At 48.2% G+C, this 71917-nt stretch overlaps 2 protein-coding genes and 7 pseudogenes across 2 annotated transcripts; all 9 read left to right on the top strand.

Moving 5' to 3' along the window:
- Nucleotides 1-25575: 25575 nt before the first annotated feature.
- Nucleotides 25576-26888, top strand: LOC146866194 (uncharacterized). The gene has a single exon (XM_085640451.1). The coding sequence runs from the start codon at nt 25779-25781 to the stop codon at nt 26886-26888; it is 1110 nt and encodes a 369-aa protein (XP_085496577.1). The 5' UTR covers nt 25576-25778.
- Nucleotides 26889-29554: 2666 nt separating this feature from the next.
- Nucleotides 29555-30494, top strand: LOC146866193 (uncharacterized; annotated as a pseudogene).
- Nucleotides 30495-32832: 2338 nt separating this feature from the next.
- On the top strand, nt 32833-34115 carry LOC146866192 (uncharacterized). The gene has a single exon (XM_085640445.1). It carries the CDS (start codon nt 33177-33179, stop codon nt 34113-34115), a length of 939 nt encoding a protein of 312 aa, XP_085496571.1. The 5' UTR covers nt 32833-33176.
- A 2682-nt stretch (nt 34116-36797) lies between these two features.
- On the top strand, nt 36798-37737 carry LOC146866191 (uncharacterized; annotated as a pseudogene).
- A 2682-nt stretch (nt 37738-40419) lies between these two features.
- LOC146866190 (uncharacterized) lies at nt 40420-41359 on the top strand (annotated as a pseudogene).
- A 998-nt stretch (nt 41360-42357) lies between these two features.
- On the top strand, nt 42358-44942 carry LOC146866189 (uncharacterized; annotated as a pseudogene).
- Nucleotides 44943-49557: 4615 nt separating this feature from the next.
- Nucleotides 49558-50471, top strand: LOC146866188 (uncharacterized; annotated as a pseudogene).
- Nucleotides 50472-60003: 9532 nt separating this feature from the next.
- Nucleotides 60004-60941, top strand: LOC146866187 (uncharacterized; annotated as a pseudogene).
- A 2326-nt stretch (nt 60942-63267) lies between these two features.
- Nucleotides 63268-64233, top strand: LOC146866186 (uncharacterized; annotated as a pseudogene).
- The last annotated feature ends 7684 nt before the right edge of the window (nt 64234-71917 follow it).

Raw genomic sequence — 71917 nt, 5'->3', positions numbered from 1 at the left:
ATACTTTCCAGTAGTTTCATAAAAAGAGCACTTGAGGAGGTTTAAAGACCTGCAAAGGTTAGCTCCCCTACTTCATTTATTACACCACAAAAGTAAACCCTTGGTCTGGAATCATTACTGGCCTCACTAATGAAGGGGCTACCACCCAAGAGAAATCCTTTCTTGGGATGGTTTCCCTCACCCACCTATGGTGGCATGCTTCATCATTGGGGAACTTCCTCGTATTGGGATGCCTAGTCATGATACAGCATACATCCCTCCTCTGAGAGGGAGGAGCTCAGGCATGTTTTTGTGCTAAGGGAGGTATATACTTAATACCCAACAGTAAAGCTCCGGGTGTGGAGGGCAGCAGAGCAAGTGAAAAAGAACAGTGATTAAAACTAACTATGGGGTTCACTATAAAATACTTTAATAGGATGATGCTAATTGGTATAAAGACAAAATTTGCATATGATTAGGAAAGAAAAAGAAGATGCCATATTATCACAGAGACATGGACCGACAATACCTCTGGACCGGATTTAGTCAAGGCAACCCCTCCTGGGTTTCAGTGTTTTACGCTTGATCAGTCACAAAAAAAGGGGGGAGGACTTGCTGTTATTTGTCATGAGTCGCTCTTAACCAATTTTGTCCCTGCTTCTAACCCGACATGTGAGGCTCTAGCTTTTAATATTTACTCAGTAAATCACAAAACCTTTAAAGGCCTATTATATCGCCCACCAGGATCCACAAATGGGTTCCTAGATACAGTGGGTTCCCTACTTGAAAATGGGCTATGCTTAGAGTCCTACTCGGTGCTGGGGGACTTCAATTTTCATTTAGAAAATATCAGTAATCCCGACACTAATCGGTTGGAACAAATCATAGGTGTAGGCCTCAAACAACTGGTGAAGACCCCCACCCATGAGAAAGGTCATACGTTGAATGGTATATACTTGAACAACAGTGACCTAGTGAACATCTCAGTTCTCCCGGTTTTGTGGTCAGATCACTGTACTATCCAGTTTGAACTGAATAGTCATTTGGCTCATTCAACCAGCACTAAACAGGCCCAGGAAATCGTTACCAGAGCTTTGGGAAAGTAAGATGCTATGAAATTTGAAAATTCTCTCATAAGCTCATTGTGTCATCTTCCTCTGGATGTGGAAGAGGCCATGGATGTTTACAACAAATGGCTAACCAAGGCCTGTGATCTGCTAGCTCCTAGGAAAAAATGGATTCCCAAACGAGCTTCACCTGCTGCTCCTTTGTACTCCGACAAACTTAAAGCCAAAAAGTTGGCCTGTAAGCAAATCTGAGAGGACATGGCGTAAACATTATGATGAAGCAGATAAGGAAAGATACAAAATTTGTATCACCGGTTATATGCATTCACTCTTAGAAGCAAAAAAAAAAAATTTTTTCAATGCAAATAGCATTAGCTAAATCTAACTCAAAAGAACTTTTTAAAACTAGAATTAAACTATCTACCCCGAATACTCCTAAAAGTCAAGGCCATCCTGAATTCTGCAATAAAATCACGGATTGTTTTAGACAAAAAATAGAAATCATATTTTCTTCTTTCACCAGTATGACTATAAAGAATCAGATTAGTCCTAATACGAAGGAAGCGGACGAGTCCGGCTCCTCATTGTCTCCTAACCATCTTACTTCTTTGGAGAGGTCAGATACGCTCAAAGTACTGAAAGCGATTAAATTAGGAGCGCCTAGTGACCCCTGTCCAGTACGGATAATTAAACAAATCTCTGAAACTATTGGAACAGCACTGACCCCTCTGTTGAATGCCGTTTTGTCTTCTGGCATATTTCCCAATTTCTGGAAAAAAGCATCTGTTCCTCCTTTATTGAAGAAGAATACTCTGGACCCCAAAGATCCTAATGGCTATAAACCGATCGCTAGGCTTCCTTTTCCGGCTAAGATACTGGAAAAGGTAATGAACAACCAACTCAGTGCTTTCCTCCATCTTAATAATTCTCTGGACGCATCCCAATATGGGTTCAGAGCCTATCATAGTACTGAGTTGGCTCTGTTAAAATCCACGGAGGAAATCGGAGAGGCCGTGGATAGAGGAGGAAATTCTGTACTTATCCTATTGGACCTATCCGCGGCCTTTGACACGGTCCATCATAAAATACTGATGGACCGGTTGTCGGAAATTGGTGTAAAGGGGTCTGCGTGGAAACTTCTACAATCATTTCTATCAAAGAGGTCGCAAACTGTCGACCTGGACGGTAATACCTCGGAACCCTTTTCACTCCCTTGTGGGGTGCAGCAGGGCTCGTCTCTTTGCCCTACGCTATTTAATATATATGTGGCACCATTGGCTGGAGTCATTACGTCCTTTGGCTTCCAGCTCACCTCCTACGCAGATGACACACAAATTGTGCTATCGCTGACAGAGGGAGCTGAAAAGGAGGCCGGGGATCGCTTTCATGACTGTATGAGCAACATCTCGGTCTGGATGTCCTCCAATTGTTTAAAACTCAACTCCTCCAAGACAGAGATCCTAAAATTGGGCAATAATCTATGGGTGTGGACACCAGAGTGGTGGCTAAAGGACCTTGATCCATGTCCAGTACCTTCAAGTAAAGCTAAAAGTCTGGGAATTCTGGTGGACAACAAACTTACATTTGAATAGGCTTCAATTGGCCCAGAACGCAGCGGCCAGAATGCTGTCTGAAACACCGAAGCTCGTTTCTGTCAAGGGTGAACTGAAAAAACTGCATTGGCTCCCAGTAAGGCTAAGAACACGTTTTAAGGCTTTGTGTATTGTCTTTAAGGCCGTTAATGGAATAGGTCCTGAGTTTCTCAGACGCAAACTTCAATGGTATGTTCCAGGCAGGATGTTAAGATCAACAAGTGCAAGTTGCCTCCTACAAAAAAAAACAATTGGGGAGGTAGAGGCTTTATTCTTTGTGCTTATAGAGCTTGGAACGATCTTCCTTTTCAGCTTAGAAACTCCCCGGACTTTTTTTCTTTCCATAAGGGCTTCAAGACATGGCTCTTTTTTTCTCAGTAGCTCATAATCAGCCCCTTCAGGTAACCAGTACTTAGTGCCAGGACACCTCAGGGTAACCGTGCGCTCTAAGTATAAATAACATAACATAACATAACATAACATACTTAATAAGTCACATTTTAATCACTTTATGGTACTCAATAAAGTATGTTTATAAAAAAATATTTAGCACGACGCCGAGTTAGGATTAAAAAACAGTGTCGCACCGCGGGATGGATTCAACCTGCTTATGTGTCACAAAGGTCGACATGTTTCAGCTAATGGCCCAGCTGGTGTCATGGCTTTCTTCAGGTGTAATCCCACAAGGACTGAGAGCGTTGGTCACTTATAGCCAACAGATGTTCTCGTGATTTCATGATTCTCAAAAGAAATAGTTCAGACACTCCTCGAGGAAGTACAAACATTAGAAGCAAAAATCAAAAATAGTCAGGCGCCAAAAGAAGCTACAAAATTACTTGAAGAGGTAGAAAAGGATATGACCTCATACAATGATTATCTGTTGAAAAGAAAGACAGACAAATTAAATAAGGACATTAGGTTCTCAAGTCAAGAGAGAGTCTATCCATATTTAGCTGGTCATTTTATTATCAGGAAGCTAGTGGGGAAGACATACATCAGTCCACATACAATAGGCCTGTCCGGAAAAATACCTTTCCGACACATCTGATTCAGATGGAGAAGACTATAACCATTTTCAAGACCAAGGTCCTGGAAGGAATATGTCTGGGGGTCCAAGGGGTGCACGCCCTCCTTTTTTAGCCAGGCAAGGGAACCAACAAACTCATTGGCACACAAGATATTAGCCCAGATTCAGAGGCAACCAACTATCAATTCAGAATCAGCAATATCCACCACCTCAAAATCAGCAATATCTACCACCTCAGAACCAGCAGTACCCTGTACCTCAAGATCATTAACAGCAAGGAGTGAATCAATATTCACATCAGAACGAGAACCAAAATTTGGTAACAAGGCACGGCCAATATTGGCGCGATTAATGAAATTCCCATCTTTAATCGGAGCATTCATATTTTGGATGCTTCGATAGAATCTCTTTTAACCAAAGGATTGTCCTATGTACCGCATACGAAAGCAAATAAATTTGAAATTCTTCAAGACTTGATAACCTTCTTTCGTAAGATTAGGTTGCATTCTTTCTTTGAAGGTCAGAATACCATCACATCGTCCACCCTAACACTTCTGGACTAACATCTATGTCCACTTTTTTACCATCTTTAGATCAAGTTGCTCCAGAAATAGCAATTTTTGAACATGTAGTTTATAAAAAAAAAACTACGGCGATGAAACATATTCCGGTACCAGACTATAACATCACTCGCGAAGAAAATATTGCACTTAAAGAACTTGTCCTTAATAAGAACTTAACCATAAAATGTTGTGTCAAACATGGAGGTATTGTTCTTATGGACACCGAGCAATACATCCACAAAATGGAGGAAATGCTCAATAATAAACAGCATTATGTCCCCATAAAGAGTGATCCTAAAAAAAGAGTGCAAAAGTCAGTGCTTAACATTACCACACAAGCACTCAGACATGATCACATTTGTGATAAAGAATGGGAGTATCTGAATATTGATAAGCCAAAAATGGCTGCAATTTACGGTATTCCTAAAATCCATAAAAACAGTGCGGATCCGCCCTACAGACCGATTGTTACCACAATCGGTTCTGTTACATAGCCACTTTCGAAGTACATAGATACTCTATTAAGACCCCATGTTCCAAAAATACCCTTGCATGTTCAGGATACACATGATATCATAAATAAGGTGGAAAACTTGCACTTCCCTTCTGTGACCCAAACGATGGTCACCATGGACATTGAAGCTCTATACAGCAACATACTACGACAAGGAGCCATTGATGCTGTAAAATGGTTCATGGATACCTTTGATATTGACTGTCCCAGAACATTCATATTAGAATGTCTTACGTTGGTTCTCCAGGAGAATACCTTTGAGTTTAATGGATCTTTCTACAAACAAACTAAGGGAGTAAGCATGGGGGCCAACATCTACATGTTCCTCTTTGAATCTAGATATATTTATAATGAAGTCGCTCCGTTTAGTGAGTCGGTTAATTTATGGTCTAGATATATAGACAATGTCTTTTTCATCTGGACAGGTAATCATAAGGACATTTCAGAATTTGTATCCTGGAGTAACCTATGTGATAGTAACATAATTTTCACAGCAAACTCCAGCAACACCAAAGTGGAGTTTTTAGACATCGCCATCCAGAACAATGAGGACTATCTAGAAATAGACCTATATGTAAAACCGACGGCTGGCAATACTCTGTTGCATTTTCAAAGCTATCATCCTCAGTCTCAAAAGACCAATATCCCTTTTACAGGATTTTGACACAAAAGCCGATGAAATGAAAGCTAAATTCATAGCTCGCAGATAACCCAACCGCCTAGTGCGTGATTCATATAAACGGGCTCGTTTTTACAACAGACAACATTTATTAACACCGCAAAACAAAACACCCAATCCAAGACTGGTTTTTGTAACACGCCACTCTACAATGAACGAAAAAATGTGTTACATTGTAAACAGTAATTGGCATATTCTTAATGCAACCAGAGAACGTGAGAATTCCATAGCTAAACCCCTGTTTGCTGATAGAAAAAAAACAAAAATCTTAAGGATCTGGTAGTTCATTCAAGAATGAAAACCCCGCAGAGACATCTTATCCAGACGACCTTACATGGCAATGAATTCCCTATTGGAAACTTTAAATGCATGTCCTGTGTCGCTTGTCAATTTGCTATTGAAGCCATGACATACAGGATAAATGGAATTAATATTAAAATGACAACACTAACTAACTGCAAAACAACCAACATCATATATCTAATTGTCTGCCCCGTCATCTTGGATACGTTGGGGAAACTTCGCGTTCAATGGCAACTCGTCTATCTGAACATAGGTCAGCTATCAGGACCAAGAAATTAGCAGCCCCGTTAGTGAAACATTATATGGAGGCCCAACACACCACCCAAGAAATACAGTGGCTTATTTTGGGAAAAATACGTATCAACTCTGGCACACAGAGCACTGAAATACGTAAACGAAGAGAGGTCTACTGGATCTATACTCTTGACACATATAAACATGGCATGAACAATGAGATTCCCTGGAATCAGGTGATCCGCTATAATAATATCTGAAGATCCAATATACTAATTTCTTGGGCAGGGTTTGAATATAGAATATATGCCAGGATCTGACTCATGGGTACCCAGATTAGCATACAGCCATTAGACCTTTTCAACATCTAATGTTTTCATCTACTACTACATATCCTATCTGGAGAATAGATGGCAGTGTAATAGTGCAAATCCACTTATTTTCCACAAGTGTATACATCTGTGCCTGCCTTTGATCAGGACCTTTGCGCCTGTTATAGAATATGGGCTCCACGTCAGCCATATATCTCAAGTATCCACCTAACCAACCTGAGTGGCTATTTTTAAATCTTGAGTGCATCTGAAACATTTGGGATATCACAACATAATGTATTTGTTTTCTTTACCATTCTTATGTAGATATAATTTTTTCATTACTTTTATATTTAATTTGCATTTAGTGGGTCTTTTGTTAAATCTGAACACGATATACACATATCATTGGCAATCTAACATGGGAGATATAATAGTTCTCCATCGCTATTTACACTAGCGGAGACTCTAGGTCGGCCCCTATGGCATTTCACACAGAAACAGAAACCGTCTGAGTCTGCCCAATTTGCATTTAGTATTTTTTTTGTTATATCGGAACACGACATATACATATCATCATCAATCTGGTATGGCGGATATAATAGTCCTCCATCGCTATTCACACTAGCGGAGACTACGGGTCGTCCCCCATGGCATTTCATCCGGAAACAGAAACAGTCTGAGCCCGCCTAGTGTTTTGAAAATACGATATCGCAGGACCAGCAGCTCTATCTATCGTATATGGAAGTCTGTACCCGGTAGCGGAGGCTCTATCAGAACTTCCAGTGACTTTCTTGTGGATCTTATCTTTTTTACCCACCGGCAGTTAGTCTACTACACTATCCACAGGTATGTAAAGACCTAGTGGGGTATTGCGCAGGGCAAGCAAGCTTTGCACCGTGTTTCAGGTAGAATATCTGAATTTGTTAGGTTATTATGTTTGCATTTATAGGATTTTATTATTCTTTCGTTCTAGCTGTCATGCTGCATTTTAATCATCATATCAAGTCGTTGATATCCATCCGTCACGTATGAAGGTCATGACCGGTCTTAGTTCTGAGTATCTAATAATTTGAATCTGATTCTTTCCAACGTTCAGGCATCTGTGATTCAAAGTTATTATTTAATATTTTCCCGTATAGGAGTTCCATGCGTGCTGTTTTTATCAAATTGTCGACACGCGGATATAGTATCATTCTGAATACGTTCTTTCACAGAATTACATGTTAATATTTAAAGAGGTAAGATATTGGATTCTTGTAAAATGAATTATTGTGGTTGCACCAGTATTCTATCATTTGGGTGTGAACCTTTGAGTCCATACTTTGCTCTCTATCTCTTCATTATAGGGAATAACATCTCATTGCTTCATCAAACTTAATCAGATACATCATCCTAGTTTGGAACTGTTAATATAACCGTGCACGAACCTGGAGTTGTGAAGCAACTTATTAGGTCCTCTAGTATATCGTTTGCACCGTTCCTTTCTAAATAGACTATTGAGATGTAACAAACCATTGTTCATGGTGTTTTATTTCTATTGTAGTTCTATTAGACGCTCTCTCAGAACCTACCGTCTCTTATTGACTCAATTCATCAATTTTTGGGTAGACGATATACAACATCTATTGAGATACATATGATTCAAGTAAGAAAAAGCCTTGAAATATTAGACTGGGAGTCTCTCTTATTATTAATAACATTAGCTCTATTACACTATCATGATTTGACCGTATATTTGTGGATCTTTGGGGAAATAGTGTTTTCTGTTTTATTATCATCTATTCAGTCCTCTTTGGTGATTGGTTTATCAACTGGCAATTGGCTCAACTTTTTGCACTGGGTGTTATCCTATTATATCTATCTTGCGTGAGACACTGAATCTTTCCTTCTTTTTTACTGTGACATTTTAAACTCAATTAAAATCCCTTTCTTTAAATTTTGTTTGACTTACTTGATAGCAGAAATGTTTAGTAGGACCCCTGATGTGTGACCAGAATCTCTTTTTATATTTGTGTTTTCCATTCTAGATCAAAACAGCTACCTGATGAAGGCGCAACACCGAAACACGCGTAGATACAAATTATGTTAGCCATAAATATATTATTGAATCATGTATTGAGTATTTTATGAATGCAATTATCTGTACTGATCTATGTCTAATAGTACAACATTATGCTGTGATATACATTTGTGATGCATCATTAGGCCATGTATGAATAGATTAAAAAGTGTAAAGAAACAATACCCTTATACTTAAACTGTGTTACATACATATGCAAAGAGAAGAATTGTACATATATCCAATGAATTATTGATATTATGATTAATTAATTCTTCTTTCTTCTGTTATTAATTTAAAAGAGAAACATATTTATATGTATTATATACAAAAAACTTCTTTTGCAAAAAATAAAAAAAATATTATATAATTTTTGATAACTAAGTTCTTTTGGTCACGCATTGGTTTTTGCTGACCATAGGTCCACTCTTTTATCTATTTCCTAAATGTTTACATACATTTAATAAATTCACCCTGATTTAGGAAATTACTTCAGGGGTAACCCCATTTTCACACATAAATGGCTTTTTTCAGGACCTATGGGCGCTGCTGCTGAAATGTGCTCAAAATAATACAATGAATCAACATAACAATATATACAAAACCATCCAAAGAACCCAAGGAGCATCTGAGGATGAAGTATTCACTGGCGGTACCCGCTAATGTCGAAGAGTCCTTTCCTTGGCATGGCGAGCGGCAAGCCGGTGCTTTGGGAAAAGGAAAAACCCCTCCACTTCTTAAGCCCCATGCCAAAGACGGATGAGGTGTGACAAGTGACATTAGTAATTCCCACTCTTATGCAACACCTATGATTTCAAATATCTTGCTGCCATACCAAACATTAAAAAGAGAAATGTCTGGGGAAGGCAACCAAGAGTTTTACTTCACACTGATTCCCCCTCCACACCTCTGCCAAGCAGCACCCCTTGCAAAACAAGGGAGCCCGCCTTCCATTCCAAAATTCTTTGGCAAGCAAGGCTGGTCGATGATGGAACATAATAATCAGGGCGTTGTGTGTGGCCATGCCTTACAAATTTTTATAATACCTAGGTCATTGTATCAATATATTTTTTAACAGAAGGGTCCCCAAAAGAAGGAAAATACCCCAGACAGGGACATTGTGTTTTGGTGATATCAAGTCACATGTGCAACTGTATGCTATAGTTTGTGACAGGGAGGACACAAATATAGGCTGCCATACTTTTACTCTTGTTCCCCGACTCCTTCTCACTTAGTGGATTATTGGTTGTAAGAACCCACAGACAGTCCCTGAACCCAGAGAACAGAGCTTAATTTGAGCTGGTGGTTTCTGGTGCTCTGCAGTGACAATTTATTGTCAACGGAGGTACTTTTCAAAATCTGCCACACGGCGACGCTGTTTATCATTTTAGAGATGAGCACAACAACAGATGTTTATTAATTCAATATACATTAAAATGATTAATACCTACTGCCAGTGAATATGATGGTTAGTAGTTGTGTTGTTACTGTAATTGGCAGCGCTGATAACGGCAATATGTGGTGCAAGCTGAAGTGGTCTCCTGATGAAGGCCCTGGCACTTATTTTATTTTTTTTACAAATTAAGCACTGCCAGAGTACCAATCCTCACACTCCTTTTGACACCTGTTAAGCCAATCTGAAAAATAACCTTCATCTTGTGCTGCAATCGCCATTTCCTTTCAGGTGACACCATCCACAGAGCACATGTAACACTAGGTATTGTAACAGTAAATTTAATTGCATTTGTATAGTGCTTAGTACCCCACTACCAGTTGCCAAATTGCATTAATAGGCCAATGCCACACTACTTCCACAGTGGGAAAATGCTTGGTTGGAAGGACTTTGTGTTTGGAATGGGGCCTTTGTGGGAACAGTGTGTAACAATGTGATAGAGGACAGATAAGTGAAAGATAGAGCTCAACTGCTATAAGATATTGTGAGAAATGGGGTTGTTTGTTGAGGAGGGTACAACCCTTCTCAAGCAACAACCACAATTCCTGTCAGGGTGGGCCACAAAAAGCCACTAATTTAAACCTATGCTTAATCCTCTGGCAGCTAGGCACAAAAGCAGTCAGGTTGAACTTGGAGGCAATGTGTAAAGTATTTATGCAGTACACGAGCAGTGATAAAGTGAAAATACAAAACAAGAAAAACCTCACGTAAATTTAGAAAAATAGAGTTCTTTTCAAGGTAGATTTCGGCTTGTCTCTTTAGCTTTACAAAGATCCGAAACTACATATGCAATATATAATACTGTCTGGTGCAGCAGTGCTTTAGAAAATTATGCAAATAAAAAAATAAAATGCATGGCTGGAGGATAACATGCTAAACGTGCATGAACAAGCGAAGGAAGGTGTGGTGTTTTGGCGTAATGGTGAAGGCTGTGCCGAGTTACTGTGGAACGGTGAGAGTGGCAGAGAGAATGTGATGATGAATGAAAAGTTGACATGTATGTGTGAGTGTGCGCTCTGAGTGGAGTCTGGCTGTTCGTTACATTGAATGAATGATGGTGCTGTGGCACTGATACTGTAACTATAGCCCTGACATGTACTAAAGAGGTTACCTCTCTCCTTTGGGCTTCCAGCCCTCTTCTGAGTGAAGGGATGCCCTCTAAATACAACAGAAGGATATGACAGAGTTATCTGAATGCCTAGAGAAGAAAAAAGCAGATGACAGAGGCGCGTCATTTAGGGGCGGGACCAGTAGAACTAGAGATCGCGATGTGAGATTTGAAGATGAGGGCCTTAGAGAATCATTAGAAGGCTTTTGGTGAATTTTTGCACCAGATTGAATGCATTAAATAGATGACTCTGCACTTGTGTATCTACATTTGCACCTTTTGTCAAGTGTAAACAAAGAAATGTGGACGGACTAACGAGAGAAAACATATTTCAGGGGTCGCGCAGTGCAAAATTGGCCTTTTGCTTTCCTTTTCTAATTCCATAGCCTTCAGCAAAAACACTTTCTAGTCCCAATCAACAACGATTTTTTAAAAAATCTTTTACCATTTTAACCTTTAAAAACATTTTCCAGTTTTCATCCTGTTATAATTTTACCATTTTAGGTATAACAACATGGATGCCAATTAGTTACCTCTGGCATTTCCTTTTCGACCCTTGGGTGTCAATAGCTGTGAAGGCAATGGCAAGAAGGGATAGTAATTAGGGCTCTATCTGTCCCGTTTATTTTGCCTTGCTTCTACTCCATGCCTACTACAAACTCCTTAGCAGCTGTTGAGTTTCTGTTGAGGGACTAAGGCTGGGTCAGAGGTTCGGTTTGCCACTACCTCTGCCTTTTTGGTGCATTAACGTCCGCTCCCAGCATATAAGGTGAACAAACTGTATAGAAAGACATAGACTTTGCCCAGCAAATGTGGTGTTTTGAGGGAATAAATCCAGAAAGCACATCACACCTTCTTGTGAGTGGGCAACAGTCCAGACTTCTACACCTTATCAGGTGGAGAACAGAGCCCACTGTCTGCAAAATTCGTTAAACATATTTAGGTTTATCAGGTGCACCAGTAAAAAGCAATTTATTGGCAGGCTTCGGGTTTGCTAATTAGTTTATAAATGGCAGGTGATAAGGGAAGGCAAACAGTTGAGGCCGAAGGGCAGATCAAGTAAAACAGAAAACTATAGTCCTCATTGTCTCAAACTCAGTAAGACTTAATGTCAGGCCACACCCATTACAGCATGAGCATCCATCTTTAAAATGCGGAAGTGACCCTGTTTAACCTTTGGTGGTCTACCATTTACCAGCATAAGTGTAGGGTATTCATGTGCGTTGGGAACTTATAATTAAGTAGGATGGTAAAATAGGCATTTGTTATGACATTTGATCGCTTCATCTACTCATTATCCATTTGCTGTACGAATTGGTGCACTTTACAGCACTTTCTCCATACCCTACGCTACAGGATTTTGGTGGATGATCCCTGCACCAATAAATGCAGTGAGTGACTATGGATACTTTAAAAATTCTAACATGAGCTAATCATTAGTTATTGTGTTTCAAGTCCTTGGCCGCTCTACTTGGAAACGTGTTGTCCTTAAGACAAGCTTGCGTAGAGTACATTATATGGCAGTGGGTCGCCATCTAGTTCCTTGTGTAAATCGTACCTGATTCACACGTACATATAAAGCATTTTTCTGGGTGTGCACCGAACAGAGAAAGATTTTGTAAACAGACACCTAAAGGGTCATTTAGAGTTTGGCGGAGCAGATGAACCACTATAAATTTGCTGTTCACCTGCCCCTCTTCTATTTTAGTGGAGGATGCTAGGTGGAAAACGTTGACTGGACCAGCTGTCCTCAACTGGGCCACCAGTTCAGTTGCACATGATTCCTTGCCCCGGACCTCCATGATAGGTATGGTGGTCACAAGCTGCCATTTGGCATGGCCATTCAATGCATAGCAGTCCTCAGCAATACATTGTTCAATTGGCCCTATGGGCATGGAGAAAATTCCCTGTGTGTCAACACCAGTGATATTTTTATTATTTTTTAAGAATAAACATCCAGAGTTTACTGAGCAGGCACAACAAACGTGGAGTCGACTCACATAAAACTTTGAGTAGCCACCACTACACAGTTGTCAGAAAACGAAAGATTAACGATTCCCCTTGGGCAGGCATACATTTCTAAATCTATTGGGTGGACCTCACCGTGTGGAGCAGAGCCCTAAGCCTCCACTGACCTGATGGGCCACCTGCCACTATCTAAATGAGGGCCTTAGAGTTGAGAACACCTTAAAGTTCAGCAAAATCATTTAATAGGAAACTTTCAGAACAATTGAATCTGTGATGTAGCAATAAAAAATTACCTTTTTCCTTGCCTTTTTTCTATCCTGCCACAGGAATGCTCAGGTTTATGTTTTCTTGCCAGAAAATTATAACATTAAGGAACAAGTACAACAATAATAGCACTCATGGTTCTTAAATCATCTGTCAGTTTCGAGTTTAGATTACAGTGAGCTCAGAGGTTGAGCACGCCACAGCAAGATCTGACACACACAAGGAGGTGTTTTGAAACCACTTAAGTCAACCTGCCAACTCCTTCAGGAATTGTTGAGTGACAGTAGCAGCAAATGGTAAGGTTTTGAAATGTATTTACTTAATGTTTGATATAGTACAATCACAATAGTGCATGTGGGGTGTTGGTGTTCTTTACAAGGGTTAGGCTATACCTAAAACAGACTAAGTTGTTACAACTCTCCAGGGCAGTGTATCTTACAACATATTGCACACAATAGCAAGAAAACTATCAACTTTACAAATTTTAGGCAAACATGCGTAGTGATGTAAACACAATTTCACTTTCTTCACTGGTAGAGTAAGACCATTTCGACTGCACCATTTAACCGATCAGTAAAACTGGCCCACAAGGTTGGAGAAGGCAAAATTGTTGCAAATTGCTTAGACATTGGTGTAGCCAAGAAAATGCTCAAGGTAACTTGTCCGTATATGGAATGGAGACGGTTAACCTGTGCTTGAGAGGATAATCTCAGGTTGGTTGCGCAAGGAGGCAAGAAATTGTTGGGAGAGCTCTCTTCAACAGAGAAATCGCGGAGGCCTGGTAAAGTTTTAGAAGATTTCAGATCTTAGATGAATTTCTTAGATGTGTTTTGCTGTGTGTTTTAAAGTTGGGAGAGTCTTGTGCAGTGCTTATCTTATCTTAGGGTTCTCTAACAGAGGTAAGCCTGGAGTATATGAGAGATATTCAGAGGTCCAGAGACTGTCTTGAATAGATTTTCTGCTGTTTAATAGAGGGAACAGATTTCGAACGGAAGCCACCCTAGCAGGTGCCAGGTGCTCCTATCTTTTTGTATTAGAGTCCACAAATGCTGTCACATGAAGTGCCACTTTGAGAAACCCCAGGCTTCATCTGGCTAGACCTGTCACTAGTGCATTACCATAGACAATGTGCCAGATAACTAGTGCTTGAATAGCCATCTTACAAATCTTGTTTAGTTGGTATCTGCCAATTTTAACTATCTCTCTAACATGAAGGTCAAGGTGGAGTATTTTATTATGCAAGGCAGCACCTAAAGTTGCTACGCATCGCGAAAGGAAAAGAGTAGAGCCATATCTACAAATATGTGCACACTATGCTGTCATGCGCCAAAACAAACACCATTGCACCATAGTGCACAGGTATGTGCATGATATCTAGCACAGGTTTTCTACTGACAGGGTAAACTTCCAGTTCAAAATGCTATGTTTAGATATTATTTAACAATTTCTCACTTTGTATATGTACTATACAGCACACATATAAAGTAGGAAAAGTCTTGAGTAATAAAAACGTTCTACAAATTAACACCAGCCTCAAAGGGGTGTTATTTCTTGGCTCAAAGCCCCATCTCCAAATGTTAGCAGATTGGGCTTTGCATAGAAAACATGGGTGACTGCACAGGAACACCCATGTACCACCTATGGTATGCCCCCTTGACGCAGAGCAGTGCTAGCAGTACTTTGCACCACTTTAGGCCTGCATCCCAGTGCAAATAATGTTTTGCTCTGGAAAGTAAAGCAAATCAGTAGTTAGTGCCATTTTAAGTCACTTTTGTGATGCAAACCCAGTGCAAATGTTTAGTAAATGTACCTTGTTATATTGTGTGCTTTAAAACACCGTCTCAAAACCGAAACTGTGGGCCTTAACTATAATATCCCCTGGCTGAGCATTAAATGATTGATAGGACAATCTGTACTCCACAAAAACCTTTGTCCATTACCTCACCCTCAGGAACACAATCTTCCTAATGACACGCAAAAAACCAGCCATCATTGGGCCTCACAATTAAAACTCATTGTATACATCCACCGCTTCTAATACAAGAAAAGCTATCCTCCTCTAGTGACAATTATATATTTCCCTATAGTCACTAGACTGACAAGATTTTATTTATTTATACATTTTCTTGATAAAACTAAACATCACTGTAGCGCAAATTAGAAAGCACCGACACTCATTAGACCTCTTAAAGTCTCTCTTCTATTTCCATACGCTCCAATGCAATATTCTGAGCTCACATGGGATCCCGCCCCAATCGGGTTCCGGAGATCAGCGCCAGCACAAGTCGTGTCTAGCCCACAGAGGAGGTATGGACAACGCGGGAATGCCTCCGTCAATTGGAAGACACGTAAAGTATAATCGACGCAGAGTAACTTTTGACAGCACTATGTTCTTCTTCTTCTTCTTTTTTATCACTTGAAACCATATTAGGCTTCGCGCTCTCGGCGGCCCCACAGAGGCCCAAATCTGAACTACGAAAAGGTACCACCTACCATTTATTACTTTTCTCAATGAACCCTTAAGACACCATTCTCTATCTTCCCGAAGGGTATCTATACATAATACTAACATCACACTCCCTCCGGGCAATACACGAGTCTGTTAGCGATGTACTCGTTTCATTTTTAACCCATTGCATGAAGGGATGTTTAGTCTCTTTAATTGTCACAAGCGTCTCATAAATGCACTAGTATGACACCCGACTGCCATTCGATTGCTTTAATGAGCGTGTGAGCCAATAAGACGCTCTTCTCCTCCCTTCGGGCTCTACACGGGCTCATTAGCGATATATCTTTGTAATTCACAATTTATTACGTGAAGGGGCCCCTGAACCTGCTTAGTTTCGGGCAAATCACAAGCCCGTTAGCGATGTAGCAATTCATTGTGCGAAGGGGTGCTGTAACTTGTTTAGAAAGTTTAGTTTCTTTTTCCAAACGCATTACAGATGTACAAGCCCAACACGCGGCTGACATAAGAGGGCATTAACGAGCATGTGAACCATACTGATGACTCACTCCTCTTAATACCCGCACAGTAGTACCTTATTAGGATCATGACCCAAGACCTATTCTCTCTATTTTCTGAACATGATTTATGAGACATATTAAAACGCACAAGATTTAAAAGTGACCACATTTAGTAAAAGGTGTGATTGGAGCATTGATGACACAACCACCATTACACTATTCACAAACAGACCAAAAACAAATTACAGTTGACACACAAAGATTTGCCCTTTTAACATATGTGCTTCTGCAGTATTATGAAGATTTGCCATTTATTTTAGTCTGCTAAAACTGTCTACCTGTACTTCCTTAGGGCTGAAACATGTCGAACTTAGATCTGGACACAAACAGTGCAGCAGTTTCATAATTAGACCCTTCTGCACGAACTTCACTTCGGAAGTACGGAGCGGCTCCGTCATGAGCACAGGCCCGCCGCGCTGCCCCCCTGCCCCCCCCCAGCGCTGCAGCGGAATGTCCGCAGCAGCGAAGGGGTTGATTGCTAATGTCAAAACAGTAACAGATAGTGGTAAAACGCAAACAAAGCAGCAATGAACTTTTCATAGGATTATGGCAGATGCAGTCCTTGCATCTTCATTTCATTTTAAATTTTTATTTAACAGTCAAATTCTGACCAATTTTAAATGAGGTAATCTTCATTCATGTAAACAGTTACATTTATATTAGGGTACTTTCCTGACATATTTTATTTCTGTAAAAGCTGTTTGTGGGAACTCAACCGTGTTTGATGATGCAGACTTTTAGCACTTGAATTTTTATGTAGCACTCAAATACCCAGATACCTCTTCTAACAGAGGAGCCGCTCATCCAGCACAGATTAAAGCTCCTGGCCAGTGGTTTGTACCAAGGGTTTGTTCCCTTCCAGTAAGAGATGTCTAGACATTTGATCTGTTCTGCAGAGCTCACAACTCAGCACCACCTAAGAAGGTAGAGTTCCTCTGAACAACTTCAATGGAAGCCAAACATGTCTTGACAATACCTTAGTGAAAATTCAATAGTTTACATGAAAGTAGATTACAGCATAAAACAAAAATTACCAGCAGTTTACTGTTAAAGGAAGATTGGAAATGAAAGGACTACTTCTAACATAGTAGTATTTGCCCTTACGGAAGCAAAGCCACTGTGAAAGTGGCTATACTGGTTTGTTTGAGAGCTACCAAAATCTGTTTGTTAGTTGCTTGTGGGTCGGAATATTGAGGGGAATCAACCACTTTGTCTTTGGGTCGGAGGGGGAATGTGATTTCATCTAGCTGCAAAGTGCATTTCAATTATGTTGCAATTGCTTCTTTTCCACAAGTGTCAAACTTAGAGCCCACTCCTCCAGTCATGTCTGCGCTCAATGTGACACCCCAGCCAAGATCTTTCCATGTTTTTACCCATTTACTTCAGGGATAGGGCATTTCCCTACAGCACCATCCCATTTAGGGTATAAAAGGGTTTAGGGCTCTATTCCCCCGTGCTCTTAGCCACTCACATCTTTTGCTTTAATTGTTCCATCTTGCATACTCTCTCTTTACCTTTCATTAATCTAAAAGCATCCACTCTGCCCACACTGGGTGGGAAGGAGCCTCTTCCACTTCTTGATGAACCACATTGATCTTCGACTGGATTCCCCTAGGCTGCACATTCACTATGTCACTCCATACAGCAAACTCACCAATTGCTTAACTCTTGCAAGGAGCTCATAAAACACTCGCTAGTAATGTTTATTTATTTATTTATTTCTTGTGACTTGTATAGCGCACTATAACCCAGGGGTCTCTAAGCGCTTTGTTAGGATCAGCTATACAATAAAAAGATGCATCAGATTAAAATTTAGCGGCCACCCCACGCTTGCTGGAAAAGCACAGTTTTTAATTGCTTGCGGAAGGGCATTAGTTTCTTTTCATTGCGGAGTTTCAGCGGTAGTTTATTCCACATAGCTGGCAAAGTATGTGAGAAAGCACGCCCACCCACAGTGGTCAGTCTACAGCGTGGCTGAACCAGATATATGGAATCAGCAGATCTAAGCACCCTCCCTGGTTTGTAAAGGGACAGGCGAGATTTCAGATAGGTGGGTGCTCTGCCATGAAGCGCTTTGTGTACAATGCAGAGCCCCTTGAACATTAGCCTCTGCCTAACTGGCAACCAATGGAGTTCCCGCAGGAGGGGGGATGCCTGGGTACTCCTTGGTTTCTTGAAAATGAGCCTGGCAGCATCGTTCATGACCGTCTGCATTCTGTTTAAGAGGCCCTGTGGGAGTCCTATATACAATGAATTGCCATAGTCCAGCCTAGCCAAAATCATTGCGGAAACCGCGCTCCTTAGGGTGGAAAAAGAGAGCAGCGGGGAAACTTTCCTGAGTTGGCGAAGGAGGCCGACGCAGCAGCCCACCACAGCTGTGACTTGCTTTTTCATGGACAGCTTGCTGTCCACCTGGATGCCCAGGCTCTTAACCACCTCAGCCGGTTCTGGAGGCGTGCCCAACTCCCCAGGCCAGAAACGGTCACACCAAGGGTTGCCAGCGATGGTAATCGGCAACACCTCGGTTTTGTCCGGGTTGATTTTTAGGGTGTTGCCGGACATCCAGTTAGCTGTACTTCTCAGAATGTTTTGCAGTCTGGTAAAGGCATTCTGGCTATCCTCCAGCTGGATAATGATCTGGGTGTCGTCTGCGTAGTTATATACCTGACAGTCCATTTGATTAAGCATTCGAATCAAAGGCTGTAGGTATATATTGAACAATAGGGGTGACAGAGCAGACCATTGTGGGACTCCGCAAGTGATCGAGGTTGCGGTAGAGAGCATGTCACCTAATTGCACTTTCTGCGTCCTCCCTTTAAGGAAGGATGTGAACCATGCCAGTGCTATGCCCTGAATGCCGAAGTCCCTCATCCGCGACAGTAGTTGTTCATGACACACGGTATCAAATGCCGCGGAGAGGTCCAACAGCACCAGGGCCCCCGGGATTTTCTTGTCTGCTCTGTTCCTAAGTTCGTCTACGATTGACAACATAACCAGCTCCGTGCTGTGATTCGCACGGAAGCCTGCTTGATTCGGCTCTAGCAGCGTGTTGCTTTCCAGATGTTCTGAAAGGGTGATAAGGACATGCTGCTCCAGGACCTTCGCCAAGAATGGTAACTGGGAAATTGGTCTGAAGTTCTTCAGACATTTTGCGTCTGCCCCCGGTTTTTTTAGCAAGGGAATCAGACGGGCTTCCTTGAAGGCAGATGGCACTTGACCAGTTTGTAGAGAGAGGTTCAGGAGACTCAGCACGTCATCCTCAATGCCCGGGAGTGCGAGTTTGAAGACTTCAGGTGAGCATGGATCCGCCCTAGAGCCGGACTTGACCCGTCCCGTGAGGGAGACTAAACTCTCCTTTGTAATTAAGGGTAGATTAGAGAGCGGGATTATAATTGGCAGTATGGCTGGGATATCCACCGGTGGACAGTCAATTTGCGAGGTTGCCGTAATTTCAGTGACCAAATCAATGACTTTGTTGGTGAAGAAATCCTGGAACTTCTGACAGTCCTCCTGACTAAAGTCCGGGGGCTGTTCCTTGTTCTTCCTGAGCTCCGTGAGGACTCGGAAGACTTCTTTCTGAGGGTTCGTGGCCGTAGAAATCCTCTCCTCGTAGAACTCGGACTTCCTGGCTATAATCGCTTGCTTATAACCAGCGAGAGCCCGTAGATAGTTACTACGAGAGTCAGGACTGTAGTTTTTCCGCCAGGTTCTTTCCAGTTTGCGTAGCCCACGTTTCTGAGCTCTGAGTAAGTCATTATACCACGGGGCCCCTCGTTTCCTATCCGTACGGTTCACCCTACAGATTGGTGCAACTTTGTCTGTGGCATTCTGAAGTTTGTCCATGAGTGCCCCACAGAGGGCCTCTGGGTTGAGGGGGCAATTGTTGGCAGGGGGGTTGGTGCGAAGTAAATTTATCATTTTATCCCCATCAAACTTATTCCACTTCCTAACTGCCTTCCATCCTCCTTTGGTTGTTGTTTTCAGTCTGTCCGCCAAAACCTTGCCTCTCACCAAGTGGTGGTCAGACCATACGCATGGCAGAGCCGCAGCCATGTCCTGGACAGGAACTGTCGTCCACACCAAGTCTAGGGTGTGTCCCTTAGCATGTGTTGGGCCTCTTACTTGTTGAACCAGATCTAATGAGGTTAACGCCTCATCGATCTGTAACGCCTGACCATCTTTTGGGACCTTCTCCCAATGGTAGTTAAAATCCCCCATTATCATTACCTTGTCATATCTTGAGCGAATGTCCTGGGCCAGTCTTATGAACAAGTCAGGGAAATCAGGCAAGGTCCACGGAGGGCGATAGACTAACAGAATCAGCAGACAATCCGTCCCTGATTGCAACTTAACGCCCATCACTTCCGCGCCTGCCAAATTTTCCGTCAAGACCCTTTCAACCAATAGGCGTGAGTTGTACAGGAGGGCAACACCTCCCCCCCTCTTGGCTCCAGATCTATTGTAGAAAAGTGCCGAAAAGTCGGATGGTAGGGAGGCGACGAGATCCGGCATAGAGGAATCCTCTAACCATGTCTCGGTGAGTCCCAGGAGATCTAGTTCTCCTTCTTCAAGAAGGGTAAACACCTCTAAATTATGTCGTTGCAGGGAGCGTGTGTTAAGGAGGCCAAAGCGTAAGCCGCGGGCCTGACTCATAACCTTACGACCCGGCTGGGGAGTGGGGGCGGACAAGATTCTCTCACGCACAAGAATGTCAACACAATCTGGGCTAATATCAAAATTGCAGGTGTTCAAAGACTCCAACTCACCTCTGGTGTATACCAAGCGAGAACCAGGGGTCGTGGCCCCGGGTCCCGTCTGGTCCCTGATGGGCACAGATGGGCTTGCCTCTGGCGAGCCTCCGGCGCGCCCACGCTGCGCGCATACGCTGCGCGCCTGCATGGTGGCAGGGTTAAGTAGCCTCGAGCGTGCAAGGTGGCCAGGCAGCAACTAGGCTGTCAACCACAATGGCGTCCCAAAGCAGCGCTTCCTCCCCCAAGATGGCTCCCGCCCCAAGAACCCAAGAAAGCAGCTAAAGACCCGCTCAACAGCGGTGCAATCTCCGATTAGAGTGTGGGTATATCCTAACTCAAACCCCACCAGAAAACGGGACCCTTCGAAAAATTTTAAAAGTGCAAATTAATTAATTATTTCCGCATTTAAAAAGCGCTATACTCGCGCTAGTAGCAGCATGTAAATTCTAACAGGAGCAGCATCAGTATCGCGGCGCTTACCTAGCAAAAACAGTACTTCTAGAGTTGGGGTCTCCGCAGCGCCTTAGTGACTTTATCCAGTACATTGACTGGTGGCTTAACGAAGACTCCTGAGGTTGGGCTCCATATAGTGCTAAGCAAACACAAGGAGGATGATGGACGGAGCACTGAAACTTTCCAGACACTCACTCCCTGTCACAGATCTGGGTTGAATCCATCATCGTTCTTTAGCTCACGTCGCCACCTCAGTTCAGACCCAGCCATATGCAAATCAGTCTTGACCCTGCACCTCATGGGAACAGTCCAGACCGAACTGCCAAGCCAGGTCTTCCCTGAACTGGAAACAAGCATCCTGGGACCGGTTTCGGGTAACACCCCTCATCATCCAGGCTAGCTTGAATCCAGTGGCAAAGTGAGCAAGGGAACCACGTCTGGGCAAACCCCTGTAAGTTAGAGCGAACAAACCAAGCACAAGGAGTTGATGGACGAAGCGCTGAAACTTTTCAGGCACTCCCTTAAAGTCACAGATCTGGGTTGAATCCATCATTGTTCTTTAGCTCACTATGCCACCTCAGTTCAGGCCCAGCCAAATGCATATCAGTCTTCATCTCCGCATGTAAACAGGAAGATATTCACTGAGCTGCAGGTAACGAAGATGGGGTTCACAGCAGCAGAACAAAGGCACCTACCAGCTTACGTTCATGTCTGAACAAATCTGCAGGAGATATTGGCAGATGTGCTGGTCATGACGGGAGGAGAAACCTTTCTCTGACTTCCACCTGGAATGCCAGCTCGTGCAGGAGGTTAAGAGAATGACCGTGCACATCTACAACCCACACGTCAATATCCAAAACCTGACAACCTTCCTATGCCGCCACTGCACAGTGATGAAAGAACCCTCCCGCAACCTGGACAGTGACGGCATCTGGGATGGAAAATGGACAGTGATGGTGAAGCTCAAAGAGGGCCTGTCGTCCCCAGATGGAATCCACCACCCCCCTTCCAGCTTCTCCCTAAGGGCGCGACTCAGGATACCTGTACTACCCTGGGCAGCCCAAACAACAGGTGCAGCAAACCAGGCCACACCGGCAAGGACTGCAGGAACTGCAAACAAGAAGGCCACACAGCAAAGTCCTACAAAGAGAAAACCCCATGCAACCTCTGTGAGGGTGTAGGACACCTCTTTAACGACTGCCCAAAATGAGCCAAATCCTACGCCCAAGCTGCCAAGCCTCCATGGAGAGAGCAACTGGAGTTGGCGGCCGAGACCTGGACTCCAATCCCAGCCACGCGGCAGGAGAGGGGGACTGGGAGAGGGAAGGGCTCCAAACAGAACATACCCAAGCCCAACCAGGTCACCGCCAAGGTCCCGGAGTTACAGACACCCAACGATACCACACCTGCCATCCCTCAGCCCGGTGAGCACAGCGAGCCAATGGAGACTCCCACCCAAGCTGCCACCGAGGACCAGGAGGAAGATCCCTGGACAACACAGGAGCGCAGGAAAAGGAGGCACCCAACGGACTCCGAAGAAACAAGCAAGAAAGCTGAGAGAACCCACAACCCCTACTCCGGGCTTGAGGATTCGGAAGAAGAAAAGCAGCCAGAACAAGACACATCAGATGAGCAACTCAAACAAGTGACGAAAGTGATGAGGGAGATGGCAAACTCCATGGAAGCCTCCCCACCCTTATCACCTGCAAGAGTAGAAGAGGTGGAGACCGCCATCAAGGACCAAGACAAAGACCTGCCTGTAATCCTCAAGGAGGTAGACCCCAAGCCCAGCCAAGTGTGGAGCAGCCATTGTGAAACAGCAAGCAACAGCTGCCGAGTAGGAGGGCCCAGCACCGGAGAGAAGGCTGAACCAGCCCTGTAAGTAGCCTTGTCAACTGTGTTTGTAACCAATTGCTTTGACTTGATAATTAGTCTTTAAGTAGTAAGTTTACTCTTAAAAACTAATTAATGATGGCTATTTCATTAGTTTCCGTAAATGTCAGAAGTATTAGAGACAGGCGCAGATGTGCTAGTACTTTGAGTTTTCTTGCCAGCCAGGAGTGTGATGTGTACATGATTCAGGATTGCCCCATCCCCTTTGCAACATCATACACGCATCTAGAACAGCAGTGGACCCAAGGGCCTTCCTTTTGGTATGGAGGCAACAGCAGTAGGTCTGTAGGAGTGGCCACCTTAGTCAGAGGAAGGCGTTTCACAATAGACTCAGTCACTGAACTGGAGGTCGGCAGGGCTCTTGTTGTCGACGGTTCATGGGCAGGAGAGCTAGTTAGACTTATCAATGTGTACGCCCCTTCTGACGTAGGCGAGCGGCGACGGGAGCTGTTTCAGCCGCTCAGGCCACAGCTGGTCACCTGAAGAACAATTTTGATGGGTGGGGAATTCAACTGTATTCTAGAAGCTGGTGGTAGATGCGGGGCCAAGGCTGGGGAAAGAAGATGGATGATGATGCAAAACTACTGGTGGAGATGGTGGCTGAGGCCTCCCTGACAGATGTCATTGGGTCCATGGGGGCGAACGCCAGGAACTTCACCTGGAGTCTCCCTGATGGTTCCTTGTGCTCCAGGATAGATTTCATCTTTACCTCTCAATCAGTGAAGCTTAGGTAACATTCAATGGTGACAGTGCATTTCTCTGACCACAGAGCTATCCACTTCCAAGGAGAACTGACAGACACGTTCCTGACAGGTCCAGGCGGTTGGAAACTGAATAGCTCTCTGCTGGAGAAAGAGGGGGTGAAGGAAGAGCTGAGGGGGTGAAGGAAGAGCTGAGGGAGACACTCACCCAGTGGCAGGCCATGAAAGACACATTTGAGTCCACAGGGGAATGGTAGGACTGGGTAAAAGGAAGGGTCCAGGTTTTTTCAAGAATGTGGGCAGGCAGGTTGGAAGGGGGAGAAAGAGGGAGTTCAGTAGACTAAAGCAAGAGCTGCAAGAACTGCACGACCTGCAATCCCGGGATGGGACGTCATGAGCCCTCTGGAAGTAGTGAAGAAAGAGCTGAGCGAGCATTTTCCTGACGAATCCAGGAGGATAATTTTCGTTCCAAGGTGGAGAACTTGGAGAAGGGGGAGAAATGCAACTCCTTCTTCTTTAAGAAAATCCACTCTGCGCACACCCCTCTGGTTCAACTGCGCAATAAGGAGGGAACCCTCTGTGACACAAGGGAGGACATAAGGAAGGTTGTGACTGACTTCTATGGGGACCTCTACTCAGAGAAGAGGTCAGAGGAACATCAAGCAGAAAAGTTTCTGTCTGGTATCCCAAGAACAGCCATAAAACACTCGCTAGTAATGTAACAGTACTTCTAGGGTTGGGGTCTCTACAGCGCCTGAGTGACTTTATCCAGTACATTGACTGGTGGCTTAACAAAGACTCAAGGGGTTGGGCTCCATATAGTGCTAAGCAAACACAAGGAGATGATGGACAGAGTGCTGAAACTTTTCAGACACTCACCCTGTCACAGATCTGAGTTGAATCCATCACCGTTCTTTAGCTCACATCCCCACCTCAGTTCAGACCCAGCCACATGCAAATCAATCTTGACCCTGCGTCTCATGGGAAAAGTCCAGATCGAATCGCCAAGCCAGGTCTTCCCTGCACCAGAAACAAGCATCCTGAGACCGGTTTCGGGGTAACAACCCTCATCAGCCAGGCTAGCTTGAATCCGGTGGCAAAGTGAGCAAGGGACCCATGTCTGGGCATACCCTGCCAACTTAGGGCAAACAAAGCAAACACAAGGAGATGATGGATGGAGCACTGAAACTTTTCAGACACTCACCCCCAGTCACAGATCTGGTTTGAATCCATCATCATTTTTGAGCTCACTTTGCCACCTCAGTTTAGACCCAGCCACATGCAAATCAGTCTTGACCCTGTGTCTCATGGGAATAGTACAGATCGAACTGCTAAGCCAGGTCTTCCCTGAACCAGAAACAAGCATCCTGGGACCAGTTTCGGGGTAACACCCGTCCTCATCCATGCTAGCTTGAATCCAGTGGCAAAGTGAGCAAGGGACCCACGTCTGGGCATACCCTTGTAACTTGGGGCGAACAAAGCAAACACAAGGAGATGATGGACGGAGCGCTGAAACTTTTCAGACACTCCCTTCCAGTCCCAGATCTGAGTTGAATCCATCATTGTTCTTTAGCTCACTTCGCCACCTCAGTTCAGACCCAGCCATATGCAAATCAGTCTTCATCTCCGCACCTGAACAGGAAGATATTCACTGAGCTGCTGGTAACGAAGATGGGGTTCACAGCAGCAGAAATCTGGTGCATCATGTCAGATGCACCCAAAGGCACCTTACGTTCATGTCTGAACAAATCTGCGGGAGGAATTGGCAGATGTGCTGGTCATGACGGGAGGAGAAACCTTTTTCTGACTTCCACCTGGAATGCCAGCTCATGCAGGAGGTTAAGAGAATGACCATGCGCATCTGCAACCCACACGTCAATATCCAAGACCTGACAACCTTCCTACGCCACCACTGCACAGTGACGAAAGAACCCTCCCGCAACCTGGAAAGTGACGGCATCTGGGATGGTAAATGGACAGTGATGATGAAGCTGAAAGAGGACCCGTCGGCCCCAGATGAAATCCACCACCCCCCTTCCAGCTTCTCCCTAGGGCGCGACTCAGGATACCTGTCCTACCCTGGGCAACCCAAACTATGCAACAGGTGCAGCAAACCAGACCACACCGGCAAGGACTGCACAGCGCAAGTATGCAGGAACTGCAAACAAGAAGGCCACACGGCAAAGTCCTACAAAGAGAAAACCCCATGCAACCTCTGTGGGGGTGTAGGCCACCTCTTTAAGGACTGCCCAAAAAGAGCCAAATCCTACGCCCAAGCTGCCAAACCTCCATGGAGAGAGCAACCGGAGGAGGCGGCCGAGACCAGGCCTCCACTCCCAGCCCCACGGCAGGAGAGGGGGACTGGGAGAGGGAAGGGCTCCAAACAGAACATACCCAAGCCCAATCAGGACACCGCCAAGGTCCCGGAGTTACAGACACCCAACGATACCACAACTGCCATCCCTGAGCCCGGTGAGCGCAGCAAGCCAATGGAGACTCCCACCCAAGCTGCCACCGAGGACCAGGAGGAAGATCCCTGGACAACACAGAAGCGCAGGAAAGGGAGCCACTCAACGGACTCCGAAGAAACAAGCAAGGGAGCTGTGAGCACCCACAACCTCAACTCCGGGCTTAAGGATTCGGAAGAAGAAAAGCAGCTGGAACAAGACACCCCAGATGAGCAAATCAAGCAAGTGACGAAAGTGCTGAAGGAGATGGCAAACTCCATGAAAGCGTCCCCACCCCCATCACCAGCAAGAGTAGAAGAGGTGGAGACCGCAATTGAGGACGAAGAGCAAGACATGCCCGTCACCCTGGAGGAGGTAGACCCCAAGCCCAGCCAAGAGTGTGGAGCAGCCATTGTGCAACAGCAAGCAACAGCTGCCGAGCAGGAAGGCCCAGCACCAGAGACCCAACAGAAGGCTGAACCAGCCCTGTAAGTAGCCTTGTCAACTGTATTTGTAACCAATTGCTTTCACTTGATAATTAGTCTTTAAGTATTAACTTAACTCTTAAAAACAAATTAATGATGGTAATTTCATTAGTTTCCGTAAATGTCAGAAGTATTTGAGACAGGCGCAGATGTGCTAGTACTCTGAGTTTTCTTGCCAGCCAGGAGTGTGATGTGTACATGACTCAGGAATGCCCCATACCCTTTGCAACATCATACACGCATCTAGAACAGCAGAGGACCCTAGAGCCTTCCTTTTGGTCTGGAGGCAACAGCAGTAAGTCTGTAGGAGTGGCTACCTTAGTCAGAGGAAGGCGTTTTACAATAGACTCAGTCACTGAACTGGAGGGCGGCAGGGCTCTTGTCGTCGACGGTTTGTGGGCATGAGAGCCAGTTAGACTTATCAATGTGTATGCCCCTTCTGACGTAGGCGAGCGACGGGAGCTGTTACAGCCCCTCAGGCCACAGCTGGTCACCTAGAGAACAATTTTGATGGGTGGGGACTTCAACTGTATTCTAGAAGCAGTTGGTAGATGCGGGGCCAAGGCTGGGGAAGGATGGATGGATGATGCTGCGAAACTACTGGTGGAGACGGTGGGTAAGGCCTCCCTGACAGATGTCATTGGGGCAAACGCCAGGAACTTCACCTGGAGTCTCCCTGATGGTTCCTTGCGCTCCAGGATAGATTTCATCTTTACCTCTCAATCAGGGAAGCTTAGGCAACATTCAATGGTGACAGTGCATTTCTCTGACCACAGAGCTATACACTTCCAAGAGGAACTGACGGGCAAGTTTCTGACAGGTCCAAGCACTTGGAAACTGAATAGCTCTCTGCTGGAGAAAGAGGGGGTGAAGGAAGAGCTGAGGGAGACATTCACCCAGTGGCAGGCCATGAAAGACACATTCGAGTCCACAGGGGAATGGTAGGAATGGGTAAAAGGCAGGGTCCAGGTTTTTTTTCAAGAATGTGGGCAGGCAGGTTGCAAGGGGGAGAAAGAGGTAGTTCAGTAGACTACAGCAAGAGCTGCAAGAACTGCACGACCTGCAACTTCGGGGATGAGACAGCATGAGCCCTCTGGAAGTAGTGAAGAAAGAGCTGAGCGAGCACTTTCATGACGAATCCGGGAGGATCACTTTCCGTTCCAAGGTGGAGAACTTGGAGAAGGGGGAGAAATGCAACTCCTTCTTCTTTAAGAAAATCCACTCTGCGCACACTCCTCTGGTTCAACTGCACAATAAAGAGGGAACCCTCTGTGATACAAGGCAGTACATTAGGAAGGTTGAGACAGACTTCTATGGGGACCTCTATTCAGAGAAGAGGTGAGAGGGAGATCAAGCAGAAAAGTTTCTGCATGGTATCCCAAGAACAGCCATAAAACACTCGCTAGTAATGTAACAGTACTTCTAGGGTTGGGGTCTCTACAGCACCTGAGTGACTTTATCCAGTACATTGACTGGTGGCTTAACAAAGACTCAAGAGGTTGGGCTCCATATAGTGCTAAGCAAACACAAGGAGATGATGGACGGAGTGCTGAAACTTTTCAGACACTCACCCCATCACAGAACTGAGTTGAATCCATCACCGTTCTTTAGCTCACGTCCCCACCTCAGTTCAGACCCAGCCACATGCAAATCAATCTTGACCCTGCGTCTCATGGAACAGTCCGGATCGAATTGCCAAGCCAGGTCTTCCCTGAGCCAGAAACAAGCATCCTGGGACCGGTTTCGGGGTAACAACCCTCATCAGCCAGGCTAGCTTGAATCCAGTGGCAAAGTGAGCAAGGGACCCATGTCTGGGCATACCCTGCCAACTTAGGGCAAACAAAGCAAACACAAGGAGATGATGGATGGAGCACTGACACTTTTCAGACACTCACCCCCAGTCACAGATCTGGTTTGAATCCATCATCGTCTTTAAGCTCACTTTGCCACCTCAGTTTAGACCCAGCCACATGCAAATCAGTCTTGACCCTGTGTCTCATGGGAATAGTACAGATCGAACTGCCAAGCCAGGTCTTCCCTGAATCAGAAACAAGCATCCTGGGACCAGTTTCGGGGTAACACCCGTCCTCATCCATGCTAGCTTGAATCCAGTGGCAAAGTGAGCAAGGGACCAACGTCTGGGCATACCCTTGTAACTTGGGGCGAACAAAGCAAACACAAGGAGATGATGGACGGAGCGCTGAAACTTTTCATACACTCCCTTCCAGTCCCAGATCTGAGTTGAATCCATCATTGTTCTTTAGCTCACTTCGCCGCCTCAGTTCAGACCCAGCCATATGCAAATCAGTCTTCATCTCTGCACCTGAGCAGGAAGATATTCACTGAGCTGCTGGTAACGAAGATGGGGTTCACAGCAGCAGTAATCTGGTGCATCATGTCAGATGCACTCAAAGGCACCTTACGTTCATGTCTGAACAAATCTGCAGGAGGTATTGGCAGATGTGCTGGTCATGACGGGAGGAGAAACCTTTTTCTGACTTCCACCTGCAATGCCAGCTCATGCAGGAGGTTAAGAGAATGACCGTGCGCATCTGCAACCCGCACGTCAATATCCAAGACCTGACAACCTTCCCATGCCGCCACTGTACAGTGACAAAATAACCCTCCCACAACCTGGACAGTGACGGCATCTGGGATGGTAAATGGACAGTGATGGTGAAGCTGAAAGAGGATCCGTCGGCCCCAGATGAAATCCACCCCCCCCCCTTCCAGCTTCTCCCTAGGGCGCGACTCAGGATACCTGTACTACCCTGGGCAGCTCAAACTATGCAACAGGTGCAGCAAACCAGGCCACAAAAACAAGGACTGCACAGCGCAAGTATGCAGGAACTGCAAACAAGAAGGCCACACGGCAAAGTCCTACAAAGAGAAAACCCCATGCAACCTCTGTGGGGGTGTAGGCCACCTCTTTAAGGACTGCCCAAAAAGAGCCAAATCCTACGCCCAAGCTGCCAAACCTCCATGGAGAGAGCAACCGGAGGAGGCGGCCAGGACCAGGCCTCCAGTCCCAGCTCCGCGGCGGGAGAGGGGGACTGGGAGAGGGAAGGGCTCCAAACAGAACATACACAAGCCCAACCAGGACACCGCCAAGGTCCTGGAGTTACAGACACCCAACGATACCACACCTGCCATTCCTGAGCCTGGTGAGCACAGCGAGCCAATGGAGACTCCCACCCAAGCTGCCACCGAGGACCAGGAGGAAGATCCCTGGACAACACAGAAGCGCAGGAAAAGGAGCCACTCAACGGACTTCGAAGAAACAAGCAAGGGAGCTGTGAGCACCCACAACCCCTACCACGGGCTTGAGGATTCGGAAGAAGAAAAGCAGCTGGAACAAGACACCCCAGATGAGCAACTCAAGCAAGTGACGAAAGTGCTGAAGGAGATGGCAAACTCCATGAAAGCGTCCCCACCCCCATCACCAGCAAGAGTAGAAGAGGTGGAGACCGCAATTGAGGAGCAAGAGCAAGACCTGCCCGTCACCCTGGAGGAGGTAGACCCCAAGCCCAGCCAAGAGTGTGGAGCAGCCATTGTGCAACAGCAAGCAACAGCTGCCGAGCAGGAAGGCCCAGCACCGGAGACCCAACAGTAGCCTGAACCAGCCCTGTAAGTAGGCTTTCAACTGTATTTGTAACCAATTGCTTTGACTTGATAATTAGTCTTTAAGTATTAAGTTTACTCTTAAAAACAAATTAATGATGGTAATTTCATTAGTTTACGTAAATGTCAGAAGTATTAGAGACACGCGCAGACGTGCTAGTACTCTGAGTTTTCTTGTCAGCCAGGAGTGTGATGTGTACATGACTCAGGAATGCCCTATCCCCTTTGCAACATCATACACGCACCTAGAAAAGCAGTGGACCCTAGGGCCTTCCTTGTGGTCTGGAGGGAACAGCAGTAGGTCTGTAGGAGTGGCTACCTTAGTCAGAGGAAGGCGTTTCACAATAGACTCAGTCACCGAACTGGAGGGCGGCAGGGCTCTTGCCGTCGACGGTTCGTGGGCAGGAGAGCCAGTTAGACTTATCAATGTGTATGGCCATTCTGACGTAGGGAAGCGATGGGAGCTGTTTCAGCTCCTCAGGCCACCTAGAGAACAATTTTGATGGGTGGGCACTTCAACTGTATTCTAGAAGCAGTTGGTAGATGCGGGGCCAAGCCTGGGGAAGGATGGATGGATGATGATGATGCAAAACTACTGGTGGAGATGGTGGGTGAGGCCTCCCTGACAGATGTCATTGGGTCCATGGGGGCGAACGCCAGGAACTTCACCTGGAGTCTCCCTGATGGTTCCTTGCGCTCCAGGATAGATTTCATCTGTACCTCTCAATCAGTGAAGTTTAGATAACATTCAATGGTGACAGTGCATTTCTCTGACCACAGAGCTATCCACTTCCAAGGAGAACTGACAGACACGTTCCTGACAGGTCCAGGCACTTGGAAACTGAATAGCTCTCTGCTGGAGAAAGAGGGGGTGAAGGAAGAGCTGAGGGAGACACTCACCCAGTGGCAGGCCATGAAAGACACATTTGAGTCCACAGAGGAATGGTAGGAATGGGTAAAAGGAAGGGTCCAGGTTTTTTCGAAAATGTGAGCAGGCAGGTTGCAAGGGGGAGAAAGAGGGAGTTCAGTAGACTACAGCAAGAGCTGCAAGAACTGCACGACCTGCAATCCCGGGATGGGACATCATGAGCCCTCTGGAAGTAGTGAAGAAAGAGCTGAGCGAGCATTTTCCTGACGAATCCAGGAAGATCATTTTCGTTCCAAGGTGGAGAACTTGGAGAAGGGGGAGAAATGCAACTCCTTCTTCTTTAAGAAAATCCACTCTGCGCACACCCCTCTGGTTCAACTGCGCAATAAGGAGGGAACCCTCTGTGACACAAGGGAGGACATAAGGAAGGTTGTGACTGACTTCTATGGGGACCTCTACTCAGAGAAGAGGTCAGAGGAACATCAAGCAGAAAAGTTTCTGTCTGGTATCCCAAGAACAGCCATAAAACACTTGCTAGTAATGTAACAGTACTTCTAGGGTTGGGGTCTCTACAGCGCCCGAGTGACTTTATCCAGTACATTGCCTAGTGGCTTAACAAAGACTCAAGGGGTTGGGCTCCATATAGTGCTAAGCAAACACAAGGAGATGATGGACGGAGTGCTGAACCTTTTCAGACACTCACCCTGTCACAGATCTGAGTTGAATCCATCAACGTTCTTTAGCTCACATCCCCACCTCAGTTCAGACCCAGCCATATGCAAATCAATCTTGACCCTGCGTCTCATGGGAAAAGTCCAGATCGAATTGCCAAACCAGGTCTTCCCTGAACCAGAAACAAGCATCCTGGGACCGGTTTCGGGGTAACAACCCTCATCAGCCAGGCTAGCTTGAATCCAGTGGCAAAGTGAGCAAGGGACCCATGTCTGGGCATACCCTGCCAACTTAGGGCAAACAAAGAAAACACAAGGAGATGATGGATGGAGCACTGAAACTTTTCAGACACTCACCCCCAGTCACAGATCTGGTTTGAATCCATCATCGTCTTTAAGCTCACTTTGCCACCTCAGTTTAGACCCAGCCACATGCAAATCAGTCTTGACCCTGTGTCTCATGGGAATAGTACAGATCGAACTGCCAAGCCAGGTCTTCCCTGAACCAGAAACAAGCATCCTGGGACCAGTTTCGGGGTAACACCCGTCCTCATCCATGCTAGCTTGAATCCAGTGGCAAAGTGAGCAAGGGACCCACGTCTGGGCATACCCTTGTAACTTGGGGCGAACAAAGCAAACACAAGGAGATGATGGACAGAGCGCTGAAACTTTTCAGACACTCCCTTCCAGTCCCAGATCTGAGTTGAATCCATCATTGTTCTTTAGCTCACTTCGCCGCCTCAGTTCAGACCCAGCCATATGCAAATCAGTCTTCATCTCTGCACCTGAGCAGGAAGATATTCACTGAGCTGCTGGTAACGAAGATGGGGTTCACAGCAGCAGAAATCTGGTGCATCATGTCAGATGCACCCAAAGGCACCTTACGTTCATGTCTGAACAAATCTGCAGGAGGTATTGGCAGATGTGCTGGTCATGACGGGAGGAGAAACCTTTTTCTGACTTCCACCTGGAATGCCAGCTCATGCAGGAGGTTAAGAGAATGACCGTGCACATCTGCAACCCGCACGTCAATATCCAAGACCTGACAACCTTCCCATGCCGCCACTGTACAGTGACAAAATAACCCTCCCACAACCTGGACAGTGACGGCATCTGGGATGGTAAATGGACAGTGATGGTGAAGCTGAAAGAGGATCCGTCGGCCCCAGATGAAATCCACCCCCCCCCTTCCAGCTTCTCCCTAGGGCGCGACTCAGGATACCTGTACTACCCTGGGCAGCTCAAACTATGCAACAGGTGCAGCAAACCAGGCCACAAAAACAAGGACTGCACAGCGCAAGTATGCAGGAACTGCAAACAAGAAGGCCACACGGCAAAGTCCTACAAAGAGAAAACCCCATGCAACCTCTGTGGGGGTGTAGGCCACCTCTTTAAGGACTGCCCAAAAAGAGCCAAATCCTACGCCCAAGCTGCCAAACCTCCATGGAGAGAGCAACCGGAGGAGGCGGCCAAGACCAGGCCTACAGTCCCAGCTCCGCGGCGGGAGAGGGGGACTGGGAGTGGGAAGGGCTCCAAACAGAACATACCCAAGCCCAACCAGGACACCGCCAAGGTCCTGGAGTTACAGACACCCAACGATACCACACCTGCCATTCCTGAGCCTGGTGAGCACAGCGAGCCAATGGAGACTCCCACCCAAGCTGCCACCGAGGACCAGGAGGAAGATCCCTGGACAACACAGAAGCGCAGGAAAAGGAGCCACTCAACGGACTTCGAAGAAACAAGCAAGGGAGCTGTGAGCACCCACAACCCCTACCACGGGCTTGAGGATTCGGAAGAAGAAAAGCAGCTGGAACAAGACACCCCAGATGAGCAACTCAAGCAAGTGACGAAAGTGCTGAAGGAGATGGCAAACTCCATGAAAGCGTCCCCACCCCCATCACCAGCAAGAGTAGAAGAGGTGGAGACCGCAATTGAGGAGCAAGAGCAAGACCTGCCCGTCACCCTGGAGGAGGTAGACCCCAAGCCCAGCCAAGAGTGTGGAGCAGCCATTGTGCAACAGCAAGCAACAGCTGCCGAGCAGGAAGGCCCAGCACCGGAGACCCAACAGTAGCCTGAACCAGCCCTGTAAGTAGGCTTTCAACTGTATTTGTAACCAATTGCTTTGACTTGATAATTAGTCTTTAAGTATTAAGTTTACTCTTAAAAACAAATTAATGATGGTAATTTCATTAGTTTACGTAAATGTCAGAAGTATTAGAGACACGCGCAGACGTGCTAGTACTCTGAGTTTTCTTGTCAGCCAGGAGTGTGATGTGTACATGACTCAGGAATGCCCTATCCCCTTTGCAACATCATACACGCACCTAGAAAAGCAGTGGACCCTAGGGCCTTCCTTGTGGTCTGGAGGGAACAGCAGTAGGTCTGTAGGAGTGGCTACCTTAGTCAGAGGAAGGCGTTTCACAATAGACTCAGTCACCGAACTGGAGGGCGGCAGGGCTCTTGCCGTCGACGGTTCGTGGGCAGGAGAGCCAGTTAGACTTATCAATGTGTATGGCCATTCTGACGTAGGGAAGCGATGGGAGCTGTTTCAGCTCCTCAGGCCACCTAGAGAACAATTTTGATGGGTAGGCACTTCAACTGTATTCTAGAAGCAGTTGGTAGATGCGGGGCCAAGCCTGGGGAAGGATGGATGGATGATGATGATGCAAAACTACTGGTGGAGATGGTGGGTGAGGCCTCCCTGACAGATGTCATTGGGTCCATGGGGGCGAACGCCAGGAACTTCACCTGGAGTCTCCCTGATGGTTCCTTGCGCTCCAGGATAGATTTCATCTGTACCTCTCAATCAGTGAAGTTTAGATAACATTCAATGGTGACAGTGCATTTCTCTGACCACAGAGCTATCCACTTCCAAGGAGAACTGACAGACACGTTCCTGACAGGTCCAGGCACTTGGAAACTGAATAGCTCTCTGCTGGAGAAAGAGGGGGTGAAGGAAGAGCTGAGGGAGACACTCACCCAGTGGCAGGCCATGAAAGACACATTTGAGTCCACAGAGGAATGGTAGGAATGGGTAAAAGGAAGGGTCCAGGTTTTTTCGAAAATGTGAGCAGGCAGGTTGCAAGGGGGAGAAAGAGGGAGTTCAGTAGACTACAGCAAGAGCTGCAAGAACTGCACGACCTGCAATCCCGGGATGGGACATCATGAGCCCTCTGGAAGTAGTGAAGAAAGAGCTGAGCGAGCATTTTCCTGACGAATCCAGGAAGATCATTTTCGTTCCAAGGTGGAGAACTTGGAGAAGGGGGAGAAATGCAACTCCTTCTTCTTTAAGAAAATCCACTCTGCGCACACCCCTCTGGTTCAACTGCGCAATAAGGAGGGAACCCTCTGTGACACAAGGGAGGACATAAGGAAGGTTGTGACTGACTTCTATGGGGACCTCTACTCAGAGAAGAGGTCAGAGGAACATCAAGCAGAAAAGTTTCTGTCTGATATCCCAAGAACAGCCATAAAACACTTGCTAGTAATGTAACAGTACTTCTAGGGTTGGGGTCTCTACAGCGCCCGAGTGACTTTATCCAGTACATTGCCTAGTGGCTTAACAAAGACTCAAGGGGTTGGGCTCCATATAGTGCTAAGCAAACACAAGGAGATGATGGACGGAGTGCTGAACCTTTTCAGACACTCACCCTGTCACAGATCTGAGTTGAATCCATCAACGTTCTTTAGCTCACATCCCCACCTCAGTTCAGACCCAGCCATATGCAAATCAATCTTGACCCTGCGTCTCATGGGAAAAGTCCAGATCGAATTGCCAAACCAGGTCTTCCCTGAACCAGAAACAAGCATCCTGGGACCGGTTTCGGGGTAACAACCCTCATCAGCCAGGCTAGCTTGAATCCAGTGGCAAAGTGAGCAAGGGACCCATGTCTGGGCATACCCTGCCAACTTAGGGCAAACAAAGAAAACACAAGGAGATGATGGATGGAGCACTGAAACTTTTCAGACACTCACCCCCAGTCACAGATCTGGTTTGAATCCATCATCGTCTTTAAGCTCACTTTGCCACCTCAGTTTAGACCCAGCCACATGCAAATCAGTCTTGACCCTGTGTCTCATGGGAATAGTACAGATCGAACTGCCAAGCCAGGTCTTCCCTGAACCAGAAACAAGCATCCTGGGACCAGTTTCGGGGTAACACCCGTCCTCATCCATGCTAGCTTGAATCCAGTGGCAAAGTGAGCAAGGGACCCACGTCTGGGCATACCCTTGTAACTTGGGGCGAACAAAGCAAACACAAGGAGATGATGGACGGAGCGCTGAAACTTTTCAGACACTCCCTTCCAGTCCCAGATCTGAGTTGAATCCATCATTGTTCTTTAGCTCACTTCGCCGCCTCAGTTCAGACCCAGCCATATGCAAATCAGTCTTCATCTCTGCACCTGAGCAGGAAGATATTCACTGAGCTGCTGGTAACGAAGATGGGGTTCACAGCAGCAGAAATCTGGTGCATCATGTCAGATGCACCCAAAGGCACCTTACGTTCATGTCTGAACAAATCTGCAGGAGGTATTGGCAGATGTGCTGGTCATGACGGGAGGAGAAACCTTTTTCTGACTTCCACCTGGAATGCCAGCTCATGCAGGAGGTTAAGAGAATGACCGTGCACATCTGCAACCCGCACGTCAATATCCAAGACCTGACAACCTTCCCATGCCGCCACTGTACAGTGACAAAATAACCCTCCCACAACCTGGACAGTGACGGCATCTGGGATGGTAAATGGACAGTGATGGTGAAGCTGAAAGAGGATCCGTCGGCCCCAGATGAAATCCACCCCCCCCCCTTCCAGCTTCTCCCTAGGGCGCGACTCAGGATACCTGTACTACCCTGGGCAGCTCAAACTATGCAACAGGTGCAGCAAACCAGGCCACAAAAACAAGGACTGCACAGCGCAAGTATGCAGGAACTGCAAACAAGAAGGCCACACGGCAAAGTCCTACAAAGAGAAAACCCCATGCAACCTCTGTGGGGGTGTAGGCCACCTCTTTAAGGACTGCCCAAAAAGAGCCAAATCCTACGCCCAAGCTGCCAAACCTCCATGGAGAGAGCAACCGGAGGAGGCGGCCAAGACCAGGCCTCCAGTCCCAGCTCCGCGGCGGGAGAGGGGGACTGGGAGAGGGAAGGGCTCCAAACAGAACATACCCAAGCCCAACCAGGACACCGCCAAGGTCCTGGAGTTACAGACACCCAACGATACCACACCTGCCATTCCTGAACCTGGTGAGCACAGCGAGCCAATGGAGACTCCCACCCAAGCTGCCACCGAGGACCAGGAGGAAGATCCCTGGACAACACAGAAGCGCAGGAAAAGGAGCCACTCAACGGACTTCGAAGAAACAAGCAAGGGAGCTGTGAGCACCCACAACCCCTACCACGGGCTTGAGGATTCGGAAGAAGAAAAGCAGCTGGAACAAGACACCCCAGATGAGCAACTCAAGCAAGTGACGAAAGTGCTGAAGGAGATGGCAAACTCCATGAAAGCGTCCCCACCCCCATCACCAGCAAGAGTAGAAGAGGTGGAGACCGCAATTGAGGAGCAAGAGCAAGACCTGCCCGTCACCCTGGAGGAGGTAGACCCCAAGCCCAGCCAAGAGTGTGGAGCAGCCATTGTGCAACAGCAAGCAACAGCTGCCGAGCAGGAAGGCCCAGCACCGGAGACCCAACAGTAGCCTGAACCAGCCCTGTAAGTAGGCTTTCAACTGTATTTGTAACCAATTGCTTTGACTTGATAATTAGTCTTTAAGTATTAAGTTTACTCTTAAAAACAAATTAATGATGGTAATTTCATTAGTTTACGTAAATGTCAGAAGTATTAGAGACACGCGCAGACGTGCTAGTACTCTGAGTTTTCTTGTCAGCCAGGAGTGTGATGTGTACATGACTCAGGAATGCCCTATCCCCTTTGCAACATCATACACGCACCTAGAAAAGCAGTGGACCCTAGGGCCTTCCTTGTGGTCTGGAGGGAACAGCAGTAGGTCTGTAGGAGTGGCTACCTTAGTCAGAGGAAGGCGTTTCACAATAGACTCAGTCACCGAACTGGAGGGCGGCAGGGCTCTTGCCGTCGACGGTTCGTGGGCAGGAGAGCCAGTTAGACTTATCAATGTGTATGGCCATTCTGACGTAGGGAAGCGATGGGAGCTGTTTCAGCTCCTCAGGCCACCTAGAGAACAATTTTGATGGGTAGGCACTTCAACTGTATTCTAGAAGCAGTTGGTAGATGCGGGGCCAAGCCTGGGGAAGGATGGATGGATGATGATGATGCAAAACTACTGGTGGAGATGGTGGGTGAGGCCTCCCTGACAGATGTCATTGGGTCCATGGGGGCGAACGCCAGGAACTTCACCTGGAGTCTCCCTGATGGTTCCTTGCGCTCCAGGATAGATTTCATCTGTACCTCTCAATCAGTGAAGTTTAGATAACATTCAATGGTGACAGTGCATTTCTCTGACCACAGAGCTATCCACTTCCAAGGAGAACTGACAGACACGTTCCTGACAGGTCCAGGCACTTGGAAACTGAATAGCTCTCTGCTGGAGAAAGAGGGGGTGAAGGAAGAGCTGAGGGAGACACTCACCCAGTGGCAGGCCATGAAAGACACATTTGAGTCCACAGAGGAATGGTAGGAATGGGTAAAAGGAAGGGTCCAGGTTTTTTCGAAAATGTGAGCAGGCAGGTTGCAAGGGGGAGAAAGAGGGAGTTCAGTAGACTACAGCAAGAGCTGCAAGAACTGCACGACCTGCAATCCCGGGATGGGACATAATGAGCCCTCTGGAAGTAGTGAACAAAGAGCTGAGCGAGCATTTTCCTGACGAATCCAGGAAGATCATTTTCGTTCCAAGGTGGAGAACTTGGAGAAGGGGGAGAAATGCAACTCCTTCTTCTTTAAGAAAATCCACTCTGCGCACACCCCTCTGGTTCAACTGCGCAATAAGGAGGGAACCCTCTGTGACACAAGGGAGGACATAAGGAAGGTTGTGACTGACTTCTATGGGGACCTCTACTCAGAGAAGAGGTCAGAGGAACATCAAGCAGAAAAGTTTCTGTCTGGTATCCCAAGAACAGCCATAAAACACTTGCTAGTAATGTAACAGTACTTCTAGGGTTGGGGTCTCTACAGCGCCCGAGTGACTTTATCCAGTACATTGCCTAGTGGCTTAACAAAGACTCAAGGGGTTGGGCTCCATATAGTGCTAAGCAAACACAAGGAGATGATGGACGGAGTGCTGAACCTTTTCAGACACTCACCCTGTCACAGATCTGAGTTGAATCCATCAACGTTCTTTAGCTCACATCCCCACCTCAGTTCAGACCCAGCCATATGCAAATCAATCTTGACCCTGCGTCTCATGGGAAAAGTCCAGATCGAATTGCCAAACCAGGTCTTCCCTGAACCAGAAACAAGCATCCTGGGACCGGTTTCGGGGTAACAACCCTCATCAGCCAGGCTAGCTTGAATCCAGTGGCAAAGTGAGCAAGGGACCCATGTCTGGGCATACCCTGCCAACTTAGGGCAAACAAAGAAAACACAAGGAGATGATGGATGGAGCACTGAAACTTTTCAGACACTCACCCCCAGTCACAGATCTGGTTTGAATCCATCATCGTCTTTAAGCTCACTTTGCCACCTCAGTTTAGACCCAGCCACATGCAAATCAGTCTTGACCCTGTGTCTCATGGGAATAGTACAGATCGAACTGCCAAGCCAGGTCTTCCCTGAACCAGAAACAAGCATCCTGGGACCAGTTTCGGGGTAACACCCGTCCTCATCCATGCTAGCTTGAATCCAGTGGCAAAGTGAGCAAGGGACCCACGTCTGGGCATACCCTTGTAACTTGGGGCGAACAAAGCAAACACAAGGAGATGATGGACAGAGCGCTGAAACTTTTCAGACACTCCCTTCCAGTCCCAGATCTGAGTTGAATCCATCATTGTTCTTTAGCTCACTTCGCCGCCTCAGTTCAGACCCAGCCATATGCAAATCAGTCTTCATCTCTGCACCTGAGCAGGAAGATATTCACTGAGCTGCTGGTAACGAAGATGGGGTTCACAGCAGCAGAAATCTGGTGCATCATGTCAGATGCACCCAAAGGCACCTTACGTTCATGTCTGAACAAATCTGCAGGAGGTATTGGCAGATGTGCTGGTCATGACGGGAGGAGAAACCTTTTTCTGACTTCCACCTGGAATGCCAGCTCATGCAGGAGGTTAAGAGAATGACCGTGCACATCTGCAACCCGCACGTCAATATCCAAGACCTGACAACCTTCCCATGCCGCCACTGTACAGTGACAAAATAACCCTCCCACAACCTGGACAGTGACGGCATCTGGGATGGTAAATGGACAGTGATGGTGAAGCTGAAAGAGGATCCGTCGGCCCCAGATGAAATCCACCCCCCCCCCTTCCAGCTTCTCCCTAGGGCGCGACTCAGGATACCTGTACTACCCTGGGCAGCTCAAACTATGCAACAGGTGCAGCAAACCAGGCCACAAAAACAAGGACTGCACAGCGCAAGTATGCAGGAACTGCAAACAAGAAGGCCACACGGCAAAGTCCTACAAAGAGAAAACCCCATGCAACCTCTGTGGGGGTGTAGGCCACCTCTTTAAGGACTGCCCAAAAAGAGCCAAATCCTACGCCCAAGCTGCCAAACCTCCATGGAGAGAGCAACCGGAGGAGGCGGCCAAGACCAGGCCTCCAGTCCCAGCTCCGCGGCGGGAGAGGGGGACTGGGAGAGGGAAGGGCTCCAAACAGAACATACCCAAGCCCAACCAGGACACCGCCAAGGTCCTGGAGTTACAGACACCCAACGATACCACACCTGCCATTCCTGAACCTGGTGAGCACAGCGAGCCAATGGAGACTCCCACCCAAGCTGCCACCGAGGACCAGGAGGAAGATCCCTGGACAACACAGAAGCGCAGGAAAAGGAGCCACTCAACGGACTTCGAAGAAACAAGCAAGGGAGCTGTGAGCACCCACAACCCCTACCACGGGCTTGAGGATTCGGAAGAAGAAAAGCAGCTGGAACAAGACACCCCAGATGAGCAACTCAAGCAAGTGACGAAAGTGCTGAAGGAGATGGCAAACTCCATGAAAGCGTCCCCACCCCCATCACCAGCAAGAGTAGAAGAGGTGGAGACCGCAATTGAGGAGCAAGAGCAAGACCTGCCCGTCACCCTGGAGGAGGTAGACCCCAAGCCCAGCCAAGAGTGTGGAGCAGCCATTGTGCAACAGCAAGCAACAGCTGCCAAGCAGGAAGGCCCAGCACCGGAGACCCAACAGTAGCCTGAACCAGCCCTGTAAGTAGGCTTGTCAACTGTATTTGTAACCAATTGCTTTGACTTGATAATTAGTCTTTAAGTATTAAATTTACTCTTAAAAACAAATTAATGATGGTAATTTCATTAGTTTCCGTAAATGTCAGAAGTATTAGAGACAGGCGCAGAAGTGCAAGTACTCTGAGTTTTCTTGCCAGCCAGGAGTGTGATGTGTACATGACTCAGGAATGCCCTATCCCCTTTGCAACATCATACACGCACCTAGAACAGCAGTGAACCCTAGGGCCTTCCTTGTGGTCTGGAGGGAACAGCAGTAGGTCTGTAGGAGTGGCTACCTTAGTCAGAGGAAGGCGTTTCACAATAGACTCAGTCACCGAACTGGAGGGCGGCAGGGCTCTTGCCGTCGACGGTTCATGGGCAGGAGAGCCAGTTAGACTTATCAATGTGTATGCCCCTTCTGACATAGGCAAGCGACGGGAGCTGTTTCAGCTCCTCAGGACACCTAGAGAACAATTTTGATGGGTGGGGACTTCAACTTTATTCTAGAAGCAGTTGGTAGATGCGGGGCCAAGGCTGGGGATGGATGGATGGATGGATGATGATGCAAAACTACTGGTGGAGATGGTGGGTGAGGCCTCCCTGACAGATGTCATTGGGTCCATGGGGGCGAACGCCAGGAACTTCACCTGGAGTTTCCCTGATGGTTCCTTGCGCTCCTGGATAGATTTCATCTGTACCTCTCAATCAGAGAAGTTTAGATAACATTCAATGGTGACAGTGTATTTCTCAGACCACAGAGCTATTCACTTCCAAGGGGAACTGACGGGCAAGATCCTGACAGGTCCAGGCACTTGGAAAATGAATAGCACTCTGCTGGAGAAAGAGGGGGTGAAGGAAGAGCTGAGGGAGACATTCACCCAGTGGCAGGCCATGAAAGACACATTCGAGTCCACAGGGGAATGGTGGGAATAGGTAAAAGGCAGGGTCCAGGTTTTTTTCAAGAATATGGGCAGGCAGGTTACAAGGAGGAGAAAGAGGGAGTTCAGTAGACTACAGCAAGAGCTGCACGACCTGCAATTCTGGGAATGGGACGTCATGAGCCCTCTGGAAGTAGTGAAGAAAGAGCTGAGAGAGCATTTTCCTGACAAATCCAGGAGGATCATTTTCCGTTCCAAGGTAGAGAACGGGGAGAAATGCAACTCGTTCTTCTTTAAGAAAATCCACTCTGCGCACACCCATTTGGTCCAACTGCGCAATAAGGAGGGAACCCTGTGTGACATAAGGGAAGACATTAGGAAGGTTGTGACGGATTTCTATGGGGACCTCTACTCAGAGAAGAGGTCAGAGGGAGATCAAGCAGAAAAGATTCTGCATGGTATCCCAAGAACAGCCATAAAACACTCGCTAGTAATGTAACAGTACTTCTAGAGTTGGGGTCTCTACAGCGCCTGAGTGACTTTATCCAGTACATTGACTGGTGGCTTAACAAAGACTCAAGAGGTTGGGCTCCATATAGTGCTAAGCAAACACAAGGAGATGATGGACGGAGTGCTGAAACTTTTCAGACAGACACTCACCCCATCACAGATCTGAGTTGAATCCATCATCGTTCTTTAGCTCACGTCGCCACCTCAGTTCAGACCAAGCCACATGCAAATCAGTCTTGACTCTGTGCCTCATGGGAACAGTCCAGATCAAACGGCCAAGCCAGGTCTTCCCTGAATCGGAAACAAGCATCCTGGGACCGGTTTCGGGGTAACACCCCTCATCAGCCAGGCTAGCTTGAATCCAGTGGCAAAGTGAGCAAGGGACCCACGTCTGGGCATACCCTGCCAACTTAGGGCAAACAAAGCAAACACAAGGAGATGGTGGATGGAGCGCTGAAACTTTTCAGACACTCACCCCCAGTCACAGATCTGGGTTGAATCCATCATCGTTATTTAGCTCACTTCGCCACCTCAGTTTAGACCCAGCCACATGCAAATCAGTTTTGACCCTGTGTCTCATGGGAATAGTACAGACCGAACTGCCAAGCCAGGTCTTCCCTGAACCAGAAACAAGCATCCTGGGACAAGTTTCGGGGTAACACCCCTCATGATCAAGGCTAGCTTGAATCCAGTGGCAAAGTGAGCAAGGAACCCACGTCTGGGCATACCCTTGTAACTTAGGGCGAACAAAGCAAACACAAGGAGATGATAGACGGACAGCTGAAACTTTTCAGACACTCTCTCCCAGTCACAGATCTGGGTTGAATCCATCATTGTTCTTTAGCTCACTTCGCCGCCTCAGTTCAGACCCAGCCATATGCAAATCAGTCTTCATCTCGGCACCTGAGCAGGAAGATATTCACTGAGCTGCTGGTAACGAAGATGGGGTTCACAGCAGGAGAAATCTGGAGCATCATGTCGGATGTACCCAAAGGCACCTACCTGCTTACGTTCAGTCTGAACAAATCTGCAGGAGGTATTGGCAGATGTGCTGGTCACGACGGGAGGAGAAACCTTTCTCTGACTTCCACCTGGAATGCCAGCTCATGCTGGAGGTTAAGAGAATTACCGTGCATGTCTACAACCCACACGTCAATATGCAAGACCTGACAACCTTCCCAAGCCGCCACTGCATAGTGACAAAAGAAACCTCCCGCAACCTGGACAGTGATGGTGAAGCTGAAAGAGGACCCGTCGGCCCCAGATGGAATCCACCATCCCCCTTCTAGCTTCTCCCTAGGGCGTGACTCAGGATACCTGTACTACCCTGGGCAGCCCAAACTATGCAACAGGTGCAGCAAACCAGGCCACACCGGCAAGGACTGCAGGAACTGCAAACAAGAAGGCCACACAGCAAAGTCCTACAAAGAGAAAACCCCATGCAACCTCTGTGGGGGTGTAGGACACCTCTTTAACGACTGCCCAAAATGAGCCAAATCCTACGCCCAAGCTGCCAAGCCTCCGTGGAGAGAGCAACCGGAGTTGGCGGCCGAGACCAGGACTCCAATCCCAGCCACGCGACGGGAGAGGGGGACTGGTAGAGGGAAGGGCTCCAAACAGAACATACCCAAGCCCAACCAGGACACCGCCAAGGTCCCGGAGTTACAGACGCCCAACGATACCACACCTGCCATCCCTCAGCCCGGTGAGCAGAGCGAGCCAATGGAGACTCTCACCCAAGCTGCCACCGAGGACCAGGAGGAAGATCCCTGGACAACACAGGAGCGCAGGAAAAGGAGGCACCCAACGGACTCCGAAGAAACAAGCAAGAAAGCTGAGAGCACCCACAACCCCTACTCCGGGCTTGAGGATTCGGAAGATGAAAAGCAGCCAGAACAAGACACACCAGATGAGCAACTCAAACAAGTGACGAAAGTGATGAGGGAGATGGCAAACTCCATGGAAGCGTCCCCACCCTCATCACCAGCAAGAGTAGAAGAGGTGGAGACCGTCATCGAGGACCAAGAGCAAGACCTGCCCGTAACCCTCAAGGAGGTAGACCCCAAGCCCAGCCAAGTGTGGAGCAGCCATTGTGAAACAGCAAGCAACAGCTGCCGAGTAGGAGGGCCCAGCACCGGAGAGAAGGCTGAACCAGCCCTGTAAGTAGCCTTGTCAACTGTGTTTGTAACCAATTGCTTTGACTTGATAAATCAATCAATCAATCAATCAAAGACATTTCTAAAGCGCACTACATACCCGTAGGGTCTCAAGGCGCTGGGGGTAGGGGGGGTGCCGCTACTGCTCGAACAGCCAGGTCTTCAGCTTCTTCCTGAAGGAGAGGTGGTCTTGGGTCAGGCGCAGGTCGGTCGGGAGGGAGTTCCAGGTCTTGGCGGCCAGGTAGGAGAAGGACCTTCCTCCTGTAGTCGCTCTTCGGATGCGGGGGACCGCGGCGAGGGCGTGGTTGGCTGAACGGAGGTGGCGTTTGGGAGCGTAGAAGTTGATTCGGCTGTTGAGGTAGCTCGGGCCTTGGTCGTGTAGGGCTTTGTGTGCGTGGGTGAGGAGGCGGAAGGTGATTCTTTTGTTGACGGGGAGCCAGTGTAGGTCTCTCAGATGTCCGGAGATGTGGCTGGTTCGTGGGATGTCGAGGATGAGTCTGGCTGAGGCGTTCTGGATCCGCTGGAGTCTCTTCTGGAGCTTGGCGGTGGTACCGGCGTAGAGGGCGTTGCCGTAGTCCAGTCGGCTAGTGACGAGGGCCTGGGTGACGGTCTTCCTGGTCTCGGTGGGGATCCACCAGAAGATCTTCCGTAGCATGCGTAGGATGTTGAAGCACGCCGAGGAGACGTTGTTGACTTGTCTGGTCATGGAGAGGGAGGAGTCCAGGATGAAGCCCAGGTTGCGTGCATGGTCTGTCGGTTTGGGTGCGGTGCCCAGGGCGGGAGGCCACCAGGAGTCGTCCCAGGCGGAGGGTGAAGAGCCCAGGATGAGGACCTCCGTCTTGTCTGAGTTCAGTTTCAGGCGGCTGGTCGTCATCCACTCGGCTACCTCTTTCATCCCTTCGTGCAGGTTGGCTCTTGCGGCGGCGGGGTCGTTGGTCAGGGAGAGGATCAGCTGGGTGTCGTCAGCGTAGGAGATTATGCTGAGGTTGTGTTGGCGTGCGATGGCCGCGAGGGGGCTCATGTAGACGTTGAAGAGGGTGGGGCTCAGCGAGGATCCTTGGGGGACGCCGCAGATGACTTCGGTGGCCTCTGACTTGTACGGTGGTAGGCGGACTCTCTGTGTTCTTCCGTCGAGGAAGGAGATGATCCATTCCAGAGCCTTGTCCTGGATTCCGACGTTGCTGAGGCGCTGTACTAGGGTGCGGTGGCAGACAGTGTCGAATGCCGCGGAGAGGTCTAGGAGGATGAGGGCCGCTGTTTCTCCGTTGTCCATCAGGGCTCGGATGTCATCGGTGGCGGCGATGAGGGCGGTCTCGGTGCTGTGGTTGGCTCGGAAGCCAGACTGTGAGGGGTCGAGGGATCCATTCGTCTCGAGGAAGGCGGCCAGCTGCTTGTTGACGGTCTTCTCGATGACTTTGGCTGGAAACGGGAGGAGCGAGATGGGGCGGTAGTTCTTGAGTTCGGTGGGGTCCGCTGTGGGTTTCTTGAGTAGAGCGCTGAGTTCGGCGTGCTTCCAGCTCTCGGGGAAGGTGGCGGTGTCGAAGGATGTGTTGATGATGTCTCGCAGGTGGGGTGCGATGACAGCGTCGGCCTTGTTGAAGACATGGTGAGGGCAGGGGTCGGTCGGTGATCCGGAGTGGATGGAGTTCATCGTGCGGATGGTGTCTTCGGTGCTGATCGGGGTCCAGGCGTGGAGGGTGGTGGTGGGGGGTGGTTGTTCTGTCGTGGTGTGCGTTGGTTGGTTGTTGAAGCTGTTGTGTATGTCCGCGATCTTGTTGTGGAAGTATGAGGCGAGGGAGTTGCAGAGGTCTTGCGATGGGGTGATGTCGTTGTTTCCTGCGCTGGGGTTGGATAGCTCTTTCACGATGTTGAAGAGTTCCTTGCAGTTGTGTGCGTTGTTGTCCAGCCGGTCCTTGAATGCTGTTTTCTTGGCGGCGCGGATCAGCTGGTGGTGCTTCCGGGTGGCAAGCTTGAAGGAGGTTCTGTTGTCCGGTGTTGGTTCCCTTAAATAGTCTTTAAGTATTAAGTTTACTCTTAAAAACTAATTAATGATGGCTATTTCATTAGTTTTCGTAAATGTCAGAAGTATTAGAGACAGGCGCCGATGTGCTAGTACTTTGAGTTTTCTTGCCAGCCAGGAGTGTGATGTGTACATGATTCAGGAATGCTCCATCCCCTTTGCAACATCATACACGCACCTAGAACAGCAGTGGACCCAAGGGCCTTCCTTTTGGTCTGGACGGAACTGCAGTTGGTCCGTAGGAGTGGCTACCTTAGTCAGAGGAAGGCGTTTCACAATAGACTCAGTCACTGAACTGGAGGACGGCAGGGCTCTTGTCGTCGACGGTTCATGGGCAGGAGAGCTAGTTAGACTTATCAATGTGTACGCCCCTTCTGACGTAGGCGAGCGACGGGAGCTGTTTCAGCTCCTCAGGCCACCTAGAGAACAATTTTGATGGGTGGGGACTTCAACTGTATTCTAGAAGCAGTTGGTAGATGCGGGGCCAAGGCTGGGGATGGATGGATGGATGATGATGCAAAACTACTGGTGGAGATGGTGGGTGAGGCCTCCCTGACAGATGTCATTGGGTCCATGGGGGCGAACGCCAGGAACTTCACCTGGAGTCTCCCTGATGGTTCCTTGCGCTCCAGGATAGATTTCATCTGTACCTCTCAATCAGTGAAGTTTAGATAACATTCAATGGTGACAGTGCATTTCTCTGACCACAGAGCTATCCACTTCCAAGGAGAACTGACAGACACGTTCCTGACAGGTCCAGGCACTTGGAAACTGAATAGCTCTCTGCTGGAGAAAGAGGGGGTGAAGGAAGAGCTGAGGGAGACACTCACCCAGTGGCAGGCCATGAAAGACACATTTGAGTCCACAGAGGAATGGTAGGAATGGGTAAAAGGAAGGGTCCAGGTTTTTTCGAAAATGTGAGCAGGCAGGTTGCAAGGGGGAGAAAGAGGGAGTTCAGTAGACTACAGCAAGAGCTGCAAGAACTGCACGACCTGCAATCCCGGGATGGGACATCATGAGCCCTCTGGAAGTAGTGAAGAAAGAGCTGAGCGAGCATTTTCCTGACGAATCCAGGAAGATCATTTTCGTTCCAAGGTGGAGAACTTGGAGAAGGGGGAGAAATGCAACTCCTTCTTCTTTAAGAAAATCCACTCTGCGCACACCCCTCTGGTTCAACTGCGCAATAAGGAGGGAACCCTCTGTGACACAAGGGAGGACATAAGGAAGGTTGTGACTGACTTCTATGGGGACCTCTACTCAGAGAAGAGGTCAGAGGAACATCAAGCAGAAAAGTTTGTCTGGTATCTCAAGAACAGCCATAAAACACTCGCTAGTAATGTAACAGTACTTCTAGGGTTGGGGTCTCTACAGCGCCCGAGTGACTTTATCCAGTACATTGACTAGTGGCTTAACAAAGACTCGAGGGGTTGGGCTCCATATAGGGCTAAGCAAACACGAGGAGATGATGGACGGAGTGCTGAAACTTTTCAGACACTCACCCTGTCACAGATCTGAGTTGAATCCATCAACGTTCTTTAGCTCACATCCCCACCTCAGTTCAGACCCAGCCACATGCAAATCAATCTTGACCCTGCGTCTCATGGGAAAAGTCCAGATCGAATTGCCAAACCAGGTCTTCCCTGAACCAGAAACAAGCATCCTGGGACCGGTTTCGGGGTAACAACCCTCATCAGCCAGGCTAGCTTGAATCCAGTGGCAAAGTGAGCAAGGGACCCATGTCTGGGCATACCCTGCCAACTTAGGGCAAAGAAAGAAAACACAAGGAGATGATGGATGGAGCACTGAAACTTTTCACACACTCACCCCCAGTCACAGATCTGGTTTGAATCCATCATCGTTTTTAAGCTCACTTTGCCACCTCAGTTTAGACCCAGCCACATGCAAATCAGTCTTGACCCTGTGTCTCATGGGAATAGTACAGATCGAACTGCCAAGCCAGGTCTTCCCTGAACCAGAAACAAGCATCCTGGGACCAGTTTCGGGGTAACACCCGTCCTCATCCATGCTAGCTTGAATCCAGTGGCAAAGTGAGCAAGGGACCCACGTCTGGGCATACCCTTGTAACTTAGGGCGAACAAAGCAAACACAAGGAGATGATGGACGGAGCGCTGAAACTTTTCAGACACTCCCTTCCAGTCCCAGATCTGAGTTGAATCCATCATTGTTCTTTAGCTCACTTCGCCGCCTCAGTTCAGACCCAGCCATATGCAAATCAGTCTTCATCTCCGCACCTGAACAGGAAGATATTCACTGAGCTGCTGGTAACGAAAATGGGGATCGCAGCAGCAGAAATCTGGTGCATCATGTCAGATGCACCCAAAGGCACCTTACGTTCATGTCTGAACAAATCTGCAGGAGGTATTGGCAGATGTGATGGTCATGACGGGAGGAGAAACCTTTTTCTGACTTCCACCTGGAATGCCAGCTCATGCAGGAGGTTAAGAGAATGACCGTGCACATCTGCAACCCACACGTCAATATCCAAGACCTGACAACCTTCCCATGCTGCCACTGTACAGTGACAAAATAACCCTCCCACAACCTGGACAGTGACGGCATCTGGGATGGTAAATGGACAGTGATGGTGAAGCTGAAAGAGGACCCGTCGGCCCCAGATGAAATCCACCACCCCCTTCTCCCTAGCGCGCGACTCAGGATACCTGTACTACCCTGGGCAGCTCAAACTAAGCAACAGGTGCAGCAAACCAGGCCACACCAACAAGGACTGCACAGCGCAAGTATGCAGGAACTGCAAACAAGAAGGCCACACGGCAACGTCCTACAAAGAGAAAACCCCATGGAAGCTCTGTGGGGGTGTAGGCCACCTCTTTAAGGACTGCCCAAAAAGAGCCAAATCCTACGCCCAAGCTGCCAAACCTCCATGGAGAGAGCAACCGGAGGAGGCGGCCAAGACCAGGCCTCCAGTCCCAGCTCTGCGGCGGGAGAGGGGGGACTGGGAGAGGGAAGGGCTCCAAACAGAACATACCCAAGCCCAACCAGGACACCGCCAAGGTCCTGGAGTTACAGACACCCAACGATACCACACCTGCCATTCCTGAGCCAATGGAGACTCCCACTTAAGCTGCCACCGAGGATCAGGAGGAAGATCCCTGGACAACACAGAAGCGCAGGAAAAGGAGACACTCAACGGACTTCGAAGAAACAAGCAAGGGAGCTGTGAGCACCTACAACCCCTACTACGGGCTTGAGGATTCAGAAGAAGAAAAGCAGCTGGAACAAGACACCCCAGATGAGCAACTCAAGCAAGTGACGAAAGTGCTGAAGGAGATGGCAAACTCCATGAAAGCGTCCCCACCCCCATCACCAGCAAGAGTAGAAGAGGTGGAGACCGCAATTGAGGACCAAGAGCAAGACCTGCCCGTCACCCTGGAGGAGGTAGATCCCAAGCCCAGCCAAGAGTGTGGAGCAGCCATTGTGCAACAGCAAGCAACAGCTGCCGAGCAGGAAGGCCCAGCACCGGAGACCCAACAGTAGCCTGAACCAGCCCTGTAAGTAGGCTTTCAACTGTATTTGTAACCAATTGCTTTGACTTGATAATTAGTCTTTAAGTATTAAGTTTACTCTTAAAAACAAATTAATGATGGTAATTTCATTAGTTTACGTAAATGTCAGAAGTATTAGAGACACGCGCAGACGTGCTAGTACTCTGAGTTTTCTTGTCAGCCAGGAGTGTGATGTGTACATGACTCAGGAATGCCCTATCCCCTTTGCAACATCATACACGCACCTAGAACAGCAGTGAACCCTAGGGCCTTCCTTGTGGTCTGGAGGGAACAGCAGTAGGTCTGTAGGAGTGGCTACCTTAGTCAGAGGAAGGCGTTTCACAATAGACTCAGTCACCGAACTGGAGGGCAGCAGGGCTCTTGCCGTCGACGGTTCGTGGGCAGGAGAGCCAGTTAGACTTATCAATGTGTATGCCCCTTCTGACGTAGGGAAGCGACGGGAGCTGTTTCAGCTCCTCAGGCCACCTAGAGAACAATTTTGATGGGTGGGGACTTCAACTGTATTCTAGAAGCAGGTGGTAAATGCGGGGCCAAGGCTGGGGAAGGATGGATGGATGGATGATGATGCAAAACTACTGGTGGAGATGGTGGGTGAGGCCTCCCTGACAGATGTTATTGGGTCCATGGGGGCGAATGCCAGGAACTTCACCTGGAGTCTCCCTGATGGTTCCTTGTGCTCCAGGATAGATTTCATCTTTACCTCTCAATCAGTGAAGTTTAGATAACATTCAATGGTGACAGTGCATTTCTCTGACCACAGAGCTATCCACTTCCAAGGAGAACTGACACACGTTCCTGACAGGTCCAGGCACTTGGAAACTGAATAGCTCTCTGCTGGAGAAAGAGGGGGTGAAGGAAGAGCTGAGGGAGACACTCACCCAGTGGCAGGCCATGAAAGACACATTTGAGTCCACAGAGGAATGGTAAGAATGGGTAAAAGGAAGGGTCCAGGTTTTTTCAAGAATGTGGGCAGGCAGGTTGCAAGGGTGAGAAAGAGGGAGTTCAGTAGACTACAGCAAGAGCTGCAAGAACTGCACGACCTGCAATCCCGGGATGGGACATCATGAGCCCTCTGGAAGTAGTGAAGAAAGAGCTGAGCGAGCATTTTCCTGACGACTCCAGGAGGATCATTTTCGTTCCAAGGTGGAGAACTTGGAGAAGGGGGAGAAATGCAACTCCTTCTTCTTTAAGAAAATCCACTCTGCGCGTACCCCCTCTGGTTCAACTGCGCAATAAGGGGGGAACCCTCTGTGACACAAGGGAGGACATAAGGAAGGTTGTGACTGACTTCTATGGGGACCTCTACTCAGAGAAGAGGTCAGAGGAACATCAAGCAGAAAAGTTTCTGTCTGGTATCCCAAGAACAGCCATAAAACACTCGCTAGTAATGTAACAGTACTTCTAGGGTTGGGGTCTCTACAGCGCCCGAGTGACTTTATCCAGTACATTGACTAGTGGCTTAACAAAGACTCAAGGGGTTGGGCTCCATATAGGGCTAAGCAAACACGAGGAGATGATGGACGGAGTGCTGAAACTTTTCAGACACTCACCCTGTCACAGATCTGAGTTGAATCCATCACCGTTCTTTAGCTCACATCCCCACCTCAGTTCAGACCCAGCCACATGCAAATCAATCTTGACCCTGCGTCTCATGGGAAAAGTCCAGATCGAATTGCCAAACCAGGTCTTCCCTGAACCAGAAACAAGCATCCTGGGACCGGTTTCGGGGTAACAACCCTCATCAGCCAGGCTAGCTTGAATCCAGTGGCAAAGTGAGCAACGGACCCATGTCTGGGCATACCCTGCCAACTTAGGGCAAACAGAGAAAACACAAGGAGATGATGGATGGAGCACTGAAACTTTTCAGACACTCACCCCCAGTCACAGATCTGGTTTGAATCCATCATCATTTTTAAGCTCACTTTGCCACCTCAGTTTAGACCCAGCCACATGCAAATCAGTCTTGACCCTGTGTCTCATGGGAATAGTACAGATCGAACTGCCAAGCCAGGTCTTCCCTGAACCAGAAACAAGCATCCTGGGACCAGTTTCGGGGTAACACCCGTCCTCATCCATGCTAGCTTGAATCCAGTGGCAAAGTGAGCAAGGGACCCACGTCTGGGCATACCCTTGTAACTTAGGGCGAACAAAGCAAACACAAGGAGATGATGGACGGAGCAATGAAACTTTTCAGACACTCCCTTCCAGTCCCAGATCTGAGTTGACTCCATCATTGTTCTTTAGCTCACTTCGCCACCTCAGTTCAGACCCAGCCATATGCAAATCAGTCTTCATCTCCGCACCTGAACAGGAAGATATTCACTGAGCTGCTGGTAACAAAGATGGGGTTCACAGCAGCAGAAATCTGGTGCATCATGTCAGATGCACCCAAAGGCACCTTACGTTCATGTCTGAACAAATCTGCAGGAGGTATTGGCAGATGTGCTGGTCATGACGGGAGGAGAAACCTTTTTCTGACTTCCACCTGGAATGCCAGCTCATGCAGGAGGTTAAGAGAATGACCGTGCGCATCTGCAACCCACACGTCAATATCCAAGACCTGACAACCTTCCTACGCCACACCACTGCACAGTGACGAAAGAACCCTCCGCAACCTGGAAAGTGACGGCATCTGGGATGGTAAATGGACAGTGATGATGAAGCTGAAAGAGGACCCGTCGGCCCCAGATGAAATCCACCACCCCCCTTCCAGCTTCTCCCTAGGGCGCGACTCAGGATACCTGTCCTACCCTGGGCAACCCAAACTATGCAACAGGTGCAGCAAACCAGACCACACCGGCAACGACTGCACAGCGCAAGTATGCAGGAACTGAAAACAAGAAGGCCACACGGCAAAGACCTGCAAAGAGAAAACCCCATGCAACCTCTGTGGGGGTGTAGGCCATCTCTTTAAGGACTGCCCAAATTGAGCCAAATCCTACACTCAAGCTGCCAAACCTCCGTGGAGAGACCAACCGGAGGAGGCGGCCGAGACCAGGCCTCCACTCCCAGCCCCACGGCAGGAGAGGGGGACTAGGAGAGGGAAGGGCTCCAAACAGAACATACCTAAGCCCAACCAGGACACCGCCAAGGTCCCGGAGTTACAGACACCCAATGACACCACACCTGCCATCCCTGAGCCCGGTGAGCACAGCAAGCCAATGGAGACTTCCACCCAAGCTGCCACGAGGACCAGGAGGAAGATCCCTGGACAACACAGAAGCGCAGGAAAGGGAGCCACTCAACGGACTTCGAAGAAACAAGCAAGGGAGCTGTGAGCACCCACAACCCCAACTCCGGGCTTAAGGATTCGGAAGAAGAAAAGCAGCTGGAACAAGACACCCCAGATGTGAAAATCAAGCAAGTGACGAAAGTGCTGAAGGAGATGGCAAACTCCATGAAAGCGTCCCCACCCCCATCACCAGCAAGAGTAGAAGAGGTGGAGAAAGCAATTGAGGACCAAGAGCAAGACCTGCCCGTCACCCTGGAGGAGGTAGACCCCAAGCCCAGCCAAGAGTGTGGAGCAGCCATTGGGCAACAGCAAGCAACAGCTGCCGAGCAGGAAGGCCCAGCACCGGAGACCCAACAGTAGCCTGAACCAGCCCTGTAAGTAGGCTTGTCAACTGTATTTGTAACCAATTGCTTTGACTTGATAATTAGTCTTTAAGTATTAAATTTACTCTTAAAAACAAATTAATGATGGTAATTTCATTAGTTTCCGTAAATGTCAGAAGTATTAGAGACAGGCGCAGAAGTGCTAGTACTCTGAGTTTTCTTGCCAGCCAGGAGTGTGATGTGTACATGACTCAGGAATGCCCTATCCCCTTTGCAACATCATACACGCACCTAGAAAAGCAGTGGACCCTAGGGCCTTCCTTGTGGTCTGGAGGGAACAGCAGTAGGTCTGTAGGAGTGGCTACCTTAGTCAGAGGAAGGCGTTTCACAATAGACTCAGTCACCGAACTGGAGGGCGGCAGGGCTCTTGCCGTCGACGGTTCGTGGGCAGGAGAGCCAGTTAGACTTATCAATGTGTATGCCCCTTCTGACATAGGCAAGCGACGGGAGCTGTTTCAGCTCCTCAGGCCACCTAGAGAACAATTTTGATGGGTGGGGACTTCAACTGTATTCTAGAAGCAGTTGGTAGATGCGGGGCCAAGGCTGGGGATGGATGGATGGATGGATGGATGATGATGCAAAACTACTGGTGGAGATGGTGGGTGAGGCCTCCCTGACAGATGTCATTGGGTCCATGGGGGCGAACGCCAGGAACTTCACCTGGAGTCTCCCTGATGGTTCCTTGCGCTCCAGGATAGATTTCATCTGTACCTCTCAATCAGAGAAGTTTAGATAACATTCAATGGTGACAGTGCATTTCTCTGACCACAGAGCTATTCACTTCCAAGGGGAACTGACGGGCAAGTTCCTGACAGGTCCAAGCACTTGGAAAATGAATAGCACTCTGCTGGAGAAAGAGGGGGTGAAGGAAGAGCTGAGGGAGACATTCATCCAGTGGCAGGCCATGAAAGACACATTCGAGTCCACAGGGGAATGGTGGGAATAGGTAAAAGGCAGGGTCCAGGTTTTTTTCAAGAATATGGGCAGGCAGGTTACAAGGAGGAGAAAGAGGGAGTTCAGTAGACTACAGCAAGAGCTGCACGACCTGCAATTCTGGGAATGGGACGTCATGAGCCCTCTGGAAGTAGTGAAGAAAGAGCTGAGAGAGCATTTTCCTGACAAATCCAGGAGGATCATTTTCCGTTCCAAGGTGGAGAACGGGGAGAAATGCAACTCCTTCTTCTTTAAGAAAATCCACTCTGCGCATACCCATTTGGTCCAACTGCGCAATAAGGAGGGAACCCTGTGTGACATAAGGGAAGACATTAGGAAGGTTGTGACGGATTTCTATGGGGACCTCTACTCAGAGAAGAGGTCAGAGGGAGATCAAGCAGAAAAGATTCTGCATGGTATCCCAAGAACAGCCATAAAACACTCGCTAGTAATGTAACAGTACTTCTAGAGTTGGGGTCTCTACAGCGCCTGAGTGACTTTATCCAGTACATTGACTGGTGGCTTAACAAAGACTCAAGAGGTTGGGCTCCATATAGTGCTAAGCAAACACAAGGAGATGATGGACGGAGTGCTGAAACTTTTCAGACACTCACCCCATCACAGATCTGAGTTGAATCCATCATCGTTCTTTAGCTCACGTCGCCACCTCAGTTCAGACCAAGCCACATGCAAATCAGTCTTGACCCTGTGCCTCATGGGAACAGTCCAGATCAAACGGCCAAGCCAGGTCTTCCCTGAATCGGAAACAAGCATCCTGGGACCGGTTTCAGGGTAACACCCCTCATCAGCCAGGCTAGCTTGAATCCAGTGACAAAGTGAGCAAGGAACCCACGTCTGGGCATACCCTTGTAACTTAGGGCGAACAAAGCAAACACAAGGAGATGATGGACGGACAGCTGAAACTTTTCAGACACTCTCCCCAATCACAGATCTGGGTTGAATCCATCATTGTTCTTTAGCTCACTTCGCCGCCTCAGTTCAGACCCAGCCATATGCAAATCATTCTAAATCTCTGCACCTGAGCAGGAAGATATTCACTGAGCTGCTGGTAACCAAGATGGGGTTCACAGCAGGAGAAATCTGGAGCATCATGTCGGATGTACCTAAAGGCACCTACCTGCTTACGTTCAGTCTGAACAAATCTGCAGGAGGTATTGGCAGATGTGCTGGTCACGACGGGAGGAGAAACCTTTCTCTGACTTCCACCTGGAATGCCAGCTCATGCTGGAGGTTAAGAGAATTACCGTCCATGTCTACAACCCACACGTCAATATGCAAGACCTGACAACCTTCCCAAGCCGCCACTGCATAGTGACGAAAGAACCCTCCCGCAACCTGGACAGTGATGGTGAAGCTGAAAGAGGACCCGTCGGCCCCAGATGGAATCCACCATCCCCCTTCTAGCTTCTCCCTAGGGCGTGACTCAGGATACCTGTACTACCCTGGGCAGCCCAAACTATGCAACAGGTGCAGCAAACCAGGCCACACCGGCAAGGACTGCAGGAACTGCAAACAAGAAGGCCACACAGCAAAGTCCTACAAAGAGAAAACCCCATGCAACCTCTGTGGGGGTGTAGGACACCTCTTTAACGACTGCCCAAAATGAGCCAAATCCTACGCCCAAGCTGCCAAGCCTCCGTGGAGAGAGCAACCGGAGTTGGCGGCCGAGACCAGGACTCCAATGCCAGCCACGCGGCGGGAGAGGGAAGGGCTCCAAACAGAACATACCCAAGCCCAACCAGGACACCGCCAAGGTCCCGGAGTTACAGACACCCAACGATACCACACCTGCCATCCCTCAGCCCGGTGAGCAGAGCGAGCCAATGGAGACTCTCACCCAAGCTGCCACCGAGGACCAGGAGGAAGATCCCTGGACAACACAGTAGCGCAGGAAAAGGAGGCACCCAACGGACTCCGAAGAAACAAGCAAGAAAGCTGAGAGCACCCACAACCCCTACTCCGGGCTTGAGGATTCGGAAGATGAAAAGCAGCCAGAACAAGACACACCAGATGAGCAACTCAAACAAGTGACGAAAGTGATGAGGGAGATGGCAAACTCCATGGAAGCGTCCCCACCCTCATCACCAGCAAGAGTAGAAGAGGTGGAGACCGTCATCGAGGACCAAGAGCAAGACCTGCCCGTAACCCTCAAGGAGGTAGACCCCAAGCCCAGCCAAGTGTGGAGCAGCCATTGTGAAACAGCAAGCAACAGCTGCCGAGTAGGAGGGCCCAGCACCGGAGAGAAGGCTGAACCAGCCCTGTAAGTAGCCTTGTCAACTGTGTTTGTAACCAATTGCTTTGACTTGATAATTAGTCTTTAAGTATTAAGTTTACTCTTAAAAACTAATTAATGATGGCTATTTCATTAGTTTCCGTAAATGTCAGAAGTATTAGAGACAGGCGCCGATGTGCTAGTACTTTGAGTTTTCTTGCCAGCCAGGAGTGTGATGTGTACATGATTCAGGATTGCTCCATCCCCTTTGCAACATCATACACGCACCTAGAACAGCAGTGGACCCAAGGGCCTTCCTTTTGGTCTGGACGGAACTGCAGTAGGTCTGTAGGAGTGGCTACCTTAGTCAGAGGAAGGCGTTTCACAATAGACTCAGTCACTGAACTGGAGGACGGCAGGGCTCTTGTCGTCGACGGTTCATGGGCAGGAGAGCTAGTTAGACTTATCAATGTGTACGCCCCTTCTGACGTAGGCGAGCGACGGGAGCTGTTTCAGCGGCTCAGGCCACAGCTGGTCACCTCAAGAACAATTTTGATGGGTGTGGAATTCAACTGTATTCTAGAAGCTGGTGGTAGATGCGGGGCCAAGGCTGGGGAAGGAAGATGGATGATGCAGCAAAACTACTGGTGGAGGTGGTGGCTGAGGCCTCCCTGACAGATGTCATTGGGTCCATGGGGGCGAACGCCAGGAACTTCACCTGGAGTCTCCCTGATGGTTCCTTGTGCTCCAGGATAGATTTAATCTTTACCTCTCAATCAGTGAAGCTTAGGTAACAATCAATGGTGACAGTGCATTTCTCTGACCACAGACCTATCCACTTCCAAGGGGAACTGACAGACACGTTCCTGACAGGTCCAGGCACTTGGAAACTGAATAGCCCTCTGCTGGAGAAAGAGGGGGTGAAGGAAGAGCTGAGGGAGACACTCACCCAGTGGCAGGCCATGAAAGACACATTTGAGTCCACAGGGGAATGGTAGGAATGGGTAAAAGGCAAGGTCCAGGTTTTTTTCAAGAATGTGGGCAGGCAGGTTGCAAGGGGGAGAAAGAGGGAGTTCAGTAGACTACAGCAAGAGCTGCAAGAACTGCACGACCTGCAATCCCGGGATGGGACGTCATGAGCCCTCTGGAAGTAGTGAAGAAAGAGCTGAGTGAGCATTTTCCTGACGAATCCAGGAGGATCATTTTCGTTCCAAGGTGGAGAACTTGGAGAAGAGGGAGAAATGCAACTCCTTCTTCTTTAAGAAAATCCACTCTGCGCACACCCCTCTGGTTCAACTGCGCAATAAGGAGGGAACCCTCTGTGACACAAGGCAGGACATAAGGAGGGTTGTGACGGACTTCTGTGGGGACCTCTACTCAGAGAAGAGGTCAGAGGGAGATCAAGCAGAAAAGTTTGTCTGGTATCCCAAGAACAGCCATAAAACACTCGCTAGTAATGTAACAGTACTTCTAGGGTTGGGGTCTCTACAGCGCCTGAGTGACTTTATCCAGTACATTGACTGGTGGCTTAACAAAGGCTCAAGAGGTTGGGCTCCATATAGTGCTAAGCAAACACAAGGAGATGATGGACGGAGTGCTGAATCTTTTCAGACACTCACCCCGTCACAGATCTGAGTTGAATCCATCACTGTTCTTTAGCTCACGTCCCCACCTCAGTTCAGACCCAGCCACATGCAAATCAATCTTGACCCTGCGTCTCATGGGAAAAGTCCAGATCGAATTGCCAAGCCAGGTCTTCCCTGAACCAGAAACAAGCATCCTGGGACCGGTTTCGGGGTAACAACCCTCATCAGCCAGGCTAGCTTGAATCCAGTGGCAAAGTGAGCAAGGGACCCATGTCTGGGCATACCCTGCCAACTTAGGGCAAACAAAGAAAACACAAGGAGATGATGGATGGAGCACTGAAACTTTTCACACACTCACCCCCAGTCACAGATCTGGTTTGAATCCATCATCGTTTTTAAGCTCACTTTGCCACCTCAGTTTAGACCCAGCCACATGCAAATCAGTCTTGACCCTGTGTCTCATGGGAATAGTACAGATCGAACTGCCAAGCCAGGTCTTCCCTGAACCAGAAACAAGCATCCTGGGACCAGTTTCGGGGTAACACCCGTCCTCATCCATGCTAGCTTGAATCCAGTGGCAAAGTGAGCAAGGGACCCACGTCTGGGCATACCCTTGTAACTTAGGGCGAACAAAGCAAACACAAGGAGATGATGGACGGAGCAATGAAACTTTTCAGACACTCCCTTCCAGTCCCAGATCTGAGTTGAATCCATCATTGTTCTTTAGCTCACTTCGCCGCCTCAGTTCAGACCCAACCATATGCAAATCAGTCTTCATCTCCGCACCTGAACAGGAAGATATTCACTGAGCTGCTGGTAACAAAGATGGGGTTCACAGCAGCAGAAATCTGATGCATCATGTCAGATGCACCCAAAGGCACCTTACGTTCATGTCTGAACAAATCTGCAGGAGGTATTGGCAGATGTGCTGGTCATGACGGGAGGAGAAACCTTTTTCTGACTTCCACCTGGAATGCCAGCTCATGCAGGAGGTTAAGAGAATGACCGTGCACATCTGCAACCCAAACGTCAATATCCAAGACCTGACAACTTTCCCATGCCGCCACTGTACAGTGACAAAATAACCCTCCCACAACCTGGACAGTGACGGCATCTGGGATGGTAAATGGACAGTGATGGTGAAGCTGAAAGAGGACCCGTCGGCCCCAGATGAAATCCACCACCCCATTCCAGCTTCTCCCTAGGGCGCGACTCAGGATACCTGTACTACCCTGAACAGCTCAAACTAAGCAACAGGTGCAGCAAACCAGGCCACACCAACAAGGACTGCACAGCGCAAGTATGCAGGAACTGCAAACAAGAAGGCCACACGGCAACGTCCTACAAAGAGAAAACCCCATGCAACCTCTGTGGGGGTGTAGGCCACCTCTTTAAGGACTGCCCAAAAAGAGCCAAATCCTACTCCCAAGCTGCCAAACCTCCATGGAGAGAGCAACCGGAGGAGGCGGCCAAGACCAGGCCTCCAGTCCCAGCTCCGCGGCGGGAGAGGGGGACTGTGAGAGGGAAGGGCTCCAAACAGAACATACCCAAGCCCAACCAGGACACCGCCAAGGTCCTGGAGTTACAGACACCCAACGATACCACACCTGCCATTCCTGAGCCAATGGAGACTCCCACCCAAGCTGCCACCGAGGACCAGGAGGAAGATCCCTGGACAACATAGAAGCGCAGGAAAAGGAGCCACTCAACGGACTTCGAAGAAACAAGCAAGGGAGCTGTGAGCACCCACAACCCCTACTACGGGCTTGAGGATTCGGAAGAAGAAAAGCAGCTGGAACAAGACACCCCAGATGAGCAACTCAAGCAAGTGACGAAAGTGCTGAAGGAGATGGCAAGCTCCATGAAAGCATCCCCACCCCCATCACCAGCAAGAGTAGAAGAGGTGGAGACCGCAATTGAGGACCAAGAGCAAGACCTGCCCGTCACCCTGGAGGAGGTAGACCCCAAGCCCAGCCAAGAGTGTGGAGCAGCCATTGTGCAACAGCAAGCAACAGCTGCCGAGCAGGAAGGCCCAGCACCGGAGACCCAACAGAAGGCTCAACCAGCCCTGTAAGTAGCCTTGTCAACTGTATTTGTAACCAATTGCTTTCACTTGATAATTAGTCTTTAAGTATTAAGTTAACTCCTAAAAACGAATTAATGATGGTAATTTCATTAGTTTCCGTAAATGTCAGAAGTATTTGAGACAGGCGCAGATGTGCTAGTACTCTGAGTTTTCTTGCCAGCCAGGAGTGTGATGTGTACATGACTCAGGAATGCCCCATCCCCTTTGCAACATCATACACGCACCTAGAACAGCAGTGGACCCTAGGGCCTTCCTTGTGGTCTGGAGGGAACAGCAGTAGGTCTGTAGGAGTGGCTACCTTAGTCAGAGGAAGGCGTTTTACAATAGACTCAGTCACTGAACTGGAGGGCGGCAGGGCTCTTGTCGTCCACGGTTTGTGGGCATGAGAGCCAGTTAGACTTATCAATGTGTATGCCCCTTCTGACGTAGGCGAGCGACGGGAGCTGTTACAGCCCCTCAGGCCACAACTGGTCACCTAGAGAACAATTTTGATGGGTGGGGACTTCAACTGTATTCTAGAAGCAGGTGGTAGATGCGGGGCCAAGGCTGGGGAAGGATGGATGGATGATGCTGCGAAACTACTGGTGGAGATAGTGGGTGAGGCCTCCCTGACAGATGTCATTGGGTCCATTGGGGCGAACGCCAGGAACTTCACCTGGAGTCTCCCTGATGGTCCTTGCGCTCCAGGATAGATTTCATCTTTACCTCTCAATCAGGGAAGCTTAGGCAACATTCAATGGTGACAGTGCATTTCTCTGACAACAGAGCTATACACTTCCAAGAGGAACTGACGGGCAAGTTCCTGACAGGTCCAAGCACTTGGAAACTGAATAGCTCTGTGCTGGAGAAAGAGTGGGTGAAGGAAGAGCTGAGGGGGACATTCACCCAGTGGCACGCCATGAAAGACACATTCGAGTCCACAGGGGAATGGTAGGAATCGGTAAAAGGAAGGGTCCAGGTTTTTTTAAAGAATATGGGCAGGCAGGTTGCAAGGAGGAGAAAGAGGTAGTTCAGTAGACTACAGCAAGAGCTGGAAGAACTGCACGACCTGCAACTCCGGGGATGGGACTTCATGAGCCCTCTGGAAGTAGTGAAGAAAGAGCTGAGCGAGCACTTTCATGACGAATCCAGGAGGATCACTTTCCGTTCCAAGGTTGAGAACTTGGAGAAGGGGGAGAAATGCAACTCCTTCTTCTTTAAGAAAATCCACTCTGCGCACACTCCTCTGGTTCAACTGCACAATAATGAGGGAACCCTCTGTGATACAAGGGAGAACATTAGGAAGGTTGAGACGGACTTCTATGGGGACCTCTACTCAGAGAAGAGGTCAGAGGGAGAGCAAGCAGAAAAGATTCTGCATAGTATCCCAAGAACAGCCGTAAAACACTTGCTAATAATGTAACAGTACTTCTAGGGTTGGGGTCTCTACAGTGCCTCAGTGACTTTATCCAGTACATTGACTGGTGGCTTAACAAAGACTCAAGAGGTTGGGCTCCATATAGTGCTAAGCTAACACAAGGAGATGATGGACGGTGCGCTGAAACTTTTCAGACACTCACCCCTGTCACAGATCTGAGTTGAATCCATCATCGTTCTTTAGCTCATGTCGCCACCTCAGTTCAGACCCAGCCACATGCAAATCAGTCTTGACCCTGTGCCTCATGGGAACAGTCCAGATCAAACTGCCAAGCCAGGTCTTCCCTGAATCGGAAACAAGGATCCTGGGATCGGCTTCGGGGTAACACCCCTCATCAGCCAGGCTAGCTAGAATCCAGTTGCAAAGTGAGCAAGGGACCCATGTCTGGGCATACCCTGCCAACTTAGGGCAAACAAAGTAAACACAAGGAGATGATGGATGGAGCGCTGAAACTTTTCAGACACTCACCCCCAGTCACAGATCTGGGTTGAATCCATCGTCGTTTTTTAGCTCACTTCGCCACCTCAGTTTAGACCCAGCCACATGCAAATCAGTCTTCATCTCTGCACCTGAGCAGGAAGATATTCACTGAGCTGCTGGCAACCAAGATGGGGTTCACAGCAGGAGAAATCAGGTGCATCAAGTCGGATGCACCCAAAGGCACCTACCTGCTTACGTTCAGTCTGAACAAATCTGCCGGAGGTATTGGCAGTTGTGCTGGTCACGACGGGAGGAGAAACCTTTCTCTGACTTCCACCTGGAATGCCAACTGATGCTGGAGGTTAAGAGAATTACCGTGCATGTCTACAACCCACTTGTCAATATGCAAGACCTGACAACCTTCCCCAAGCCGCCACTGCTTAGTGACGAAAGAACCCTCCCACAACCTGGACAGTGATGGTGAAGCTGAAAGAGGACCCGTCGGCCCAAAGATGGAATCCACCACCCCCCTTCTAGCTTCTCCCTAGGGCGTGACTCAGGATACCTGTACTACCCTGGGCAGCCCAAACTATGCAACAGGTGCAGCAAACCAGGCCACACCGGCAAGGACTGCACAGCGCAAGTATGCAAGAACTGCAAACAAGAAGGCCACACTGCAAAGTCCTACAAAGAGAAAATCCCATGCAACCTCTGTGGGGATGTAGGCCACCTCTTTAAGGACTGCCCAAAAAGAGCCAAATCCTACGCCCAAACTGCCAAACCTCCGTGGAGAGACCAACTGGAGGAGGCGGCCGGGACTCGGCCTCCAGTCCCAGCCCCGCGGCGGGAGAGGGGGACTGGGTGAGAGAAGGGCTCCAAACAGAACATACCCAAGCCCAACCAGGACACCGTCAAGGTTCCGGAGTTACAGACACCCAACGATTCCACACCTGCCATCCCTGAGCCCAGTGAGCACAGCGAGCCAATGGAGACTCCCACCCAAGCTGCCACCGAGGACCAGGAGGAAGATCCCTGGACAACACAGGAGCGCAGGAAAAGGAGCCACTCAACGGACTCCGAAGAATCAAGTAACAGACCTGTGAGCACCCACAATCCTTACTCTGGGCTTGAGGATTCAGAAGAAGAAAAGCAGCCGGAACAAGACACCCCAGAAGAGCAACTGAAGTAAGTGACCTAAGTGCTGAAGGAGATGAGGGAGATGGCAAACTCCATGGAAGCGTCCCCACCCCATCACCAGCAAGAGTAGAAGAGGTGGAGACCGCCATCAAGGACAAAGAGCAAGCCCTGCCAGTCATCCTGGAGGAGGTAGACCCCAAGCTCAGCCAAGAGTGTGGAGCAGCCATTGTGCAACAGCAAGCAACAGCTGCCGAGCAGGAAGGCCCAGCACCGGAGACCCAACAAAAGGCTGAACCTGCCCTGTAAGTAGCCTTGTCAACTGTATTTGTAACCAATTGCTTTGACTTGATAATCAGTCTTTAAGTATTAAGTTTACTCTTAAAAACTAATTAATGATGGCTATTTCATTAGTTTCTGTAAATGTCAGAAGTATTAGAGACAGGCGCAGATGTGCTAGTACTTTGAGTTGTCTTGCCAGCCAGGAGTGTGATGTGTACATGACTCAGGAATGCTCCATCCCCTTTGCAACATCATACACCCACCTAGAACATCAGTGGACCCTAGAGCCTTCCTTGTGGTCTGCGGAGAACAGCAGTAGGTCTGTAGGAGTGGCTACCTTAGTCAGAGGAAGGTGTTTCACAATGGACACAGTCACCGAACTGGAGGGCGGCAGGGCTCTTGTCGTTGACGGTTCGTGGGCAGGAAAGCCAGTTAGACTTATCAATTTGTACGCCCCTTCTGACGTAGAAAAGCGACAGGAGCTGTTTTAGTGCCTCAGGCTACCTAGAGAAAAATTTTGACTTCAACTGTATTCTAGAAGCAGGTGGTAGATGCGGGGCCAAGGCTGGGGAAGGATGGCTGGATGATGCTGCGAAGCTACTGATGGGGATGGTGGGTGAGGCCTCCCTGACAGATGTCATTGGGTCCATGGGGCGAATGCCAGGAACTTCACATGGAGTCTCCCTGATGGTTCCTTGCGCTCTAGGACAGACTTCATCTGTACCTCTCAAATAGTAAAGCTTAGGCAACATTCAATGGTGACAGTGCATTTCTCTGACCACAGAGCTATCCACTTCCAAGGGGAACTGACGGGCATGTACCTGACAGGTCCAGGCACTTGGAAACTGAATAGCTCTCTGCTGGAGAAAGAGGGGGTGAAGGAAGAGCGGAGGGAGACATTCACCCAGTGGCAGGCCATGACAGACACATTCAAGTCCACAGGGGAATGGGTAAAAGGCAGGGTCCAGGTTTCTTTCAAGAATGTGGGCAGGCAGGTTGCAAGAAGGAGAAAGAGGGAGTTCAGTAGACTACAGCAAGAACTGCACGACTTCCAACTCCGGGATGGGACGTCATGAGCCCTCTGGAATCAGTCAAGAAAGAGCTGAGCGAGCACTTTCATGATGAATCCAGGAGGATCATTATCCGTTCCAAGGTGGAGAACTTGGAGAAGGGGGAGAAATGCAACTCCTTCTTTAAGAAAGTCCACTCTGCGCACACCCCTCTGGTCCAACTGCGCAATAAGGAGGGAACCCTGTGTGACATAAGGGAGGACATTAGGAAGGTTGTGACAGATTTCACGGGGACCTCTACTCAGAGAAGAGGTCAGAGGGAGATCAAGCAGAAAGGTTTGTCTGGTATCCCAAGAACTGTTTCCCCTACAGTGAGATAAGCCCTTAATGCCCCCCTCACTTTGGAGGAGCTGCACCTTGCAGTTAAACCCTTCAAGTCAGGAAAGACACCAGGTAGTGACGGTCTCCCAGTCAAATTCTACGCCTCACTGTTGGACCTAGTGGGAGCAGATCTCCTGCAGGTGTATGAGGAGATGGAGAGGTATGGAATCATGCCCCACACTCTGAGGGAAGGAATGATTGCGCTCTTGCATACACATAAGGAGGAGAGATGGGACCTAAAGAACTGGCACCCCATCTCTCTCCTGAATGTAGACCACAAGATCCTGGCAAAGATACTAGTAAATAGACTGAAGGGCGCCATGGGAGAGTTAATTCACCCAGATCAAACCTGCGGGGTCCCGGGGCACAGGGGCGCAGATAGCCTTGCACTGATAAGGGATATGGTCCAGTACATCACGGACCGCAAGGTCCGGGCTGCCCTGGTCTGTCTAGATCAGGAGAAGCCATTCGATCGCGTCTCCCATGAGTTCATGGAGAAGGTACTGCATGGTTTTGGGCTGGGGGAGCGCTTCTGCGGTTACGTTTAAGTAATGTATAAAGACATCTTCAGCTCAGTCATTGTAAATGGTTGTAAAACAGACCCCCTTTCCTATCAGGTCTGGGGTAAGACAAGGCTGCCCGCTCTCGCCACTTCTGTTTGTTTTGGTTATAGAGCTACTCGCTGAGTACATCAGGAAGAACCCAAACATCAAAGGTATACCGACACCTGGTGACGCGAAGAAGGAGATCAAGTGTTCACTGTACATGGACGACGTCACTCTTCTGTGCGGATGGGAAATCAGTTCAATCCCTGCTGGAGGCGTGTACGGACTTTGGCAAGGCATCAGGGGCGATAATCAACGTGGACAAGTCACAGGCGAAACTCTTCGGGCGATGGGACCTCTTCAACGAGCCTCTCCCCTTCCCCATCGAGGCAGGACTGATGAAGATCCTCGGCGTCTGGTTTGCAGGACCAGGGGCAGCTGCGAAGAGCTGGAATGAACGCCTAGCCAAGGTGAAGCAAAAACTAGGCCTCTGGAGCCTGAGGAACCTGAGCATTGACGGGAAGGCTCTGGTGCTCAGGAACGACGCATTGCCCGTGCTGCAGTAGGTGACACAGGCCTGGCCACTCAATGTGTTGATTGAAAAGTTAAAGTGGACTGCCCTCCCTTAGGGGTGAGGTACCACTTCCTTATAAACTATGAATCGCAACTTTTAAGCACTTAAAAGATTTTGCCCCAAAACAAAAAAAAACGGTCCCAGGATGCTTGTTTCCAGTTCAGGGAAGAACTGGCTTAGCAGTTCGGTCTGGACTGTTCCCATGAAGAACATGGTCAAGACTGATTTGCATTTAGCTAGGTCAGAACTGAGGTGGCGAAGTGAGCTAAAGAATGATGATGGATTCAACCCAGATCTGTGACTGGGGGTGAGTGTCTGAAAAGTTTCAGCGCTCCATCCATCATCTCCTTGTGTTTGCTCCATATAGTGCTCCATGGGTATTTTAAAGTGCCTCCAGTGATCGAGTGAGGACTTGGGCCTCAGTTGCTCTGTGTATATTTCCTTACAGTATATTCACTGGTTGCAGGGGTTCACATCAATGGGTGTTCCTAATTTATGATACAAATTGCTCCTAAAAATGGTTAAATATCTGCATGTATCTTCATGCTTAGGTGCTGCACCATCTCAGCACCGAGTTTATATTACTTCTTTGCATCTCACCCAACACCTGTGATATAGGCCACACATGCCCATCACCATTATCAACCATGCACTCTGAAAGGGAGCCTTGGAATCTGATGTAAATGGGGGCACTTCACAACCTCATCAGGATATAAGCTGCAATACAAGGAGCACAAAGCCTGTTCCTAGACTGAAAAATGTTAATGGTATAAGTTGCAGGGGTGTGAGTAATATATACAAAATAACAACCACTCAGAGCAAAACACACTTTAGAACACAGATTGACAACCTCCTTTCACATGCCGCATCTATGCATGTTCAAAGCTTGTTTTGATACCTTTTAAAAACAAAAAAGCGGAGTTTGGTGTTGAACCTGCACAAGTGGTTTACTTTCTGAACAGCGTAGGCTTAGAATTACAAATATTTGATGCAGCTAGCAACCAAAGTTGCTGTACTGCTCTGCACCAAAGGGAGAGAGAAAAAAATACCCATATCTACTAAGATATGGCACATTTTGGTCTACTCCAGATTTGGTGCACTTTTGGTTGCCATGCGCCAATGCACACACCATTGCGTCAGAGAGCAAGGGTATGTGTGTTCTATAAAGCATAGGTTTTGTACTAAAAGGGGACCCTTACAGTAATAAACTATCCTTTAAGACTTTTCCCACTGTGTGTGCTGTACAATGCAGCACACACAAAGTTTGAAAAATATCGAGAAATAAAAACATTTCTCCTTATTACGCCTGTCTCCAGGAGGTGTACGATTGTGGCACAAATCCCTGTCTACAAACGTTAGTAGGTAGGGATTTGTTTCAAAACTCATGTGTGTTTGTATGAGAAAGCCTATGTACCAGCCTTGGAATGCCCCCTTGACGCAAGGTAGCTCATAGTGCAACTTTGTATTACTTTTGGATACTTTCCAACCCAAATCCTTGTTATGTTGCGGTGGTGACTGTCTACCTGGTCTCTATGGGATCAGAAGTGCAATGCTAATATAGGTGAGGAGATTGAACAATACCTCTCCCATAATCAGGAGTTGGTGTCTTCCCTGAGTCTGCTCTGGGAGACACACAAGGCCACTATTAGAGGCCATATCAGAAGCTACTCTATGGGGGGAAAGCGCAAATGCCTGCAGTTCATCACTGATTAAGAAGAAAGAGCTCAGGATCATGGTGTCAGAGAGATTGGTAGCCAGAGCGAAGTATCGCTCAGGCCCAAACTCAAGCTCTTATTAAGAAAACCTTAACAAATGATGCATGGGCAATATAGCTAGCATCCCGGTCCCACATATACCAATGGGGTGATAAGTCGGGAAGTATGCTTAATGGACTGTCAAAATATATATCACAACCTGCCGATATTGTCCCTAGTAACCTCAGACGGGGAAACTGTTACAGGCGACAAAAAGATAGCCTCCAAATTTGCACGATACTTCTCAAATGTGAATGCCAAGCGAGACAGCGTCTTGCACTGGCTGATGGCGGACTTCGTCAATGACCTTCCCCTAAGAAGTGCCTCAAGATCGGAGAGACTATACCTAGAAAATGAACTCACAATGAGGGAGCTTTCCATTGTCCTTGCCAAACGAAACTTGGGCAACATCCTGGGCCCCCAGAATTCTACAAATCCTTTATGAACCGGTTAGTGGAACCCCTAGTGAGAATGCCGATGGAGACAGTGGAGAGAGGGAGCTTTCCTCCCAATCTCATTGAGGCGGACATTGTGGTGATCCTAAAGCAGAAGTGCCTGCAGGACTACTTTTCCTCTTATCACCCTAGCTCCCTCTTGAATACCGTGGTCAAAATCATTACGAAGGCCCTGGCAGTGAGTCTGGTGGGAGTGGTGCCCTCCCTGGTCCATCCAGATCAGGCCGGGTTTATGTCGCATAGGACAACAGGACACAATATACGCCACCTCCACAATGTTCTAGCGTTGGCAGATACGTTACAAAGGCCATAGACGGTGCTCCTGGCAGACACAGAAAAAGTCTTCAGACTCTGTGGGCTGAAAATATTTGTTTCTCCTACTCAAACCTCAATTTCAGTACGAAATTCACACAATATGTCAGACTCTTACATACAGGCCTCTTTGCCTGTGTCCAAGGGGGAAGGGAGGTGTCAGAGCCCTGCTGGATTCATAGGTGAACCTGACAGGGATGTCCTCTTTCCCCATTACTTTTTGCTTTAGCTACAGAGCCTCTTGCGGAATGTATTGACACTCAGATTAGGAGATTCATGTGGGCGAAGGGCGTCTCCGACTGGATCGCCCTCTATGCAGACAATGTCATCCTATTCTTAACAATCACAGAGGACTCCGGATCTTGCAGGTCTTCTGGGAGATGTCTGGCCTTCAATCAATGCACCTGAGTTGGTCTTATTTCCAAGTAGTTCTTACCCTCAAGATCTAGGGGGGTGTTGAGTCTACAGAAAGAATCACAGGGCTTCAGATATCTAGGGGTCTTTATCACACAGGCACCTAAGCTCACCTGGGAGAGGAATATTGCACAATTAATGGAGAGGCTCATATCTAATCTACGTACATGAATGGCACTCCACATATGGCTCCTCGCTAGATTGTCTATCTTCAAGATGGTGTTGCTGCAGTGGTTTCTGTATCACCTACAGAATTACCCTTATAACATCCCACCCTCTTTCTTCCACTAAATGAGTTCTCTCCTTCTTAGCTTCTTATGGAAAGAAGGCCTCCCGCATATAGTTCTGGCGAAGTGCTTTATATCTACATTTGAAGGCTGGGCAGCTGCCGCAGACAGTCTTATTACAGGGCCTCTCACCTAATGACAGTGAATCAATGGTGGTACAATTCCTCAGGGGATACAAGATATGTTTCTGAGAAATGGGCTCTCGAAAGGAGTGTCAATCCGCCACTTGCTATAGAGAGTGGAAGGTGCACCCCACTTTCCCACGACAACCAAAGTGGGGCTTAATCTGTTGAGAACTACCCCGAGACGGCTGGGGTGGCACGGCAGGCTGACGGAGCAGATGCCTTTGTTGGAGGGCACAGTCCTTGGGCAGGTAGCTAGCTTGCATGGGTTTACAAAATGGAACGCTATAGGTATCTCAACACTGGGAGATATAATGGAGGGGACGGCACTTATGTTCTACCAGACATTGCATGAGGAATTTGGGCCTTATTACAGTCAATTTAACCGATACCTGCAGCTCAGACATGCCCTGTCCCCTTACGGTTCCAGGGTGGAGACTCTCCCAGAGTTTTACTCGCTTGAGGCAAAGTTGCTCCATGGGGGATTGAAGGAACAAAGCGCATAGATCTATCGCAAAATAATCAACAATAACGGGAACTCATTCGGCTCACTGCAAGCTGCCTGGTACAGTGACCTGGGCTCGATCACTGACAAGGAGTGGGCAGAGGGTCCTTCATCAGGGCGCATAATAAGAATCTTTTTAACAAGACAGGTTCATGAAATCACTTCAAGTATGCTTTACTTCACAGTGCCGGGCTTGATTCAATATTAATCACTGTTGGTCTGTGGGAAAGAGGCATAGAATAAATATACATAGGATATACTAAGGTATAGAAATAAGGGACAGGAGCCAAACCAATTGGGGTAGGAAAAGATAAAATAGTGGAATATATCACGGTAGTTTGCAGTCCTTTATTGTACCCTTCCCCTTATCGATTTGGCCCTTGATTATGGAATAAATTAAAACCTTCAGATTTACGGATGAGGATTTCTCTAAACTTCTCGGGGGTAGTTCTACCTCCGATAGACAGTTTACTATCGGTCAAAATTCTAATGATGAATGGTTCAAACTTCTTAATCTAAAAAAAAAAAGGCTAGAAGGACGGAATCTCATGCAGAGTTCATGCTTGAGTATTTAAGAGCTGGGGTTATCCCCAATGGCCGTGTAAGAAATATACCAAGTCTCTTTGTAGAAGTTAGGAGGTTCCTGGAGACACTTATAGCTAATAGGTGCTCCAGGGACCTCATGATGCTTATTATTGAGACAGCCAGAGAAGTTGTGGACACCCTCCTTAAGGAAATTGCTGAAATAGAAGACACACTTAAGAAAAACAACTCAGTTGAAGAGGCAAAGAAGAAGAAACTTGAGGAGATTAACTCTGAAATGAGCTCTTTCTGTGACTACCTGGTAAAGAAAAAAACTGAGAAATTAAAAAAAGAAATCAGGTATTTCAGTGAAGAGAGGGTATATCCCTACCTGGGGGCTGGCTATTATAAAAATGAACAAGATAATTCCTATCAGAATGAACGACAATACTGGTCCAACAAAAGAGTCCTTACATTTTCAGATACTTCTGGATCCGATAACGAGGACAGTTCCAATTCCTATGGAAGTTATGGCCAGAGAGGCCCTATGAGAAATAGCAGTTTTTTAGGCAACAGACAGGGACCTGCGAGAGTAAGATTCAGAAACCAAGAGAGGAATGGCTACCAACAATCAGAGAACTCCCCACAGTTTCTACAGACAAGGCGGAAACAATATTGGAGAGAATATGGGCATGTTCTGACTCTTATTGTATCGATTCCCCTAGCGCTAAAGCCATTCCTATCTTTAATCTCTCCCAAACTAAACTGGATGAACCTACTTTGCAACTGCTATCTCGAGGCCTCTCATTTGTTCCTTCTACTTATCTTGA

The sequence above is a fragment of the Triturus cristatus genome, chromosome 2_1, assembly GCF_964204655.1.
Source record: "Triturus cristatus chromosome 2_1, aTriCri1.1, whole genome shotgun sequence".
Taxonomy (NCBI): Eukaryota; Metazoa; Chordata; class Amphibia; order Caudata; family Salamandridae; genus Triturus; species Triturus cristatus.
This window is presented reverse-complemented; position numbering and strand designations above follow the sequence as displayed.

Coding starts and splice junctions, on each gene's coding strand:
- LOC146866194 (XM_085640451.1), top strand. CDS start 25,779: ATGCAGGAGGTTAAGAGAATGACCATGCGCATCTGCAACCCACACGTC.
- LOC146866192 (XM_085640445.1), top strand. CDS start 33,177: ATGGTGAAGCTGAAAGAGGATCCGTCGGCCCCAGATGAAATCCACCCC.